Source organism: Eschscholzia californica, unplaced genomic scaffold (genome assembly GCF_041429995.1).
Source record: "Eschscholzia californica isolate CP2 unplaced genomic scaffold, dmEscCali1.0.p SCAF_1, whole genome shotgun sequence".
NCBI lineage: Eukaryota > Viridiplantae > Streptophyta > Magnoliopsida > Ranunculales > Papaveraceae > Eschscholzia > Eschscholzia californica.
Window position 1 is genome coordinate 52,475,161 of NW_028238198.1, and position 70,523 is coordinate 52,545,683.

A 70,523-nucleotide genomic window follows, 5' to 3' on the forward strand; every position below is an offset into this window, starting at 1 on the left:
TATCTACTATCTTATATAAACAGTGAACTTTATCTTGGGTTCATCTATGAAATTATTTGGCGAATTTCGCGATATTTTGGCATTATTAGTTTATTAATACAGAGTGTTCTTGGTCTTGGTCAAAGCGTACATACTTTGAACCAAACATTTGTTGAAGAGCTTCATCGTATCCTGAAGGCATAATTCCTAACCCGTTATGTATTCGTGGTTTCATACCAGAAGGGGGAGAATTACTGTCTAAAAGAATCGAGATTCTCGAGCTTTGAAGTCTAGTGATCAACATTATTTTATTAATCGATTTTTTCCACCTTTTATTTCAACTTAAACGCCAATTTTTTTCAATAATTTTAGACAGTAAATTTGAAGTTGAAATGGAAGTCATTTCAATTAACATCTCATCATATGATCACGCGAACCCAGTGAATAAAATAAGCAAATGCTCGTAAGTTTTTCAGTTAAATTTGATGCATGATTTTATGTGATAAAATTGAGTAGTTTGATATCCTAAGATGTTTCAAGTGAGTAATCTCATGCTAGCATATGAGAATTTTTATTATACAAGAACACAAGCATGCGTGTGCACCACGTATTTAGATACATACATATTGCATATTATATATAGTTTGTTCTTTTAACATATTCATGCGATTCACATGTTGACCATCGTAACTGATCATTAAGGTTAACAAACTAATGTCTATCATCATCAACTTGTTCACTAATAAATGATAAGATGAATAGTGAAACGTTATTAATTATTTAGTTGTGTCTTGTGGTCTAACTTAAAATAATTATTTTGTTTGACAAGTAAGAAATGTAAGTGAGGCAATCCACACACCACATTAATTGCTTTAGGTACCTGACTATTTGAGATAGTTCATTAATCATGATATGTTAAAATATCATTTACCCATAATGCATAGTAAAGGTTGGTTGTGATTTTGTGGTTACCATGAAACCCTTTACATTGTGTTGGTCCATTTTATTTGTTCATGAGAAATATTTGGTTTTGGAATCCAAGTGGTTACCCACTTGAAGAAATATGTATGGGCCTCACAAAAGTGATTTCCGTCACATTATTCTTTGTGTTTGGTGAAAGTGCACTTGACCCATTTACGAGACAGTGAGATATAATTTTTTGGTACACGAGGTACCTCTCATGTGTGAGTTATATTTGTTCAATTTAGAGAAGCTATGCTTGATTGTATTAAGCTATGCTTTAAAAAGCGGCGCCTAGTCGCCAGTTAGACGCCGCTTACATGCTACTCAGCAAGTTGTCATCGACTAGGACTCGAAGTTCTAGTCGATTTCTGCAGCCGAGTTAGCCGGCGCCTGGAAGCTGACTAGGGCCGAGTCGGCTAGGCGTCGACTAACTCGGCCACACAGCAAGTACGTTTTTTTTTAAACCGAAGTTAAAAACTTAGGGTTTTAATTTGTTACCAAATCCAGTCGCCCCCTCTCTCTCTCTCTACTAGTTCTTGCTAAATCTTTGAACTGCTACAAAGATTTGAAGCTCCACAATCTCCATTCAATCCATCCAAGTAAGTTTCTCTCTCTAGAAGTAGTTTTTCTTCTTTTTCTCTCTCTAAACAACTTAATACTTGTTTTTCATCTTTAGTTCTCTATTTTTTTTTGCTCTCTAACATATATAATTAGTTGTGTTGTGTATCTAATGGTTGAATCATGTTTATAAATGATATAATATAGATTTATGAGTTGATTTTGCTCTCTAACTTTTATAGTTAGTTGATATTCTTTATAGGGTTTAGGGTTTATGGACTAATTTTGTTCTCTAACTTCTATATTTGATATAATATATGTTTATGGGTTGATTTTGTTCTCTAACTTCTATAGTTGGTTGATATTCTTTATTGTTTTGTATTTCTAATGTATAAACAATGTTTATAGTTGATATAAAATAGGTTTATGGACTGATTTTGCTCTCTTTGTTTCTTTTTGTTATTTAGGTATTTTTCCTAGTTTCCATCGATGGATTCTATTGGTTCTGGTGCTTCAAGTGCTCCTGCTTTGGTAAGGAAATCGGGAGATATGGCATGGGAATGGGGAGAATGTCGGGATGCTAATAATTTGAATTTAGTTTGGTGCAAACTATGTAACAGGAAGATGTCCGGAGGCATTTATAGATTGAAAGAGCATTTTGCTCATAGAAAAGGGAATGTGAAGGGATGTGGCAAAGTTACTGAAGAGATAAAGAAAGCAGTTCAGAAAGCCATGACTGAGGTAACAAAGAAAAGATTGGAGAAGGCTAGAGTTAGTAGTATAATTCAAGATCATGATCTTTTGGTAAATGGCGATATTGAAGAAGAAGATATTTAGTGTCAAGAGATTGAAGATGAAAGAACTAAATCTAAGCAACCTGAGGTAGTTGGTGGTTCTAGTGGAAGAAGTCTGAAGTGATCAAGTAATGTTAGAGGTCCTTTGGATACTGTCTTTAGTCCGGACTACAAAAAATGAAGCAAAGTACATTGGAGCAGAATAATCCGATTAAAATTGGACTAAAGCATCGAGCTTGGAAGGATTATGCTCGTTGGGCAATCGAGAAAGGATTACCTTTCAATGCTTGTGAAGGTGAAAGTTTCCAAAGATTTTTAAATTCTGTTGGTGAGTATGGAAGAGGGTTGCCAGCACCATCTCCCTACCATGTGAGAACAACCTTGTTTAAGGAGATTTTGAAGGAAACAAATGACTTCATTGAATCCTTCCGACCACACTGGAAGTCTTATGGATGTTCTATAATGTCTGATTTTTGGACTGATAGAAAAGGAAGATGTTTGATTAACTTCTTAGTTAGTTTTGAGCAAGGAACAGTTTTTCTAAAGTCTATCGATGCATCTGAATACATTAAGGATGCAAATCTCATTGTAGGCATGATTAATGAAGTTATTGAAGATGTAGGCGAGGAGAATGTTGTTCAGGTATATATGTTAATTTTCATTTATTTTTGCATTCTCCTTACATCAATTACTAAACTAATTACTTTTTATTGTTATGTAGTTTATTACCGACAACGGTTCAAATTTTAAGACTGCAGGAAAGATCTTAATGGAACAACATCCTAATATGTTTTGGACTCCTTGTGCGACACATTGTGTCAACTTAATGTTGCAAGATCTTGGTGATAAATTTCTGAAGATCAAGAGTGTTTTAAGTGAGTCTAAAGCCGTTACAACGTACATCTATAACCATGGTAGAGTTTTAAACTTGATGAGGAGGTTTACTGGTGGGAAAGAGTTGCACCGATCTTGCGTGACTAGATTTGCTACTGCTTTCTACACAATCAAGAGTATTCATAAGCACAGGGGTCATTTACAAATGTTGTATGTGTCAGATCAATGGACACAATCCGATTTTGCTAAAAAGGCTGATGGTAATAGATGTGCAAGCATAGTGGCTAAAAATAGCTTTTGGGATAATGTGCAGTTCGCGTGTCAAGTGTTGGCACCACTAGTTGTTGTGGTAAGATTGGTGGGCGCTGAAGAGAAACTAAGTATTGGATACATATACGAAGCAATGGTTATAGCAAAGGACTAAATTAAGAACAACCTTGGCAGTGACAACATGACACGAGCCAAAGTTTGGGAAATTATTGATAACCGATGAACGGATCAATTCCATCATCCTTTACATGCAGCTGGTTATTATTTGAATCCCTCGATTTACTACGGAAAGGGTTGGGAAGTGGTTGAGACTAATGCGGTTACGAATCAAGTGTTTCTTGCAATGAGTAAATTGGTGTCTGATGAGCATGCTTTGGAGGAAATGAATAATGAGATATTTCACTATAGGAGTGCAACTGGATCGTTGGGACATGAGTTTGCGAGGAAAGGAATCAACAAATATTTACCGCATAAGTTTTTTTTAAAATGTTACATTTATTCACTTTTGTGGCGATCTTATGGTTGTTTTCTTTTGTGACGAAATGTAGATAAATGGTGGACACAATATGGAAAGGGACTACCTTACATTCAAGCATTTGCTCAAAGAGTTTTAAGTCAGACATGTAGTGCTTCACCATGTGAGCGCAATTGGAGTGCATTTGATCATGTAAGTTACACTTTAATCCATCTTATTTTTACCCATTAAGTAATAAGTTAAATACTTCTTTTATACTTGTGTCTTTTATTTTTTCAGGTGCATTCAAAGAAGAGGAATTGTTTGATGCAAAGTAAATTGAATGATGTTGTCTACATCCAATACAATATGAAGTTAACGATTCGAAATATAGCTAGAAACAATGTGTGTGGACCGACAAGAGATGATTCAATCGATCCAATTATTTTAAGGGAGGTAGAAGAAAATGATGATTGGATTATTCCAACTGATGAAGAACTACAAGATTTCGTCAATAGGGGTAATGATCTTAGATGGGAAGATGTTCGGGAGGCGCAAGGAGTTACGAGTATTGAGCGACGAAGAACGAGAAGTCAAATGGCTTTTAGTTCTTCAACTACTCCTACATCACGTCCTCCGATGGAACTTGTTGATGAAGATAGCGATGCTGATATTGAAGTGGATGGGTCGCACTTTGCAACTTTAGATTGAGTTATTTAGCGTCGTTTTCTTTTGCTTTCATTTTCATTCAGCATTATGATGAATTTTGACTATGGATTGTATGACTATGAATATGAACTACTTTTATTAGGTTTATTTGAAATTTGATTTCTGACTATCATATTAGTATTTCGCTTTAAATTACTTTCGTTGAGAATTATGTTTGTATATGTTTGAGTTTTTCAGGAAGAAACATTTCTACCGGTCGGGAATTTTGCGGGAATTTCAAACTATAGTGAAGGTAAACAAATACTCTCTTTATTTTCTGTATTTACATTACAATATTACACATGTAGAAGTCTCTTTATATGTATGTATAATATCATATAATTTCATATGTAATTATATATATATATATATATATATAAAGTTAACTGATTAAATCCGTCTGGTCCCGTAATAGTCCCGACTAGTAGCTAGGCCCGAGTCTACCGACTAGTCCCGGTTTCCAATTTTTCGAGCTTAGGTATTAAGTCAATTTTGTATCTAGAGAAATATTTTCTAATGTGTTGTCATCTAGACAAATAGTCTCTAACGTTTCAGAGTTATCTAGAGAACTTATCTCTAAAGAAAAAGAAATGGGCTAAGGTCTGTGAATGAAGGTTGATCGGCTTTAATGAGAACCCAACTTATGTCTTGAAATAGACAGACAAAGTTCAATGGTACTAACAAGTTAAAGCTTTCGCGATTATGGAATACTAGCGTTTTATATTCTCCCATTTCTAAGCTACTATTGGTATTTCTGCAAGACAAAGGATGAATGAAAATTCTTAATAAGTCCTACTTTTTAAGTGGTGCCTCGCAGAAACACCTCAAGTGGACTTACCTAAGTGAGTGTGGAAATCAGGCCGTTTCCTAAGAAAATAAGACTGTTTTCTAAAGAAGACTCATGAAAGGGATATTGCACATGGCCATTAACCTGCGGAGTATGAACACTTTGTCCTCCGAAACGAGTATGTGCGATGAATCCGGTCTTATCATTTAAGAATTCTTGGTTCAAGATACGCTCACAGCTTTAAGTTGTTTGCACTAAGTGAAGGTTCAAATCCATAAGATACCTATCATTTATGTACAAGCTTCTACGATAATGCCAAAATCGTCCTTTTGTTATGTTTTGTTTTGTTTTTGTTTTTTGCCTCGATTTTGCAACGTCGTTTTACACCTTTCCTTTATTTCAATTTTAAAATGGTGGGGAAATGTTGGATATTTTTTAAATTAAAAAATTGGAGGGAAGTTGATGAAGGGAAATGAAGGGATGTACCACTTCCCTTTGGCATCCACCACCCCAGAGAGAGACTAATGAATGGGCATGATACCCATTATAGATGGATATATATTGCATGATACCCAGTGATATCTAACGAAAATCTCTCTCTGTCTTGCTCTCAAATCATCTACTATCTTATATAAACAGTGAAGTTTATCCTGGGTTCATCTATCAAATTATTTGACGAATTCTGAGTCGATATTTTGGCATTATCAGTTTATTAATACACATTGTGCACTCTAGTTTCATACCAGAAGGGGACGAATTATTGTCTAAAAAAATTGAGATTCTCGAGCTTTGAAGTCTAGTGATCAACATTATTTTATTCATCGATTTTTTCCACCTTTCATTTCAACTTAAACGCCAATTTTTTTCAAACAATTGAGAAAGGGGAAGCAGAGGAAATGAAAGGGGGGTGCGCCCGTTAGTAATTAAACAGTTTAATACTCCATAAATTTAGTGTGTGGTTCTATTGTTTATTAGTAGTAGTAATCAGGTAGGTTTAGTAACTACTAATCAGTTGATTCTTGTTCCGGGGTCGACGAAGAGAGAGAGAGAGAGAGAAATTGGTAAACCAAACCAGCCGGCAATGAGCCGTCTCGGAAGGAAGATGAGGAGGCTAGTTAGAGGCTAGAGAATAGAGTGGAGGAGGAGGTATAAAATAATGTAAGTACGTTTAATCATCATATTCGGCAACATCCAACTTTCTGCCGGCGACTTCTGAGGTGCGTTTGGTTTGTGTTTTTTTTAATTTGGACTTGGAACTGCCTGATAAAAAAATAGGGTTATTTTTCATATGGCCCCCAACTTTGTGACCAGCTTCCTTCCTGGCCCCCTACTTTAGCAAATATTCCCATGTGCCCCCTTTTTCCGTCATCTTTAACTGTCTGTTACTCTCACTCCACCTCATTTCCTCTCTCTGCCAAGTCACCTACAACGCCACATCATCATCTTCTCCGGCAGGGGTCGCCGGCCAGTCAAATTTCTGGTCGGCGACCTTCAAACCTAAAAAAAATCTCTTCTTCTTCTTCCTCTCTCTTTCTCTCTCCTGTTTTCTCTCTCCCGTTTTCTCTCTCTTCTTCTTCTTCCTCTATCTCTCTCTTCCCCTTTATTCTCACTCTCTCATTCTCTAAAATGGCCGGCGAAGGGTTCCCCCCTTCGCTGGCCATTTTAGAGAGAGAGAAAGAGTGAGAAGAGAGAGAGGAAGAAGAAGAAGAGAGAGAAAACATGAGAGAGAGAGGAAGAAGAAGAGAGAGAAAACCGGAGAGAGAGAGAGGAAGAAAAAGAGAATTTTTTTTTAGGTTTGAAGGTCGCCCGGCCGGCGACCCCTGCCGGAGAAGATGATAATGTGGTGTTGTAGGTGACTTGGCAGAGAGAGCAAATGAGGTGGAGGAGTGAGAGTAACGGACCGTTAAAGATAACGGAAAAAGGGGGCAATATGGGAATATTTGCTAAAGTAGGGGGTCAGGCAGGAAACTGGTCACAAAGTTGGGGGCCATTTGAGAAATAACCCAAAAAAATATTCTTTGCGGGACTCAATCCTCCAATCTTTCATGCACAAGTTACCAATTACATCCGTTAGGCTACACACTCATAGATGTTTATAATTGGATGAGAATCTATATGAAGAGTCTAACTATAAATAGGTTGGGATGGGGCCCCCTTGGGAGGGGGGGTCCGGTGCGACGAAACCTATTGCACCCCCTCTCCCACGCCCCTGACAGGGAGTCTACCGACAACTTTCGTCGGTAAAGGCAGAAGAGTGGTATGTTGGGGATAAATTTTCGATTTCTCCACCCTATTAAATTTTGCATCCCGAAATTTTTTCTTTCTTTTCTCAGAACTATGTTTGAAGATTATTATCAAAGTTGTGGATAAAGTGAGAACCAACTAGGTTGAATGTGAGCAAAAGCACTACGACTATTCACAAGTCGTTCTGGTAGGGTAAGTCTAGAGGCATTTGTACGAAATCTTGATCTTCCATTTGTCTTCCCAAATCCATGGGAGGGCTTGGAATACATCTCCCTGAGCTAGACAATAAAGCTATGCTCAGTAAGCTAGCTTGGAGGATTAAAGCGGAGCCCAATGCTGTGTGGGTCCGTTTCCTGAAAGCTAAGTATTTTTCCCATACGAAGACTCCAGGTCCAGTCAAGCCACACCATTCTTGAATCTGGAAGACTATTAGAAAGCAATTGCACCAGATTGAAGATTTTACGACATGGGAGGTCCACAATGGAGAGAACATCAACATTTGGACGGACAGTTGGATTCCTGACATAAATACTCCCCAGAATCGAAGTAATGAGTCCAGGGTGACTAAGGTAGCTCAATTGATTATTAATAACGAGTGGAATGAAGAGGCTCTCACTAGTACCTTTGACAACTCCACCCATAACTTAATTAAATCCATTCCTATATATGCAACGGGGGAAGATCAAAGAATTTGGACGCTAACAAAATCGGGTAAGTTTACGGTTAAATCCATGTATAAATATCTATGCACTAGTATGAATTCTCCTCCTCCCCTCAACCCTAATTGGAAATTTATTTGGTCGCTCCCAACTATTCCTAGAATCCAAAATTTCATTTGGAAAATATGTACCAAATCCCTTCCAGTGAGGAAAAGAATTGGTAAGTACATTAACAATAACTTGGTCTACCCTAACTGTAATGAGATTGAATCTATTGAGCATGCACTCCTTCACTATCCTCTTGCTAGAAACGTCTGGTTCTATTTTAATATTATTTCAGAGAATATTATGAATGTCGCAGAATGGATATTTTCATGGGAGCACACTCCTCGATTCAGTGACCCGTCTTACCAAAATCAATTAGCCACAATCCTGTGGATCATTTGGAAAATTAGATGTGATCACTGTTTTCAACTTGAAATTAATTCTCTCCCACAGATTATTAATATGATTCATTCGTTTCCTAGGAATACTATAACTCTACCTAGCACGAATACACAATTGCAAGGAAAATGGAACCCTCCAGAACATACTTGGTTGAAAATTAATGTAGATGCTTCTTTTATCAATGTGCGTGAAATTACAGGTACCAGCCTTATTATCCACGCCTTATTATCCATGATTCTGACTCTAAATTCATAGAAGCTCATAGATGAATTATTAGAAGCAGAAATAGTGAAGAAGGTGAGGCAATTGCAATTCTCAATGGCCTGTTATGGGCGGCGGAACATAATTATAATAAAATCATTATTGAAAGTGATAATATAAATATCATACATAACATTCAGAATATCAAGCATGAAGTTCAATGGCAGTCTAGAATTCACATCTGGAAAATTCATGAAGTCAAACGAAAGATTGATATGGTGAAATTCAATTACACTAACAGAAAATTCAATTCACCGGCGGATAGGCTTGCAAAATGGGCTAGAAAGAAGAATAAATCGAAGACTTGGAGCAGAGTACCTTATTTTATAGTTCCTTTCTATTGTAATGACATTCTCTTAGCTTAATAATATTTGTATCTCTTAACAAAAAAAAAACTAGGTTGAATGTGAACCATCTGGAGCCAAAACTGTTCGAACCAACAATAACCAAGGGTTAAACCCATAACCTATGTGGGTTCAATGGGAGCATCGTGGACTCCATTATCACCACCTAAATGGGTAAAGACGAAAGAGAAATTGAAAAAATCTCTCAAATCTAGGTGATGACAGTGGATAGATTACTGATATGAGGCCATCCTTTTTCTTCCTCAGATAATACCCCCCCCCATTACCCACTTCCTCTCTCTCTCTCTCTCTCTCTCTGCAACCCTTCCATCTTCTTCTTCTTCAATCAAGTAGAAGGGTTTTAATGGCGATTGCATCTTCAGCCGCAGCTTCTTCAAAGCTACTTCTGAAACCCCTTTCATCGTCTTCTTCTTCTTCTTCTTCATCACAATCTACCACTACTTTCCCCAGACGACCCATATCAAATACTAAATGCAAATCAATTCCTCTTCTTTCTTCTTCCTTCACTAACCCTTCTTCCATCTTTTGGTGGTCCTCCGCCGCCGCTTCCACCACCACCACCACCACTAAAAATCGTCGTTCTTTAACAGTTCGAGCAGCTAGAGGCAAATTCGAACGGAAAAAACCCCATGTTAACATCGGAACCATAGGTCACGTCGACCATGGTAAAACTACCCTCACTGCAGCCCTAACCATGGCTCTCGCCTCCATGGGTAACAGTGCTCCAAAGAAATACGACGAAATCGACGCAGCTCCTGAAGAACGAGCTCGTGGTATCACCATTAACACCGCCACAGTCGAATACGAAACAGAAAACCGCCATTACGCTCATGTCGATTGCCCTGGTCACGCTGATTATGTCAAGAACATGATTACCGGAGCTGCTCAAATGGACGGTGCTATACTCGTCGTCTCCGGTGCTGATGGTCCAATGCCTCAGACGAAAGAGCATATCCTTCTAGCTAAACAAGTTGGTGTCCCCAATATGGTCGTCTTCCTCAACAAACAAGATCAAGTTGATGATGAAGAACTTCTTGAGTTAGTTGAATTAGAGGTTCGTGAACTTCTCTCATCTTATGAATTTCCTGGTGATGATGTTCCAATTATTTCTGGTTCAGCTTTATTAGCTTTAGAAGCTTTAATGGCAAACCCTAGTATAAAAAGAGGTGAAAATCAATGGGTAGATAAAATTTATGAATTAATGGATAGAGTTGATGATTATATCCCAATCCCACAACGTCAAACTGAATTACCTTTTCTTCTAGCTGTAGAAGATGTATTTTCGATCACGGGTCGTGGTACAGTTGCCACTGGTAGGGTTGAGAGAGGAACTGTTAGAATAGGTGAAACTGTAGAACTAGTAGGTCTTAGAGAAACTAGGAACACAACTGTTACTGGTGTCGAAATGTTTCAAAAGCTATTAGACGAAGCTTTAGCAGGTGATAATGTCGGTATTCTTCTTCGTGGTATTCAAAAAGCCGATATTCAAAGAGGAATGGTTTTAGCTAAACCAGGAACTATTACTCCTCATACTAAATTTGAAGCAATTGTTTATGTTCTTAAGAAGGAAGAAGGTGGAAGACATTCACCGTTTTTCGCTGGTTATAGACCTCAATTTTATATGAGAACTACTGATGTTACCGGTAGAGTAGCTACGATTATGAACGATAAAGATGAAGAATCAAAGATGGTAATGCCGGGTGATCGTGTTAAAATGGTGGTCGAACTTATAGTCCCCGTTGCTTGTGAACAAGGAATGAGGTTCGCTATTAGAGAAGGTGGTAAAACTGTTGGAGCTGGTGTTATTCAGTCTATTGTGGAGTGATCAAACATATCTCATCCATGAATGACCTTTTTTATTTCAATTGTGTTGAACTAGATCGAATATCATAAGTTTTTAATTTTAATTTTTTCTGCAATTTTAGATTTAGTGGTAGATTCGATGAACTTATGATAATGACGATTTTAAAGCAATTTCTATGTTTCTTTCAATTGTTGTTAATAGTTAGTAGTTAAGATTGCAACAGTGGCTTGTCGGTTCTCTTAATCTTCAATCTTTTGATTTAGTTCTGTGAAGAAGTTGATTTGGAAGCCTGAAATGAGATTGATTATTGTGATATAAGCAGTTAGGGGCTTGACCAGCTCGGGATCAGACAGAATTTGTTCCTGGTCTCAAATCCCAATATTAACCGACTAACTCGGCCGAGTTTTCACTAACTCGTGAACTCCAACACCCTCTGCTCGAACAATTCAAAATGACTTAGGAATGGCCGACCCTAGCTACTTCGACCCCAGATATACTCCTCTTTCAATACATTTTCCTCTGTAGATTACTGTCTGGATGAGGTTATATGAATTTTGATTAGGTTTTTGGAATCTGAACCTGCTGAAAACCTGGTCTGTGAAATGTGTGATTCATAAGTTTGTACCTTGAGGGCATTTGGTTCAGAACAGGTGAAATGAAATAGCATACTTGGTTACTAAATTTTCTGGTTCTTACCTGTTTAGTAGTACCCTTACCATAAAGTAGGTTTCACTCTAGTTGAGCTCATAGTATTGGCATGAAACTTGACCACTTTAGGTGAGTTTCACTTTAGGGTTTTTTGATGGGTAATGCTACAATAGAGTTTGACTCGGAATCTGACTCAACATTGATGACAAATTCTGTTCTTTTTAATTTAAATCGCTGTCATTTTCTTAAAAATAGTTGATGGAAGTATGTGGTAAGAAAACTACATTAACTTCTGAGGCGAACTCTGGAAAAGATTCTAAGAGCTCTTTCCTAGACCCAGGCCGATATGAAGTGGGGGTATGAGAATTTTGGAAGTGTTTTACTAACCCAGCACACCCCGCTCATTACCATTTACTCGCCACTGTTCTTTTCGATTTTGAAAAGCTTTGTATTGCGAGCAAGACACCTATTTTTTTGTTGTGCTGCAGAAAATTCAGATTGCAGTAAAGCATCCATTTCAGCCATCACTGCAACAACAAAAAGAAAAACAAATTTATGATTCGGCATAGGAAACAATGCGCGATTCTCATGAGTTGGTGTATCAGTGATTTAATTCTACGTCACGAACTGGGGATACACGGTACCAACCTTACACAACATCAGTTCCCGGAATTTTTTTATGAAGGAATAAGGAGCGGAAATATTTAATACTTGAACAGTAATTGGAAGAAAATCCTGTGAAGGGTAATTGGACATCAATTTCTTGATCTGGCTACAGATTTTCTACCATCAAACCCAGAGATTATGCACCTGTTAAATAAGAACCCAGTTATAGGTATGACTTCAACCTAGGATTTGATCTCTCTTCAACTTGCAAACTGTGTATAAGCAATAAAAAAGTTGAACCAGCCAAGCAAGTCATGAGTAAGATCAGTTTAGTTAGTGTGATGCTTTGACTGCGCTCCAAACAAATCCAAGTTGAGCATAATAAGAATTTAAACCCAGACGGCCGAGTTCGGAAGATATTAGACTAGAAATGGTGATCCTCTAGCTTTACTAGTTGACGTATTCGAAAACGAAAATGATATGGAACTAGAAACATGGTCAGACCTGGGCAGAATGCCCACCGCTAACGACTTAGCGGCAATAGGTGCCGTTTGGTCAAACATTGGTTGAGGCATTGCCTCTTAAACATAAATTGCCTTTAACCAAACTAGAGATTGTATTTAGCCAGATTTCCTATAACAACTTTGGGTATTGCTTATAAAATCACCCAAAAGAGAATTAGAAGATGCCAAACTGATGATGTTTGAGATAGAAGGGAATATGTAAAAGGAAGAGGTCTCGACTCTACACGATAAAAAGGGTTCTCGATGACAAGAAGAAAATGAGAGGGATATCTGAAAAAGAAGAACACGAAGAGACCTGAAGAGAAACAAAGGAACGAACAATGATAGAATCGATTGGAGAACAGATGGTCATCTTTCTCTCAATTTGTTTTCTTCTATTAACAACTTTGTTTTCGGTTGAGAGGGAGATGGAACCTATTTAAGTAGTCATGTTTAACCAAGACGGTTTGGGACCGGTAGTGTTAAAACACCTCGTACAACCCACCGGTTCGAGTTATAGAGTATGGCCTGCCATACTACGTAAACGGGTCGTGCGGCCACAACGCGGTCCGTTGTGAACCTCATGGGCCAGTGCAAAATGTTGGATGGGCCTGGGCTTCACTTGCTTTTGCCCGATTTAGGTCTAAGAAATTGCTTGTGTTGAAACAGATTCAGCAGAATTTGGACTGGAAGTAATAAACCCTTCAAGAACCTTTCTTCCCCATTGTTGAGTTTCATTTTTTCATTGCAAAGTCTGATTGAAACTGCTCAGCTCAGAAAAACCTAATCCACCATGAAGAGATCAAAGGGAATAATAGCTTCTCTCAGGCACATAAACTCTTTCCTCAAAACTGCTCAGCCTTCGGAAACTCAGTCTATTCACTTTCAGGTTACTCAGTACTCTACTTATTTATCTTCTTCTTCTCTCTCTAAAAAACCTAGTTATGGTTATGATCTCTTAAGTACTCATCAAAAGCAATACTTTTCATCAAAACCCAACTCATTTGTGGAACTAATTTTGAATAATGACTGGTCTGATGAACTTGAACAAGACTTAGGAAAATCAAATCTTACCCATGATCATGAAACTGTTTTATATGTTTTGAAGAAAATTGAAAACTACCCAGAAAAGACTTCACATTTCTTTAATTGGGTTTCTGATAAACATGGGTTTAAAGCTAGTTCTATTGTTTATAGTTTGATGCTTAAGGTTTTGGGTAGGAAGGAATCAATGATGGATTTTTGGCTTTTGGTTAAGAAAATGACTGATAAGGGTTATGATATGGATGAATACACTTATAAAACACTTTTAGGTAATTTTCGTAAGGCGAAATTGAATAGTGATGCTTCAGCTCTAACTGAATATTTCTCTAAGGTGCTGTTTGTTTTTTTATTTATGTCTGAATCTGAATTGGCTGAATCTGAATTGGCTGAACTGAATTGGCTGAATCTGAATTGAGCTGATTATTCTCCTAGTTAGATGTTTGTTTTTTGAATCTGAATTATAATGTCTTAATGAACAATTTGACATTTTTACCCTTATTTAAATTTTTTACAAACAAAACCTAATATATGTTTCTCTTACTCTTCTTCCCTGGACTAAAATAAAAAAACCCTAAAATCTTCTTTCTCTCCATCTCTCTGCAACCTCTCTCTCTCTCTCTACTAGATTTATGTGTTTCTCTCTAGGGTTTTTTTATCTTGATCTTCATCCCTGGACTAAAATAAAAAAACCCTAAAATCTTCTTTCTCTCCATCTCTCTGCAACCTCTTTCTCTCTCTCTCTACTAGATTTATGTGTTTCTCTCTAGGGTTTTTTTATCTTGATCTTCATCCCTGGACGAAAATAAAAAAAAACCCTAAAATCTTCTTTCTCTCCATCTCTCTGCAACCTCTCTCTCTCTCTATCTAGATTTATGTGTTTCTCTCTAGGGTTTTTTTTATCTTGAGCAAACGAACAAACCCTTTTTCACAAGTGATTAGAAACAGAATGAAGAAGAGCAGCTATGAATGATTTGGTTTCTGGATCAACTCTGGATCGACTGGATTGTTCTCCATATCTCTAAAAATCAGCGGCAAGGTTCTCTCTGTAAAGATCGGCGAAAGGGTTTTCTCTCAGTCTCGTCTTTCTCGCTGTAAAGATCGACAAAGTAACCCTCGCCAGATCCGGCGAGGGTTCTGTCTCTCTCCCAGTCTTTTTTTTTTTACCTCTTTGGATCTATCTCAGTTTGTGGTGGTTATTGTATGTGGTGGTGGTGGTGGTGATTGTATGTGGTGACGGTGATGGTGGTGGTGATTGTATGTGGTGGTGGTGGTGGTGGTGGTGGTGATTGTATGTGGTGGTGGTGGTAGTGATTGTATGTGGTGATAATGGTGATTGTATGTGGCGGTGGTGGTGGTGGTGGTGGTGATTGTATGTGGTGGTGGTGGTAGTGATTGTATGTGGTGATTGTATGTGGCGGTGGTGGTGGTAGTGGTGGTGGTAGCGGTGGTAGCGGTGGTGGTGGTAGTAAAAGATTTGATCGGAAGAATATTTTTAATTGATGGGGGCATAAACGTCACTTAGCACATTTCAGATCATGAGCCCTTGTTTCAGACACATTTTGAAGTCTGAAAAATGTGGGTTATTTTTCAGACTATTCAGACATTCACACAATTCAGCTCAAATTTCAGATTTTATTAATTAGAAAAAACAAACATCTGAAATCTGAATTAGTCCTAATTCAGATTTCAGATCTGAAAAAATAAAAAAACAAACACAACCTAAGATTGTTAAAGAAAGTAGAACAGATGCTATTGTTAAATCTGTGGTTGAGGTCATTCAAGATTCAGACTGGAACGACGAGGTTAGGAAGAAATTAATGGATCTGAATCTTTCTTTATCGGAGAATATTGTTGTTAGGATCATAAGAGAACTCCGCGAATACCCTATGAAGGCGTTAGAATTTTTCCATTGGGTTGCAGATTATAAGAACTATGACCACAATGGTGTAACTTATAATGCACTTGTTAGGGTTCTTGGGCGAGAGCAGTCGATTGAGAAGTTTTGGGAGATGGTTAAGCAAATGAAGAATGAAGGTCAAGAGATAGATATTGACACGTATATAAAGCTCACAAGGCAATTCCAAAAGGGCAAGATGATGAAAGACGCGGTTGAGCTTTATGAGTTCATGATGGATGGTCCTTATAAACCCTCAGATAAAGGTTGTAGTGTACTTTTACGGCATATCTCATTGAGCTCTAATCCAGATCTGAGCTTGGTTTCTAGAGTTGTCAAAAAGTATCAGGCAACTGGGAATTCTCTTTCTAAGGCAGTTTATGATGGGATACACAGATCTTTAACTGGTGCTGGGAAATTTGAGGAAGCTGAAGAAATTTTAGTAACCATGAAAAATGCTGGTTATGAGCCAGATAACATCACTTACAGTCAAGTGGTTTTCGGACTATGTAAAGCAGGTAGATTGGATGAAGCACGTAAGATATTGGATGAGATGGAAATACAAGGTTGCACTCCCGATCTTAAAACTTGGACCATTTTAATTCAAGGACATTGCTTAGCTGGTGATGTCGAAAAGGCGTTAACTTGTTATAGTGAGATGATATCGAAGAATTGTGAACCAGACGCCGATCTTTTAGAAGTCTTGGTGAATGGTTTATGTGGTAAGAAGAAGGTTGAAAGTGCATACACTTTGGTTATTGAGACAGTGGAGTTTTCCCATATAAGACCTTGGCAAGCCACATATAAAACTTTGATTGAGAATCTATTGGGAGAAAAGAAACTTCAAGAATCGTTGAAGCTCTTACATTTTATGAAGAAACACAACTACCCACCTCACTCGGATCTTTTTGATGAATACATATCGAAGTTTGGGACAGTTAATGATGCAAAGGAATTCTTGAAAACATTGAGTGTAAAAGAGTACCCATCTGCATCAGCTTATCTTCACGTTTTCCAGGCATTCTTGAAGGAAGGTAGGCATTCTGTGGCTCAAGATTTGCTCTATAAATGCCCGTATCATATTCGCAACCATGATGACATTTTGAGTCTTTTTGGTTCTTCAAAACATGAAAATGGCAATGTTTCTTAATGTATTTATTTTGTGCAAGATCTTGAACTGATCAGATACCCATTTGTAGTTTATCCCTTGATTTTGTGTCATTGTTTGATTGCTTTTCATGATTAGACCTCCTAAATGGATCTCTTATGAATAGATACAAATTTTATATTCTTGTTTTAAAGACTTCATAACACAAGATTCTTCTTAGAGGAAGGGTAATTGTTGCCATTGGATTTGTAAAAGGTGGCAATCTTTTATCTTGGGGCAGAAATAGTTTGTCGAAATGCACAAGAAAAAATAGTACAAAATTAACAGCTCTTACAACCAGCGTATAGTATGCTTATGAAGAATGTCTTCATTTGCTTGGGGGATAATATTCGCGGAAACAACAAAAACCACCTTCTTGCTCTTTCCTTTGTTCCTTGCTACCTTTTTCTGTCCAAGAGAAAGGGTTGGGGAGTATGATAACCTTTTCTCTTATTAGGATAACAGAGAACAGCTTTTAGGTCAATAAAGGATCAAAGGTCGGAACCTCAGGGGAAGGGAATATAGTGTTGGAAATATGGGATAGATCAATGAAACGGTTGAGTAGATAAAACTTGATTCGCTGTGTCGTGGTGTGGAGGCCACTGCCTTGAAAGTGATTTCGGAGTAACCGGGGTGCTAAATTACTGACTTCCGAACACTCCCCAAGGATTGACCACAACTTACTTTCTCTGTCTGCACTAACAGAGACAGTAATGGAGATTGCAGGATTCGAAACTTAAGCAGAGAGAAAGAGGAGGATAACCGAAATTGAGTTGTGTGTTTTCTCTCTTGATTTTGGCCAGTATATATAGCCTCTGAGAAAATCCTAACCGCCTAGGAAACGTGGTAGAGAAGTTAAGAGAGTTGGAGATAAACTCGGAAACTAATCGAACTAACCCTACGAAATCAGTTAGAGATATACTCAAACACTGATTAGGTTAATCTCACCGACTTAGTCAAAATCCGAGTTTAAGTGAAACTACTCTTCGTGGCAAAAGAGTATTTTCACTATAAGCTCCCGAGCACACGAGCACACTGGCATACAGGCACACGGGCACACGGGCTCACGGGCCACGGCCCAAAGGCCCATAAGCCCCAATAACCCAAATAGCCAAAGAGCGCCAAAGGCCCATAACCCTACGAAATCAGTTAGAGATATACTCAAACACTGATTAGGTTAATCCCACCGACTTAATCAAAATTCGAGTTTAAGTGAAACTGCTCTTCGTGGCAAAAGAGCATTTTCACTATAAGCTCCCGAGCACACGTGCACATGGGCTCACAGGCACACGGGCTCACGGGCCACGGCCCAAAGGCCCATAAGCCCCAATAGGTCAAATAGCTAAAGAGCCCAAATGATTAAAAGCCCATATGCCTCACATGTGTGCACGCGCGTGTGGGAGCCTTCTTTACTCCACCACGTGCTTTACAATGAGTTGTCAAACAACTTACTATAAAACACCTTTAGTTTCACTAGTTGGAAGATGTGGGACATTAATTGTCTAGAGAAAGAAAGTTTTGAATGCCATCTTCCCTCTAGAGGTGGACCCCACCCATGTGCTAACTAGAAGACAAATAGTCTTGACTAGTAGTAAGTGGGTGAGGCTCACTCTCAATTAATTATAAGATGGTAATGGGCCCAACCATGATACATTTGGAGACCATTAGCCCAGTTTGTGTTGTTTGTGCGAGCTTAGACCATTTGACCGATTATTGTCCCATGATCCGTGTTCCGCAAGAGTCTTCGTCTAGTTATACTCATATGCCTTATTACGAGGAGATGTCTGAAGATACTCTCCAAGCAATTTTAGAGTACCAAACTAGATTTAATCGAGATATAACGGAGATCACGGAACGGATTCTCAAAATTGTTGATAGACTTGAGTCAGAGCCTATCATCGACGAGGAAGGGGTTTGCGCACCCCAAACTCAAGAAGAGACTATGAATGATGGTGAGGGTAATACACCCAACTCTAGTCTTAAGTTAAATGTCGAAGAAGCTCCTGATAGACCTTTTGAGATGGAATTGAACGATGACCCTTGTTGCTCACTCCCTCGACCATTGTCATCTCACCATGATCAAACAACATGAGATTGTAATGTTCAGGATGATAGCTCTATGAGCAAGTTTGGGGATCACACGTTATTGAACTTTTCAACTTTTACCACTTGTGATTATTTAGAAGTGAAGGTGTTGCAACCAACTTTGAGGCTCCAGATGCCTTTAAGGGTGTCGATAACATAGTAGTTTGATAGGCCTAAAAATAGGTCTATTCCCGCAAGTATACGGGGTCAAGTTATAGTAAGTTAGTAAATTCGTGAATCGTCCCAAGGAATAGGTAGGTAACTTCGGATATTGAATGCGGGTTTAACCCAATAATCAAGATGTCAATAGCTAACTTAGACTAAAACACACACCCACCCCACTCATTAATTTGATGATTGATTTGTACGAAATAAGAAAACAAATAAAACTAACTAAACTATCTAAGAGAGAGGTGAGAAGATATCTAAGGTTATAAAATCCTCCGCATAATTTCACTTTATAAAACAAGCACTTAAATCTCTTTTATATATACTCGGGATCCAATATAATGAACTATTTCGATTCCGGATGATGTTCTAGATAAAACAATTTTATAATTACTAATTCTAATTGCCTTCCTTATAGAGATTCTGATCGCTAAACTATTATTCATCATCTAAAAAGCATACTCCATCTAACAACTTAACGAAAGTATGAAATATCTAATTATGAGGCATGAGTAATGGAAAGAAAATCCAATCCATATAGATAAACAATCAATAGACATTAAAGCACATCAAGGGATTTTAATTAATCAAGAACAAGTGTTACAAGAATCCAAAATGGGTTTCATTCACAACCTTAGATTGCTAAGTTAACTATACATGGAATCTAGAGTAACATTCATTGACATTGTAAAATAAATGAAAATACTAAGAAATTAATGGAAAGAAATCACAAAGAATGTTCAAAATCCATATTCCCATGTATCTCCATTTTATCCAAGATTTGCTCCATTTGTGCTGAAGAATTTTACTCCAAGAAATCCAAGTAATAGCTATTTTATTGCCACCCAAATAAGAAAAAGAAAGAGAAGGAAGAAATTAGATGTAGAAAGAAGTTGGAAAGAAGAGATGAAAGGGGATAAAGATGATAGAAGAATATGGAAGGAAGAAGGAGAAGACTATTAATGGAAGAAAGAATAGTGGTAGAGAATAAGTATTAGTAATATTAGAGAAAGATGGAAAAAGAATGGAAAAGATGGATTTGGTAGTAGAGAAGAGAAGATAGGTTGGAGAAAAAAATAGGTAAGAGGGGATTGAGAGGGTTTTCAAGTCTAGGAAGAAATGAGAGAGGTAGAGATTTATTTATAGATGGGTTGATGGCTAGGGTTTAAATGCAAAGAATCTCGGCTAAGGTAGTGACGGATGCAAATAGCTAACGTGCTTCGGGAACAGTAGCCGTCGGATGGGAGAGAGCACGGGATCTGGATGTCCTGTAAGTGGACACGCGTCCGGGAGCACGGAGTTTAAGCTGCTTCGGGTGCACGGAATAAGCAATAAAGGAACAAATGCACAGAAGCCGTCGGATCTTGATAACGCGGGAGCAAGCGGTCAAGATTAAAACGTTGGAGCGGGGCCACAGAACCACGTTGCGACGCGCTACACTGGATCATCCGTATAGGATCCATTTCGCTGCACAGCGCAAACACAAGACTTGGATACACCAGCCTCCGCAGCGGGCCACGTGTCTTCCTGTATACCGCGCGCCAAAACCATGCCCGAAGGTATCCCACCCGTCAACATCCTTTGACTCAACTTTGGCCTTGATTTATTCCTTCGTCCGGACTCCGATTTGACTTCTGTTTTCTCCTACGGACTCGTCTCGACCTCTACTTTTCAACCACGAACTGACCTTGGCCAAATTACCAGAATGTCCTTTACTCCAAATGACCAAAATACCCTTCATGCATCTTTTTCTTGCTTTTAACCGTTTTTCACACCTAACTCTGCAAAAGACACCTAATCAAGAAAACCAACCATTTTATTATAATAAAGACTCGAAACCGACTAACTTGGCTAAATTAAACGACTTAGATGGGACATTTTCATGACCCATCATAGTTGAAGAGATAGCGGATAGCTTGTTGGATTATTTACCTAAGGAAATTATGGACGTTGACTTGGTCCCCGAGCCTATTGTCTTACCCTTAGTTTCTAGTTCGATCTTCCACATGATCTCAGACTCGGTTGTTGACCCCTTCTGGGACACTTCGGACGTCTTCCCTAGCATGTCTAGAGACGTAGTGGATGTTCTATCCACTAAGCTTGAGGATGACTTTTTACCTTCGACTGACTTCCTGACCCTTCATTTGTATGTTGATCCTTTTGACGACTGTTTAGTCGTCGCCCTAGCATTTATGCGCACTTAGTGGACCGTGCATCCACTAAGTTTGGGGATGACTTCTTTTCGCTTTTAGTCTCACTTGCACTTCTTTCGTTTAATATTTTTGTGAGACTTTTAGCATTTGTATATAGTTTTCTTTGGGTTGACCTCCAAATCTTCCGTCTTTTGCTTTATGATCGTCGGGCTGACTAAGTTGGGCCTTGATGTTTGTGGGTAACATCTCTAGAAACCCTCCGCGAGACATAACTCGTGCTCTTGTGTGAAAACAAGAGAATCAAAGGCTAATTGCATAGCTCAATGCAATCGTGTATACCCGCGTTAGTGGTAGACTTTATATGGTCATGTCTTTTATATGCTTAATTCTCATTATGTTTTGGGTATTTTAGGAGCATTTCTTATATGTTTTACTTCTAAGGCGTGGTTTGTTCCAAGTTTGGGGATGGCGCGAGCTTGGCATCAACTTCGAACCTCTTCATACATGAGCCTTGGTAGTATCATCTTTTATCTCCTTCGGTTATGGCAATATCTCTCCACTCTTAACTTTAAATTGATGTGCCTCTTTATCTTTTGGTTAGTGTATGCTTAGAACATTGAGGACAATGTTAGTTTTAAGTTTGGGGATGCGGGATATGACCATAACCAATGCATGGCCATGGGTTTCAAAGACAAAAGTGTTCAAATTAGCCAAAATTGGAAAATTTTTGAACATTTTAAGTAGATTTGCATGTGATTATAGTGATAGTTTTAAGAATGTTGATGCATATGTGTCGAGTTGATGGATTTTGTGATTGCTAATGGTCTTTGCATGAAAGTCGAGTCTTTGAGTGTTTGTGTTATAGTATGGGAGTAACATCTTAGTGAAGAAGAAACATCTCTAAGAGACCTATAGTAGTCATTAGTGGAGACTTAACCCATGTGAGAGCTCAAAGCCTAAATTGCACTTCGAGTGTACTCTTCCGCGCTAACTCCGAGTAGAATGAAGAGCTACTCAACCTCGTAACTATCAAAAGAGCTCATTTGATCTCGTGTGCTCAACTTCCTTAGCCACTAGGAGTGACATTAGGATAGCGAATAAACCTTGCCCTTAGAGTCCATGAAACCCAATGAGATTGCCAATTAGAGGGAGGCGGATGCTCCATAACCATCTATCATCTTATATCCCGAGAATGAAGACATGAGAAGAAAGAATGAAGAATGTCAAAAGCAAGAATGAAATGAAAAGTTGATTGCAAGAATAGAGTTGTGTGTGTTGTATTTTGTTTTGGTTGTTTGTATTTGTGTTATGAAAAAAAAAGAATGAAAAAAAAGACAAAAAGAAAAAAAAATGAATGATGAATAAAGTTGTTTATTATATGTTTGAGCATGTTAGCTCTTTTGTGTGAGTGATGTGATTGTATATATGTGTGTTTGTGTGTATGTTCATGAATAAGTATTTTAAGCAAGAAACGAATGTGAAAATGCTTAAGAGGTTCTACCATGAAGAGTTCGACATTCTCGGGAATCCACCATCATCATCCATTTCTAGTATCCGTTAACCTTTAGAAGGCATTTTTAGAGGGTATAATGGGTGAGAAGGGTGAGTGAGCTTCCCCACTCCATTTAGTGGCTAATTCCTTTTCGAAGATCATTCGTTCCAAAATTTTGTCCTCACCCCTTTTTATGTGTTGAGTCCATGTTAGTGATCACACTCACACATACGAGCGAACCATTCTTGAGTGATTTCATATTTGGAGTCTATGTCCGCGAGGACGAAGTCGAGGCGAAATGTACTAACTTAGGAATCAAGGTTTTGTGACTTCGGAACATAGATGTTGCTCATTATGGTATGACACTAGCACTTTAGGGTAAGATCATTAGTGAAGGGGTCTTTAGCTTTTACAAGAGCTTATTTACTTGATTCATTATGCATTAATATGCTTAAACCCTTTACTATATGAACCATGTTTATCTATGATTTGGATTTTGGACCCTTGTGTATTTGAAACCATGATGTTTGTGGTTGTCATCTATGGAAACCCCCACGAGACAATATTCGTCCTCTAGGGGTAAGCTAGAGGTTTAAAGGCTTGTTGCATACGCTAAATGCAACCGGGATGCCTCCGAAAGTGAGTTAGGCTTTTATTTTGTTGCTCGAGGACTAGCAAAGTTTAAGTTTGGGGATCTTGATGTGACACGAAAATGTCACCTTTGGAGAGCCTAACTTAGACTAATTAGTCCTTTTCGAGTGTTATCAATAATATTATATGTGTTTTCATGTTAGGTACCTAATTTGGAGTTAAACATGTAATTTGGAATAAAGAGAGCGAATCATCACTATCATTTCATGTGCCGAAAATGAGAGAAAAAGACTTCAAGCAAATCAAATGACAAGAATAGTCAATGACGAGTCCGACGGTGAAAACGGTATTCAATTCGGAGTTCGGACGGGGAAGATATGAAAGAAAGAAGTCCGAGGGTATTCTAGTCCTTTGTGAGAATTTGAAGATGTAGAGACAAGGATGGAGGCACTCTCTTGGTTTCTAAACCAAAGCCCAAAGCCAAGTCCAAGCCCAAGGAAGAATGACAAGGAAAGATTATATGGGCACCCTCTCTTTGTGGATCCAAGTCAACAAAGTCTAAAGAAATTGACTAAGTCTTGACCTAGGGTTTTAGTAGTAGAGAGTTACTATTAATCTTCTTCTTCATTCATGAACCAAGCAACTAAGTAAGAGAGAGATTAAGGAGGCTAGGGTTTGTGAGTGTTCTTGAGTTAGAGAGTTTAAGCTAAAAAGAGAGCAAGAGGAAGAAGGAGTAGCCGGCCTTAGCTTGCCCGGCCTAGCAAGGCCGACACTACAAGAGCTCGGGTAAGGCAGCCATGGGAACTTCCACAGTAGCAGCATGGGCACAACGAAATCAGCAGCTCCAGGCACGGAACAGCAGCTGCTCCGGTTGCTCATCAGCTCGGAACGCTATCTTCTAGCAGCTGCTCGGGTGTTCTTCAACACGGGATAACACTAGAGACGCACGGGACAGCAGCTCGGGATGCGCGTGCAAGAAGCCTTTGGCCCGGACCTAAGCCTTTTGGCCGGATCTTCTTGGTTCTTGGCCTAAATTTCATGCTTCTTTGGCCGGATTTATATGAGTTTTTCGGCAACCTTTTTGATCCGAAACCTTAGGGCTTTTACTCCCCATGTCTTGATCTAGCTTCCCATGTGGTTTGATTTGATTTTGGTTGAAGATTTCTAGAGAGAGAAAGCTAGGGTTTAACTTTAATGGAGGTTGAGTTCTAAATGGAGAAGATGATGATGGTCGCTATGGGGAACCCAGAATTTTGCTAAGGGGAGATCGGCTGCACCTTAAATACTTATATTTTCCGACGATCTTAGCCTCGAACCATATCGAAAAAGGGGGATTCTCTCATCATTTTCTTTCCATTTCTTATTCCATCGCCATGTTTAGCTAACTTTAGTGTGTCGATTACATGAGATGAAATGTGATGAATTCGTGATTATGTTTAATATGATTTGATGTTTTGATTATAAATTGATGTTCATTTATTTCGATTATCGTTTTGATCGTATTTTCATGTGTCTTGTCAAACACTTCACATAGTTAATAGACGAAACGAAGTATTCGATATCGATCGTAGTCTAAGTTATAATTTCATGTGTCTTTTCATGCACTTCACATAGTTAGGCGACTAGACAACACCTTCGATGACTCGGGTTTAACCGATTATGACGTTTGTTTGACTAAGTATGATCTCCGGATATGCGTAGTACTTAGAGACATCTACTTTAGGAGTCGAACATCGATTATACTTCGACACGTTAGATTGGATCATACGTAGTCGTAGGTTGATCATTATGGATTCCCGGACTTCGACACTCTCTCACCTATATGTTGCTTCCCGACTCTTGTTCCTCCGACTCTTCTCTCGAATCTCTCTCGCCCGTTTACTTTTATTGTTCAGTTTAGTTTACTTGTTGCTTTATTCTCTTATCACTCATTCAATCCTAAAACCCCCACGTTTATCTTTGTTCCTTTCCTTTTTAGTCTTAGTTAGCCCTTAATATCTAGACCGGTGGATAAGACCCTTCATTATCCGAACTACCTTCCTATCCTTGGATCGACTTCGGTTTTACCGGTTACTACTTGACACCTCCGCTTGGGTGTGCAACCTTTTCGGGTGCATCAGCGGCCTTCCACCCTCGGCTCACGTAGGTGATTTCTTTAAGTCTAACTCAGCGTAGACGTTGACTCCTCACACGAGTCATGAAACCATTAAGAAATTTGGTGAGTTCATCCTCGTTAAGATCAACAACAATGTGCCCATCTAGTCCGTCTCATTAGGACCACCCTGAAGGATATGAACACATTCATCAGTCGGTGCATTCATCAAGTCCGTCTCAATAGGACCACCACAGAGGGCTATAAATGCATTAAGAACTTTCACAAGTTCAACCTTGGGTCCAACTCTAACCCGTTCAGCTAAGTTCTGCTAGATCCATTCTAGCTAACTTCGCTTTACGCCATAGGAATAGAAAATCAATTCAGGGGCTTCAACCCCATTCCCTCAGACGTTCTTAGAACTAGTCTGCTCGTCAAGCCTTTAGTTAGTGGGTCTGCCAGATTCTGTTCTGACCTCACATAATCCAAGGCTATTACCCCATTTTTCAACATATGCTTTACTGCAGCATGCTTTATCCTGATGTGTCTCTTCTTGCCATTGAATACATTATTCTTTGCAATTACAATGGAAGCCTGCGAGTCACAATGAAGGGAAATTGGTGTCGTTTCCCTTCCCCACTGTGGTATGTATCTCAAGAGACTCCTCAACCACTCTGCCTCCTGACCTGCCAGCTTAAGAGCGATAAATTCAGACTCCATGGTGGAGCGTGCTATGCATGTCTGTTTGGAAGACTTCCATGACACAACCCCCTCCACCTAATACAAAAACATAACCACTAGTAGAACTGACTTCATCATTGTCAGTGACCCAGTTAGCATCACAGTAGCCTTCCAGAACAGCTTGGAACTTTCCTAATGCAGACCTAGGTCAATTGTGCCTCTTAAATACTTAAGCAGACGACGAAGTGCGCTCCAGTGTTCCTCACTAGGGTTATGTGTGTATCTACTCAGTCTATTCACTGCGAAGGCAATGTCAGGTCTAGTGTGATTCATCAGAAACATCACACTTCCTATGATCTTAGCATACTCAGTTTGCGAGACACTTGGTCCTTCATTCTTCACTAGAGTTGTGCTAGGGTCATAGGGGGTTCTCACAGGATTCACATCATAGGAGTTGAACTTTCTCAATATCTGTTCAACATAATGAGGTTGACTTAGAGAGATGTCATCTTGGGTTATCTTGATTTTGACCCTAGTATCACATCGGCCTCTCCCAAGTCCTTCATCTCAAACTTAGATGAAAGAAAGGCTTTGACCTCATTGACATCATCTATGTTTGCACCAAAAATAAGCATGTCATCAACATACAAGCAGATGATGACATATCCAGTCTTGCACTATTTAGAATATACACACGAGTCTGAATTATTCACAGTGAGGTCATCGCTTAACATGGTATCATCGAATTTCTCATACCATTTTTTTGGTGTCTGCTTTAGACCATAGAGAGACTTCTTCAGTCTACACACCTTATTTTTCAGACCAGGGATCACTAATCCCTTTGGTTGAGACATATAAATCTCCTCATCTAGATCTCTGTTTAGAAAGGCAGTTTTTCCATCCATTTGATGTATTACCAAGTCATGCAAGGCAACCAATGCAATGAGAGACCTAATAGTGGTGATTTTAGTCACTGGAGAGTAAGTGTCAAATTAGTCAAGTCCCTCTTTCTGAGTAAAGCCACTGATTACCAGTCTAGCTTTATACTTGATAAGTACGTAAAGTACTCCTTTTTCGGACTATATTTGACGGTATTTACATGTTAATTTTGGTGGAAATGATTTAAGTTACATGGTTTTTGCAGGAAACTCCCTAGAATACAAAGAAGTTATTAATAATAAGAAGCTGGTGAAGATATTTGATTGACTGGTGACTTGGTGGTTGAAGATTGAATAGGTTCTAAAAATTTAGTTAATATGAGGTGCTTTCTGCAGTTGAGCTATCTACAAGGGGTAATTCTGGATTCTAAGGGACTGAAATGTGGGAAACGGGAAATAGCATTGCTGGCCACGTGAATGAGAATTATGGTCAACGTGACGTCAACGTGACGTCAACGTGACATCAGCAACAATTTTTTTGGCAGTTCCTAAATTTCCTGTTTTGGAGAAAGACCGCCATGCAGTCATGCACAAGGGAAGTCGGTGGGGAATGTTTGGCAATTCCTAAATTTTTGACTTTTGAGAAATTATAAAAGGGTCCAACCCATACAATTGAAAACACACCTCCACACATCAATATTGAGTGCAACTTTATGGGAGCAATACAAGAGACTTATTAGCTTCTTTTGGGGTATAATTTTAGGAGATTCTTGAGCTACAACTGAAGACAAATTTTGGAGAAAGACGGGAGTAACGGGCTTCATCAAATATCAATTCGGTTTTATCTTTTTCTCTCTTCTCTTTTACTTGTCTATTATTAATTGAACCATGTATTTAATATCCATGGGTTTCTAACTCTTCCACTAGGATAGAGGATGAAACCATAACATGAGTATTTGAAATTCTAATATCTTATTTATTTTATTATCTCTTTTAATGTGCCTTAATGTTTTACAATTAACCGTACTTCGGTTAGCCTAAGAAACTAACAACTTGGTTCCTAATTGCATGATATTTTAAGTGAAGTGGGTTATGGGTTTAGTTAATTGCGGAAAGTTCTTTATTGTCTTATCTTCCGAAAATTGAAGATTGATTTCTAACAATTTTTGAGTTATCAAAGAGGGATAATAATTTGAATTAGATATTAGATTCGAATATGATTGTTAGTGGTGAATTCCAATATCCTAGATTTACCAACTTATAATTTTTCATCACAACTTTATTTTGTTTTCTAAGTTTCAATTTTTAGTTTCTCAAATTATTCTCAAAATCAATTGCTTACTTTCCTAGTTTGTTAGTTAATTTAGGTTTAGGTTTAATTCCAAACAAATCTCCGTGGGATCGACCTCGTAATACTTTCCATATTCACATACGGTTCGTGCACTTGCGAGTTTTAATTTAGTCTAGTTAGCCTAGTATTTAGGTTCACTAGATTTTACATCAAGTTTTTGGCGCCGCTGCCGGGGATTTTTTTTTTGGATTTGTTTCTAAATTTGGAATTGATTTTTAAACTACAAGTTTAGGAATTTATATGCTTTAAAAAAATAAAAAAAAATAAAATATTTATTTTGTGTCTAGTTTTGTTTTAGAAGCTTTCTAAATTCTGGTTATTTGTGATTGTTTCAGATTTAGCAAGAGGTGAAAAAAAAGAAAAAAGAGAAGCCTCGGATTCAAACACTTGAGGAAAGAGTGGTCCGGGTCGTCTGCAAAGGTCGTCGCCCGTGTGGAACGGGAGGTAACTTTTCTGATCACCCACGAATCTCCTGTCAGTGGGTCATTGTGTGAATTCGTGTGCCTAATTGTTTTGCCGAACTGTTTAGTGGAAGCATTCTAGTAAGGGCACGAACCCAGTTACAAGATAGGAGTCAGATTTCATCACCGAACTCTTGCCCAATTAGGAAACAACATACACGATCCTAAGCCTCATTAAAAAAATTAAAATCTGATTTAGACCGTGACCCTAGGGTATCGAGCTCATAGGACCTTCATAAACAACTCTAGAACTCGATTTTTATCTGGGCATTCTCAAAGGAAAACGTGTTAGACAATTCTTGTCAAAAAGGCCGCCTCGAGAAGAGGAAACGTTGCCGAAGGAAGACGGTTATTTTCAGCTTTCATAGCTGGCTGTCTTCCTGGAGAATTGTTGACCGTCTACTTTGATCGAGTAACCCTTATAACAGTCATAGTTCAAGTGTTGTGGCGAAGCAGGAGCTGTCTAGATTACTAGGCAAATCTGACAAGCCATTAACTAAATCTACGTCTAATAACTTGTTGCTAGATTCTGTTTAGGTTGCTTGGTGGAGTCAGCTTGATTGTGCTTGTTTCCTTAGGATCTTCGTAAGTGAATCCTTGGTTTTCGGAAAAAACAAAAATATTCTCTTCTCCGTCCGTGTCAGTTTATGCCACCTAGACCTCGTGATCACTTAGGTCGTTTCATTAAAAGAGATCAAAGAGGTGAAATTGTTGAAGTAATGGGTGAGAACATAGATCAACGTAGGATGGAGAATGCTCCACTAACCCTAAGAGAGTACATGTACCCCACAAGAACTAGTCGTCCGTCGTGTATTCAGTTGCCTGTCACCACAACTCATTTCGAGCTAAAACCGGGTATGATCCATATGTTGCCTATTTTTCGTGGTGCGGAAAATGAGAATCCCTATCACCATATTAGGGAATTTGAGGAGATTTGTTCAACCATGAAATATAGAGATATGTCTGAGCATGAGTTAAAACTGAGGTTGTTTCCCTTCTCGTTGAAAGAGATAGCTAAATCTTGGTTGCACGCTTTGCAACCCGAGTCGATCAGTCATTAGGAAGAGTTAACCACAACTTTTTTTCAAAAGTTCTTCCCTAAACACAAAACCGCTACCATTAGGCAAAATCTTGCAGGTTTTGTGCAGCAAGATGGAGAGTCCCTTAGTAGTTATTTAGAGAGGTTTAACGACTTCCTCTTACAATGCCCTCACCATGGGTTCGAGAAAATACGATTAGTCCAAATTCCTATGATGGACTAGATTATCAAACTAAAACCATGGTTGAGTTATTCTGCAACGGTGGATTTGTGAATAAAACAACGGAAGAGGCAATGGAGTACCTATATGATGTGGCAGAGAAATCTCACCAATGGGAACCCTTTAAAGAGCCTAGGAGGACTGTAGCTAACAAGGGGGGCATATACCATATAGAATCCCATCCAGCTTTTGTTGATTTAGCAAAAAGATTAGAGGCCGTTGAAATAGGTAAACAAAATTCTTCTGTCGAGTCTAGGGGCACACCAAATCCGGTTATGTGTGTAGGAAATGAACCAGTAAGTTACCCATGTTCGGTTTGTGGAGATCCTACACACACAGGTAACCGATGCACCTTATTCTTTAGTGAACATGAACAAGCCAATGCTCTTTATCAAAATCAAAGGTATGAGAACAAACAAAGGTTTGATCCATTCTCTAACACCTACAACCCAGGGTGGAGAAAGCATCCTAATTTCTCATGGTCGAACGGACAAACTCATATCACTCAATCTGAGAATATTTTTATTCCTCCCGGTTTTCCTAAAGAACCAACTGTGCAAAACCCTCCTACTCAACAAAAGTTGTTGTCTTTAGAGGAATCTCTATCATTACTCGCCCAGAGTAATGCTCGGTTCCAAGAAACAACAACTCAGATGATGAACTCCCAAGCTCAGTCCATTCTAAAGTTAGAGGCACAAATAGGTCAATTGGCAAATACACTAAGTGCGAGGGAACCAGGTAAATTCCTTAGCCAACCTCAACCAAACCCAAAAGGAGTGTTTGAACCTACCTCTTCTAAGACAAAAGAACAAGTATAAGCGATCTTTACACTTAGGAATGGAAAAGTTATAGGTGATGAGGAGGAAGAACCTGAAAAGCGTAAAACTACTACCACCTCACCCACCAAGGATCTAATAGATAGTGAGCCACCTCCTAAGTGTATAGACGAGAGTTCACCTAAGAAGAACCGTACCGTTCCAACACCTTTTCCTGAAAGGTTAGCTGCGGATAGAAAGGGTGCAAATGATAATGAATTAATGGATATTATTAAAGAAGTAAAAATTAGCATTCCATTACTCGATGCAATCAAGCAGATTCCTGCTTATGCAAAACTCCTAAAGGAATTGTGTACTCATAAGCGTAAACCACAAGTACACAAGAAGGTTTTTCTAACTGGGAATGTCAGCTCCATCATTAAAGAGCAGAAACTCCCTCCTAAGTATAAAGACCCTGGTAGCCCGATACTTCCCTGCACTATAGGAGATCATCACATAGAGCGTGCTTTACTAGATTTAGGTGCCAGTGTCAATCTTTTGGCGTACACGGTCTATTTGCAACTAGGATTAGGGGAGATGAAACCCACATCTGTAATGCTTCAATTAGCTAATCGTTCTGTAAGACGTCTACGTGGTATTGTTGAGGATGTATTAATTACAGTGGGTGATCTCATTTTTCCTGTTGACTTCATAATCTTAGATACCGAGCCAGTCGAGAATGTCAATAGGCAAATCCCAATTATCTTAGGTCGGCCATTCCTTGCCACGTTAAATGCAATAATTTTTTGTAGAAGTGGGTTGTTGAGGATGTCATTTGGTAGCATGAAAGTCGAATTAAACATTTTCAATGCTGGACTGCGCCCATCTAATCCTGACGAATTTGATGAGGCAGACCTAATTGAGTTGTTAATTCAAGATTTTCTACCAACCACATTATCTCAAGATCCACTAGAGCTCCTTTTGGCTTACTTTGAGTCAGCTGCTAAGGAAGAAGATGTCCAGGAAGTAAATGTTGTGTTAGAATCGACCCCAATTGTAGATCACCTCAAGTAGAAAGCCAAAACTGAACCTTTAGAAGTCAAACCATTAGTACCTAACTCATCAGTTGATATTAAGGGAATCAGTCCTTCAGTGGTGCAACATCAGATCTATTTAGCAGAGGATGAAGATGATGAATTATGGCTTGCTAAAATATTAAACGAGAGTGATGTGTCACTAGACTTAGGTGAAACTCTAGATTTCTTTAAGGACACTAATGATATCATAATAAAAGAAATTTTAGAAGGTTTGTCTATATCTTTACCTAAGTCGGAGTCTAAGAATCTTGGACCTAACTTGGAGGAAATTTCAATGCAACATCCTGATGAGCCTAATTTAAAACCTCCTAGTTTGAGTTCAGGTCTAGGTGAACCTAAAAATCTCGTAGATCATTTTGCACCATGTCTTTCGGAAATTTGTGTCCCTCCCATGGAAATACCTGTCAATTCCAACACGCTCTCTCTACCCATTTGTCAAGCTTCTGAGGATCCATTTTATCCAATGTCTGTCCTCTTTAGTGTATTGCCAAACTTAGTGATCTTAGCATCATCTAAGTTTGGGGATCGCTCATTCACTTTGAGAGTCTCACTTAAACTGTTATATCATTACATAGACGTGAGACTAGACCTCATTGGATATTTCACATTCTGGGTTGACCCTCAGATTTTCTGATTACTATTTTACGGGGAGTCACTAAACCAGAATCCAGTAGGTTTATAGTAAAATTTCTTTTCTTTGAGTCACCATGGTTTGGCTGAAGACATTAAACTTAGCGCTAACTGGGAGGCAACCCATACACTTGGTAGGTTTTGGGGCACTGGTATCTGGTAATATCCTTCCTTTCACCCTTATATTTTTGTTTTTACATTTCTCTTTGTCCAATTTTAGAACATTGAGGACAATGTTCGGTTTAAGTTTGGGGATGGGGGGTAGAAAATTTTTTCCTTTATTTCAAAATGCAAGAGGGTTCAAAATTTCAAAATTTTTGAGTCGATAGAAGTATGTGAAGCTAGTTGAGGATTTTTAGCTTGTTAATAGCTTTAGATCTTAGTTGTTATACTATCCTTGTCCAAAGATTTTGTCATGAATGTCGAGTCTTAAGGATATTTGTTAGCTAGCCATATGAGTACTATATAGGTAATGAGCTAGCACTACTAAGAGAACTGGACTAATCATTAGTGGAGACTTAACCTAGTGAGGAATTCTGAGCCTTTTTTATGTCCTTTGAGTGATCTCTTCGGCATAACCTCCTAGTAGAATGAAGAGCTACTCAACCTCGTAATTTTTAGAAAACTCATTTGATCTCGTGAGTTAAATTCTCCAACCACTGAGGGTGTCATCAGGAATGCGAATAAACCTTATTCTTGTAGTATGAGAAACTAGATTAACAGTACCATAGTAGAGGATAACAGATCATATCACCATACCACTTATTCCAAAAGAATTCTGAGAGGAAGACAATCAATAAAGGAAAGGAAGAAGCAGTGAAGATCTTCGATGAAAAGATGGTTGAAAAAAAAGGAAAAAGAAAGAAAAAAAAATAGGGGGTTAAACCACAAGAAGATGAAAAAGAGAAATTTCCAAAGGAGTAAAGAGAAATTTCCAAAGGAGTAAACTTCCGAAGATATTAAAGAGCATATCCTCAGAAAACCTAAAATTCCATTTCGACATCATATCTGTTATATCTAGGACGGTACTGTTAGATAGTTGATCAGGTGAGAAGATGAGTGAGCTTCCCCATCCTTAATAAAGTGGTTGAATTCCTTCCATGAGATCGTCTCTCTGAAATTTTAGTCCTTCTTAAAATCATGTGTTGAGTCCATTTCCATACTCATACTCACACATGCGAGTAAACCATTCTGAGTGACTTTTATTTCTGAGTGTATGTCCGAGAGGCTGAAGTCGAGGCGAAATGTATTAGGATAGGGATTACTGGTGGGAAAATTTTAGTACTTGAATAGTGTCTCGAACTTTGATCTTCCTCTATTAGCTTTCTAAAGTCTGACGTTGGATGAACTAGTTCTATTTTGACTCCTCTTAAAATCTAAATAGTTTGAACCCTATTGTATTTTGAAATATGAATTTTGTGGGTACATTCACTGGAAACCCTCATGAGACACAACTCGTCCACTAGGGGAAACCTAGGGGTTTACGGCTTGTTGCACGTGCTAAGTGCAATCGCGATTCCCTTTGAAAGTGAGCTAGGATTTTGTTTTTACAGTATTTTTCTGTTTTACTCGAGGACTAGCAAAATGTAAGTTCGGGGATGTTTGATGAGTACGTAAAGTACTCCTTTTTCGGACTATATTTTACGGTCTTTACATGTTAATTTTGGTGGAAATGATTGAAGTTACATGATTTTTGCAGGAAACTCCCTAGAATACAAAGAAGTTATTAATTATAAGAAGCTGGTGAAGATATTTGATTGACTGGTGACTTGGTGGTTGAAGATTGAAAAGATTCTAAAAATATAGTTAATATGAGGTGCTTTCTATAGTTGAGCTATCTACAAGGGGCAATTCTGGATTCTAAGGGACTGAAATGTGAGAAACAGGAAATAACATTGCTGCCCACGTGAATGAGAATTATGGTAATGGTGACGTCATCGTGACATCAATGTGACGTCAACGTTACATCAGCAACAATTTTTTTGGTAGTTCCTAAATTTCGTGTTTTGGAGAAAGACCGCCATGCAGTCATCCACAAGGGAAGTCGGTGGGGGAATGTTTGGCAGTTCCTAAATTTTTGACTTTTGAGAAATTATAAAAGGGTCCAACCCATACAATTGAAAACACACCTCCACACATCAATATTGAGTGCAACTTTATGGGAGCAATACAAGAGACTTATTAGCTTCTTTTGGGGTATAATTTTGGGAGATTCTTGAGCTACAATTGAAGACAAATTTTGGAGAAAGACGGGAGTAACGGGCTTCATCAAATATCAATTCGGTTTTATCTTTTTCTCTCTTCTCTTTTACTTGTCTATTATTAATTGAACCATGTATTTAATATCCATGGGTTTCTAATTCTTCCACTAGGATAGAGGATGAAACCATAACATGAGTATTTGAAATTCTAATATCTTATTTATTTTATTATCTCTTTTAATGTGCCTTAATGTTTTACAATTAACCGTACTTCAGTTAGCCTAAGAAACTAACAACTTGGTTCCTAATTGCATGATATTTTAAGTGAAGTGGGTTATGGGTTTAGTTAATTGCGAAAAGTTCTTTACTGTTTTATCTTCCGAAAATTGAAGATTGATTTCTAACAATTTTTGAGTTATCAAAGAGGGATAATAATTTGAATTAGATATTAGATTCGAATATGATTGTTAGTGGTGAATTCCAATATCCTAGATTTACCAACTTATTGGCCTCGTTTGGCAACGCTTAAAATAAGCTAAAAGCCAGCTTTTAGCTTATTTTAAGCGCTTTTTCGTTTTTTTGCACGTTTGGGTAAAAAAAGCTACAGCTTTTTTTAAGCCCGAAAAGCTCGATTTCTCGAAAAAGCAGAAGCCAGAAATTTCTGGCTTCTGCTTTTGGCTTTTTCGGAAAGCAACACGGTCTTTTCACGGTGATTAAAATAAAATAAAAAAATATTGTCTTTCTCTCTCTTGCACGCCTGTTTCCCTTCTTCTTCTTTTAGGGTTTTTGGATTCCAAGATTTCAGAGAAACCAAATAATCAATCTTGCCTTATCCTTCCTGATCAACATCATTCTGGTTAGTGCAACCCAACTAGTTTATTTATGATCTTGTTTTCTTCTTTGATTTGTTTCTTAGATGTTATTTTTTTTTGCATAAATTGTTTCTTAGATATTATGTTCAACTAAAAAAACTTGATTCTTGATGAATAAGATGGTTGTATTCAATGTCTATTGCCTAGTTTGATTTCAACTCTCTCTCTAGAAAGAAGATTCAATATCATGATCTTGGTTTCTTCTTTGATTTGTTTCTTAGAGATTATGTTCAACTAAAAAAACTTGATTCTTGAGTTCTTGATGAATAAGATGGTTGTATTCAATGTCTAATCTCTATTTTAATTTCAACTCTCTCTCTCTTTCTCTAGAAAGAAGATTCAATATCAATTATTTGTGATATGAATTTTCTCTACAAACCTTAGCTAAAGTGAGAGCTAACATAATTGAATTTATAAGAAATCATGTAGAGCACAAATTATCTCCTGGAAACTGCCTCCTTGGAAGTGGCTATAATGATAAAATTAATATTATATATTTGAGTACTAATTTAATAGGTTAAGATAAATTTTTAAGAAGTAGATGCAAATGGGTGATGGACTTGGAATTTATTGGAAGTCTTTAAAATCCCACTTGTGTTGTAGATTGTATATGTATTTTATTAATTTTTTGAATTAATTTTTAACTAAAGATGGCGGGAACCAACACTCAAACTCGTGCACATTGGACTTCAGAGTATCATAAGAAATTTGTGTATTTGTGTATGGATGAAGTACAAAAGGGTAATAGACCAGGGACTACCTTGAATAGGGAAGGGTATAAAAATTTGTGTGCAAATTTTTTCAACTCGACAAAAAAAGCATATGATAAGAAGAAGATGAAGAATCACTGGGATTCAACTAAAGAAAATTCGAAAGCATGGCATAAATTAATTAACAACACAGGCTCGGGTTGGGATCCGATTGCTGGAACATTGACTGCTTCAGATGAGTTTTGGAACGATTACATTCAGGTATATATTTTGTTCAAAATATAATTTAATGGTTCACACCATATATATAGATACATGTACTAATAATCGTATAAATAATTCCAACCAGAGGAATCCAAAGGCTGCTGACTTTCGGGATTCAGGATTACAGTTTGAGAAAGAGCTTGATTATATTTTTGGTGGTACAACTGCAGTAGGTGAGATGACGTTTGCTCCGAGTTCTGGTGAAATGCCTTCATTCCTTCAGAACTTAAACACACAGAGAACAACAGATGACCAAACTCAAGATACACAACCGTGTGTTAACGCTCAAACTAATGAAACACAACAATCTTCTGATGACGATATTGGAATAGGAGAGCCAACCGAAACTCAACGTTCTAGTAGGCAATCATTGCAAAATAAGAGGCGAAGAAGATCGTCTGGAGCTTCAAAGATTACCAATTCTATGGAAAAATTGATAGATGCAGTGGAGAATAGAACAAAGAGTATTGAAAAGGTATATAGCATTAGAGAGTGCATTGAAGCTCTAGGTACAATGGCAGATGTAATACCGGTAGGAATCGAACTTTACTATGCTTCCATTGACAACTTCATGGACAAAGATGTGAGAGAGGTTTTTATGTCTCTACCAGCTGAAGTTCGTTTTGAATGGCTACAAAGGAGAAATAATAGTTTATAGTTAATAATTTAGATAAGCTATATTGATTAGGTTATTTGTTTATGATAAACTATTATTCGTTTTGAAGTTCGTTTTTTTATTATTAAACCTAAACACTTAAGGTAATATTTTCAATTAATAACCCGTTAATGAATTTTCCTCATCCACCACAAGGTAATTTATTCAACTGTGCAACATTTTACACAAAACGTGATGGCTGTATGTTCATTTGACATGACATTCACTTTCGTACTTGCTGGATGGGAAGGTACCGCTAATGATTGGAAAATTTTCTATGAAACAATTAATAACCTGTTAATGAATTTTCCTCATCCACCACAAGGTAATTTATTCAACTGTGCAACATTTTACACATGATATTTCTGATTTACACTTAAAATACGTCTCACATTTTATCTCAGGTAAATACAATGTTGTTGATGCTGGGTACCCAAACATGAACGGCTATTTGGCTCCGTATCATGGCGTAAGATACCATCTCCCTGATTTTCGTCGTAGTGGTCAAGGAAGAACACGAAAAGAAATGTTTAATCATCGGCATTCGTCACTACGAAGTGTTATAGAGCGGTGTTTTGGTGTATTAAAAGCAAGGTTTCCGATTCTTAAATGTATTCCACCGTATCCATATGCAACACAAGTATTGATAGTTGTAGCATGTATGTCAGTCCACAACTTCATACGCAAAGAAACGACTGCAGATTGGTTAATGGAAGAATATGATAACGATGACGTCAGAGTTGATTATGATAATGGAGAAGAACGTGAAGAAGGCTACAACGAAATGGAACCACAAATTATCAATCAACAACAAGTACAGATGGATAATATTCGAGAAATTATTGTTGACAATATTGCTCATGCGAATGATGTGAATGAAGATGATGATTAACTTAATACATTTTCCATTCCTAAGATATTTCAATAGTTTTTGCCTTTAATTGTTTAGATTCTATAACCAACTCATGTCACAGTTAGTTTTTATTACGTGGAGAGAGAGAGAGGTGAGGTAAAGAGAGAGAGAGAGGTGAGGTGGAGAGAGAGAGGTGAGGTGGAGAGAGAGAGAGAGAGAGGTGAGGTGGAGAGAGAGAGAGAGGTGAGGTGGAGGAAGGTGCGGTGAGGTGGAGGGTTTTTTTTATTTTGAACCATATTCCCCATAAAATATGTTTCCCCAGAAACTTTTCAAAATTTTGCATATTCCCTTTACAATTTTACACCCCGGAAACTATTTAGCTTTTCCCAAAGCGCTCGCCATTATAAAATACCTTTAGTTTCACTAGTTGGAAGATGTGGGACATTAATTGTCTAGAGAAAGAAAGCTTTGAATGCCATCTTCCCTCTAGAGGTGGACCCCACCCATGTGCTAACTAGAAGACAAATAGTCTTGACTAGTAGTAAGTGGGTGAGGCTCACTCTCAATTAATTATAAGATGGTAATGGGCCCAACCAAGGAATCACCCTAATGGGCCCAACCATGATACAAACCCAACATATAGAACAAGAAATTCTGGGCATACTTGTAAGTAGTTCGATGTGACGGCTTCCCATGATTAGAGCAGTGAATATAAACCACAACAAACTCAAACTATGGAGCTACATCGAATTTATGCTTAGAATCCAACCAGAATTTCATGTTAACATTAACCCTTATAAGTTATAACTATTATTACAACATAGTAACTAATACGCCCTATCTACAAACACCCACATGGGCCATGGCAAAAACAATCATAGGTTCTCAGAAAATAAAAATAAATCAAACTAGAGAAATTTATAGGCAATGGCCATACTTGTGAGGGACTATGTTATTTTCACCCAAGACTCTCTCCAATGGCGCAGACCAGGGCGTGTGGTGGGGTGCAAGTTATGCCCCGGCACGGGGCGCCCACCATAAGGAGCCTACTTTTTTAGAAGTTTATTTTGGTTCTTAGTTTCGGTCTAATTATTATTATTGAATAAGCACGTAGTTTTCAACAACAAAGTTGCAACAACTTAGTGGTTAAGTTTTTTTTTTTTGAATTGTTCAGCGTGCCTCGAACACTTGACCTCTAAGGTGGAAGATTATACCTCTTACCACTCCAACCAAGGGTTGTCCACCACCTTTTGGTGCAATAGTTGGACACCCCTCTTAAGCCCACGAGGTCGTGGGATCGAATCTCGGTGGAAGCAGTTTGCCATCAAGATTTCTTAAAAAAAAAATAAAAAAACTTAGTGGTTAAGTTGGGGTACATTTACACGTATGGTCCTGGGTTCGAACCCAATAGAGAGCAGTTCCTACTTTTTTTTCACTCTCTCTGCAAATTTCATTTCTTTCACAAGAATCTTTATCTTGCAATATTCTTCATATCTCACTATACAATCTCTCCTTCTCACAAGCCCCTTTCCTCTTGCAAATTTTTGTCTAACCCTTTTTTCTCTTTTTATACGTATTAAATCTATTTCTCTATGCTCTAATTTTGGATTCTATAAGAAAGAAACCGGGTTCCTAATTTCGATTAAAAGTCTATACAAATCAGAGAAAACTTTATCTGAAAAAATCTTAGACCATCAAATATAACTGACATTCATTGAGTTTGGATTCATTAATGATTTAATAAAAAAATTTACAGGTAAATTATTTACATTTTGTGTTATCACTTTGAGTGTAATGTTTTTTTACCTGACATCTAGATAAAGGATCCCAATTAAGTTTGGCACTTGGGCCCTAAATTGTCACCCACGACCCTGGTGCGGACTCATAGAGTCCTGCATTTCTACTCCCTCTATGGCGATCCTTATCAATGGTAGACATGGTTCAACGTTCTTCCCTTTTCGAAGGCTAAGACAAGGAGACTTGCTATCTCTGGTTTTTCTTCATTTTGGCTATGGAAGGGCCCTAATTAAGTTTGGCACTGGCCTCCTAAATTGTCAGCCACGCCCCTGGTGTAGACTCATAGAGTCTTACACTTCTACTCCCTCTATGGTGATCCTCCTGAATGGTAGACCCGGTCCAGCGTTCTTCCTTTTTCGAGGGCTATAACAAAGAGGCTTGTTATCCCCTGTTTATCTTCATTTTGGCTATGGAAGGCCTTCGCAGACAGACTCTTATCGACGACTTCCACAACCAAATCCTTTGGAACGCTACTCGCAATACTCATCTAAATATCCATCATCTCCTCTTTGCAGATGACTGTATTATTTTTGGTAAAAATAATTGTGGAGGATATTCATAACCTTAAACCATGCTACACACACCTTATGCAAAGGTTCGAGTCAAATCACCTTCTCAAAATCAATTTTTTTTCCTTAGTAATTCCCTTCTGAAGTTCAAAAGGATAATTACCCGATTCTTGAGCAAACTTTCCTCCTACCAAAAACCTTGGAGTTCAACTCCATATTGGCAACCGAAAAAATTATGTCCTTCCTCAATTGATTGAGTCCATAAATAACAAACTCTCGTCCTGGTAGAATAAATTTCTGTCACAAGCGGGTCGCGCAATTGTCATTTTGATAATTGTAGAAACCGCCCCTAAATACCAGAGGTAATATTATTCTATTCTGAAAGGAATTTGTAAAAGCATTGTGACCTCACAAAAATCCTTCGGTGGAGAAAATCAAAGCAGTTACATACAAAGAAGTGGAAGTCCATATGTTCCTCAAAACCAAAGGGCAGCCTTGGTTTCCGCAACCCTTTCTTCGAAAACCAAACCTTCCTTGGTAAACTAGCTTGACGCCTAAAAAATGAAATCGACGCCCCTTGAGCACAACTTCTCAAGTCCAAGTACTTCCGCAACTTCAAACATCCTAACCAACCAAAAAACCACCACTCATGGATTGGGAAAACATTGTGAAATATATTCATTACATTGACAAAAATTATATATGGGAGATTCATGATGCCAACAACTGTGACGCCCCAAGCTCAGCAGTTACCGATATTGTCCTCCCTTTCGCCACCACCCTCGTACGGATGGTAGGAGGTTTTGTTCGTGGCGAGAGCACTCCCAGCTCCCCCAAAAGGCCTCGGCACTTACCAAGCTTGAGCATACACCTATAGTCCAGGCTCCGGACACTCTCGTGAGCGATGTGGGACTATCACAATCCCTACACTCAGCGAAGAGCCGTCCTCGGCTCTGATACCACTTGTGACGCCCCAAGCCCAACAGTTATACCGATATTGTCCTCCCTTTTTGCCACCAACCTCGCACGGATGGTGGGAGGTTTTGTTCGTGGCAAGCTCCCAGCTACCCCGAAAAGCCTCGGCATGGCGACGACACACGATTCACCAAACCATCAGAGTACGCAGCGACACCGTGGACACCCCTCCCCCCCACATGTACGATTTTTGAGTGACTCTTTTCTTGTAAATACATCCTTCACCCACCATCTCAGCAGATTCGGAACTCGCCTTTTACGCCCTTTAAACTCCGAGTATTGTTGATCGATAATTTACTTGCTTGATGAGATGGTTTTATCCATGGAAAATGTCTTACAACAGATTTCTATAGAAATGGTTTTTGAAATTGATTGAGATAATCGATGTTTTAAAAACATATTGATTCGTATGTTGCATGTGATTGGTGAAGTGGGCTGAGACGAGTCAGGAGGGTCTTAGCAGTTGTAGTACTCCACTCTCTGGCCAGGATTCTCGTTTAGGTTGGACTCTCGGGGCTCAGGGATTTGCTACCCTTGACCACTCAATTGGACTGTAAGCCTGTTTGTTCTTACCCTCGGGTCTCAGGGGTTGTACACCTCAGACCGCCCGACTGGTTTGGTGATTGGGATCCCTCTTCACGTTATGATATGACTCTTTGTTGTGCCACTTTTGTGTGTGATAAGATAACTAATGCTTTAAAAAGCCTATCAGTCGAGGCCTCCACTGTGTGGAACAAAACCTCATACCACGGTAGGTGGTGACTAAAGTGAGGACAAAATCGTAAATGTGGGGGGTCTACGGTGTCGTTGCGTACTCTGATGGTCGGGTGAATCGTGTGTCGTCGCCATGCCGAGGCCTTTTGGGGGAGCTGGGTGTGCTCTCGCCACAAACAAAAACTCCTACCATCCGTGCGAGGGTGGTGGCGGAAAGGGAGGACAATATCGGTAACTGCTGGGCTTGGGGCGTTAAAAGTGGTATCAGAGCCGAGGGCGGCTCTTCGCTGAGGGTGGGGGATTGTCATAGTCTCACATCGCTCACGAGAGTGTCAGGATGCTGGGCTATAAGTGTATGCTCAAGCTTGGAAAGTGCCGAGGCTTTTTGGGGGATCTGGGAGTGCTCTCGTCACGAACAAAACCTCCTACCATCCGTGCGAGGGTGGTGGCGAAAGGGAGGACAATATTGGTAACTGCTGGGCTTGGGGCGTCACAACAACGTCAATTATAGACAGATTATTGGATTCTTGAGCATAAACTGCCTAATATAAATTCGAAACATTCTACTCTAAGTTGAGTATCTTAATTTGTCAAGAATGACTTTGTGGAACATCAACATGCTCACAGATATGGAATAGAGTATTGTTCATTCCATTTAATCTATTACTATTATAAATACAGGTAAAGACCAAATGAAATGGTAACTCACTAGAAATGGTAATTTCTCTATCTCACCTTTATATATGTATATACTAGGCATAACCGGTGTCTCCGACACAGTTAATCAGATCTGAGTATAAAGAAATTTTTACAGATAAGAATTTGAATTGGTTAGAAAGAGTGGACAACTATAAAATTAAAAAGCTTAAAAGAAGAGAAAAAACATTATATAGATCACCCTGACCATAAGTTTAGCAGTCAATTTATGGTTGATTCGAGTCCATGCCGAAAATTGTTTTTTTTTTTTTTAGAAAACCATAACCCCCATAGATCTCTTGGTACGTCGATCTGACGCATATCCAGGACACCCCATATAATTTAAGAAAATAAGATGGTTGCTGAGCACTGCTTCCTCGTCTCTCCAAATAACCCCATTGTATTATATGTCTACACTAAGACTACACTTGATAATTGTTGTATCTTTGTAGCGCCCAAAATCTCAAATCTCAACCTAACCGCCTTGAAATTGAAGATTTGGGACCTTCAAATTGGATCCACGAGCAACGCCTACCATGAGGGCACAATCAATACCTGAAAAATAAAATAGCTGGGTTAAAACCCAACTACAGTAGATTTCCACAAACCTATGTCCCGGGTAGGCAAGCTCAATTCCCAATTAAGGAAGCATTGCATTCATATTAATTATTGCCATTATCGGAAATTCAACTGTGACAACTAACACCATACAACGAGATTTACCTCGCGCTTGTAGAACATAATAATTTATGTTCTTGATTATTAGGTTTTCAAGGTTTTCGTATTCTAATCCAATACTAACCCTCATACTACAACAAAGTTTCCTTTTTTTTTCCAGCAGATATAAAATATCATGCCTTTAACTAAGGTAAACCTTTATAGCACCAAACTTGACATGTAAGTAGACAAAACATTATGTCAAAAGACACAAGCATCAAACCCTCATTCGGGGTATCTCAGACCAATACACAACAAATATTAACTCTTATAAAAAATTATAGACAAGTTCACCAAACAATTCAAGCTAACAACACATGACAAGTCAGAAGGGATGATGCTCAAAATAGATCCTCACGTGGATCGCAACCTCAAACAAGAAAATAACTGTAATAGTTCATAAATATTGACTCACCACTAGAAGGTATCTACCTAGGAGATACATTTCCTAAAGAACAGAAACCATGTAAATTATCTCAATAAGCGTTCATTGGAGACTGTCTTGACACCTTACACAAAAACTATCATAGCTCCTCACTCGGAACTCCGACTACTACACCATTTGAAGCATTGGAAAGTAGATGAACATACCTTTCCAACCATATAAGAAACACACTCAAATTAATTACCTATCAATACCAGATTTCCTTTTAATCTAGATCAAAATATAGTAGAGACTGTTCTGACACTTTCTAGGAAAACTATTATAACTCCTCACTCGAAACTCCAATTAATGCACCATTTGAACCACTAAAAAGTAGACAAACATACATTTCCGAACATGTAAGAAACACAAAGTTTCATCATATATAAATACCAGATTCAATTTTAATCTAGATCGAAATACAGTAGGGACTGCTCTGACACCTTGTGCGAAAACTATTATAACCCCTCACTCGTAACTCCAATTAATGCACCGTTTGAACTAATAGAAAGTAAACAGACATACCTTTCCAACCATATAAGAATCACCAAGAGATTCATCATCTATCAATACCAGATTCAACTTTAATCTAGACCAAAATACTGTCCTCTATAGATGTTTTATGGAATTCAAGATAGAACTAATGTCTAAACTAGTCAATCGTTTTTTATAGAAATTATGTGACTAACAATACTAAACCTACCATGGAATAAATTGAAAGAGCCTACAAAAGAATTAGGAGATATAAAATCTACCTCTTTTTGCCTTAGATGACTTCAAGACCACAATCATGTCTTGTTATCTCACTAGAGAACTCTATCTCTCCCTTTTCTTCTTTATTCATCCTTCCTTCTTTATTCGTCCTTCTTTATGCATCCTTCCTTCACTAAGTAGTTTATGAAAAAAACGCACTGTTTTATGTAAACTGGTTGATGAAGAACGAGAATGAGATACCCGGACATCAATACTAAATAAGATAATCTCATTCAGGTACACGATTTCAACAACCTGTGAAAACTCTATATATCTATGTGCATAGCAACCAAATAATGTACATATGTTAGATTATAAATGTGAAGGTGCACTTTGATCTCATAATAATCTACCGACATGATCTATTTTCTTAGGTTTTTCTTTTTTGCTTTGACAATGTTTTCAGATCTTTGCAGTACTTTGCAGTTTATAGCTTGAAGAACCATGCCATCTCTAACCCCATAAAACACCCTAAAAGTGAACTATTTATGTGATGAACACTTTGAGTCATCTCAAGTTCACACTTACACTTAGTATGCCCATGCGAGTATTAGGCTTTTCAGTCCATCGATATTGTGACTGGTCCAGTAATGCTCGGTTAAAACAGTATTAAGGTCAAATCTAATTCACGATAGATAGCTTAAACCGAAAACAGTATTAAGGGAAACCCCTTAGCCGGAGTGTTTAGAGAGAGAGAGAGAGAGATGGGAGTTTTTTTTTTGAAGGTTGTCGGACGAAAAAAATTTCGGCCGGCGACCTTTGTCGGAGAAGAAAGAAGTGAGTTGGAGAGAGGTGAGTTGGAGAGAGAGGTGAGTTGGAGAGAGAGGTGAGATGGAGAGAGATGTGAAGTCGAGAGAGAGGTGAGGTGGAATTCATGTTTTCTATTTAATTTTATTTTGGAAAATATTTTATAGGAAGGGTAGTTTTGACATATACATTAAAAAATGAGGTCATATTTGAATTTACAAAAAGTAGGGGGTCATAAAGAAAGTTGGTCACAAAGTAGGGGGTCCAATAGGAATTAACTGAATTTAGATTTTTGGAAAGCTGTGGAGGGGACAAATTACTTGAAACCGTATGTGAGTTCAAAACCAGAGATAACATTTGTAGATCGGACGGCTGAGGATGATTGTATAATTTTAGCCAGTGATGGATTATGGGATGTTATGTAAGGGTTTAGAGTTGGGGTTGAATATGGTTTATTGTAGTGATGCAACCTCCATATTGATGTTCAAGGAGCCACGTCTGTGAAGGCTATCTTTATCGAAGCCACATTTATATGTATTTACCGATCCTCATTTAACGAGTTAGAAAAGAGCTTCAACAAGATAAGCTCGATGCTAAAAAACTTTGATCTGTAAAATTTCTTGAGGGTTTTTCTACTCAGGTGTTTTGTTCGGATCTCTATCTATAAACTTAAACTTCGAAACATCAGAACTATCTGTCAAAGTCAAATAGAGGTTTTATAGTAGTTATGATTGTTTATTTTTTCTTTCTTCAAAAACTTGTTTATTTCTTGAATCATTATATGGTATTATGTATAATACTTACATTCGTTTCGAGTTTTTCCACTTTCATGTCTTTAGTTTGAAATGCATTCAGATTTTAATCATATCCCTTCATTCATCTCACAGAAACTATTTTTCTCTCCCTCTCTTCATCTCCTTTTTCTCCCATTAATTCATATTTAGAAATAAATGAAAAACAAAGAGAAGGCAAATTTCAAAAATGAAACTGCATGGCTTCCTCTCCCCCTATTGAAATACATTCAGATTTTAATTCTACCGCTTCATTCATCTCTAAGAAACAATTTCTCTCTCCCTTCATCTCCTTATCTCCCATGAGTTCATATTTAGAAATGAATAAAAAATAAACAGGATGCAAATTTCAAAAATGAAACTGTATGTCTTCCACTTGCCCATTAATTAAAGAGAATTAAATTTTCTTCATTTCTATATTTTTACCATGCACTCTAATGAAATTGTAGGTATTTTTCTCTCTAAACTTTTTTCTGATCTCGCTTTCTTTCTCTATCTAGAAGATGGTTATATGGATGGGAAGTGTAATTGAATTGTGTTTAGCGTAGTTGAGAAACAAAAATCTAAGTGGAATGTATTAAAGAATAGAAGGTTTGAAGCATATTCTTTTTTTTCTTCACCTTCTGAATTTTCCATCTTATGGAAAGAGGTTGTGTTGTAATGATTGAAGAGGTTTATTGCAAGGTAAGATCCATTCTTAATTTTGTAAGAGATTTTTTGTTATGTATTCGAAGTTTGGTAATTGGAGCAAGTAGATTTGAGATTTTTTCTCTATTATTTAAAAAAAAAAATGCAAACAGGAGTATATAGATGTTAGGGTTGAATTAGGGATTCTAATTTAGAGAATTTTGGAATATGTTACAACTTTGTGAACTTGATCTGATAATGAGGAAGGCGAGGGTATCTACTATCCAAGATGGAAGAGATAGGGATTTGTTCTTCATAAGAGAGACAAGGTTCTTACTCTTTTGATTTTTTTTTTTGTACTTGATATATCAATGGAACATTCAATTTTCTCTAAAAACTAAGCTCCTCAAAGTAAAGTGGGAAGGACAAATTCCAAATATACTATGTCGATCTTTTGAATAAGTATTTCCAAAGAGGTGAACTCTCTCATGAAATTGTAGATATTTTTCTCTCATTGTCATCGTTCAACATTTTATTTTCGTTTCACCTTCTATGATTTTCTTTTTTCTTTCGATTTTGTTTTAGTACTGATGTCTTATCCGATATGTTAAATCTTAATTCATACTCTGAAATATTGTTATTTCAGGGCTTGCTTTGTCAATATTGTTATAATTGCTTTAGAGCAGTTAATGATTTTTTGTCTTCCAAAGCAATTAGTGATTTTTAGTAGAATATTGAAAAAATTTATAATCCAAAAAATACAGCTTCGAGATCATCAGACCTTCCAAATATCATCAATTTATACTGATATCTAATCTAATGAATACGGAAGAAATAGTGTTTTTATTCATTATCTATTTATATGTTCAAAAATGATGCTATGCCCGGTGCCAATCCCGGCCTCAATCCCGACCGGGTGATTTGGCAGTCCAACCGGGCATGCATCATGAGTTGGCAGGAACAAAAATGAGGGAAAATTGGCTATTTCGTTTTTGATCCCTCCAATTCACTCCTATTCAAAATAGGTCCTTTTAGTAAACCAAGCTTTTATTACTCAGACCAATCCATTTTCTAGGGCAAAATCGAAATAGCAGTCCAGCCGAATTTGGGAGCTACCAAAAATCAAGGGTTTCATTCTTCCTTCTTCCTTCTTCCATAAACAAAGGTAAGAGTTAAATCTCTTCTTCTATCATCATCTACCTCTCTTACCTCTTTCTCTTTACTAACTCTCTTTAGAAATTTCTAATTCTATATCTCTCTCTCTCTCTACGAACCCAAGCTTCATCTTAGGTTCGATTTCAAGCTTGGTGTTGTCATCCCGCCACTTCCTAACAACATCTTGGTTTGAAGGTACTTTGTTGTTATCTTTTCAACTCTAATTTTTGAGAACTAAGAATTTCTGCCGTTGAGTTGAGAACAGGTTCCGAGAAGTAAAAATACACAAGTAGGTTCTTATGGTTATTAGTTGCCTGAACTGTTCTCAGCTCATTATTAAGTCGAATTTGCTTTTCCGGTATATGAGTCCTTAAGTCGAAAGAGACACTCCTTCTATCTGAAGAATCAAGCACAGAAAGGTTACCCGAATGATGAGAAAATGAAAAGCTTAATGACTACTACTAATCTTGACTTGTGATCGTTAATATTAAGCTTCTAAATATATTTTGTTAAGGAAATGGATTTGAATTTTTTTAAAATCGATGAAGTCGAATTATTGGTTGTTGTTGTTGTTGTCGATGATCATTAGATTTCGTGTTTTTCTTAATTTTGGAGGTTAGGGGTCGAAGCGGAGGGATCAAGTTTTGGCTTTTATTTATGTTACATAATGCACTTAAGATATGGTATACCTCATAGTAATTCAATCTAGGTGTATTTTGTTCTTTGCATATGAAGTTCTGGCTTTTATTTATGTTACATAATGCACTTAAGATATGGTATACCTCATAGTAATTCAATCTAGGTGTATTTTGTTCTTTGCATATGAAGTTCTAGACATCAATTTAGTAGATCTTGTCTCATTGGGGCAAGTCCAGACTACTTTCACGGAGGACCTATATGTGCTAGTAAGTGAACTTGAAGAAATATGGTTTTTTTGCCATATTTATATGTTATATATGTGCTGAAAGTTGTGAACTTGGTAAGATTTTGCCATAAATTGATTATATATGTCTTTGGTTGCAGAAATGTTGAACTCTTCAGAGAGTGAGGAGGTGGATCATTTTGACAAAACATCCGAGAATGACATTGGCAAAAAGAAAGAAGACTTGTGTGAAGTTACAGTACCGACTGTTGGTTTGGAGTTCCGCAATACAGATGAAATGTATGAGCTTTGTCTTGCCTATGCTCGAAAAGAAGGTTTTTCAATCAGAAAACGTGTGGTAAATAGTGTGAGAAAGCTATCAAGTCTCGTACTAAAGTATTTGTGCCTTTGGTTAGGATTCGACTGAGACTATGTCCCAGTATAGAATCATTAATCATTTCACAATATTATGAAGCCAATTATATGGACTTTTGGTTTTAGAAGAATCTATTATACAGATGGGTGCAAACACCAGAGTGTATGAGTTTATTCACATGATTATTTTCATGATCATCTAAAAAGCTACATTAGTAAAGGCAACTTAAAGAATTGCTGAGATCACCATAAACTACTCCAAGACTCTGGTATGCCAGTGTGAGAACTGTTGTAAAGGGAACCCTCTTCAAGTTCTGGTTCAAGATACTAAATCTTTAGCTTAGATGAAATACAAGTAAATGAGATCCTTATAATGAGTTTAGAAGTAAACCTAACCCTAAGTTGTATTATTTAACTAAGTTCAAGTAATAAAAACTTCAGAGCATTTGATTCATTAAATCTAAATTCCTTTTTTCCCCTTCTTCTATTTAGACATTGTTCATATATGACCAATAAATCATCAGAAATCTAACTATTCTAAAAGAGAAACATTTCAACCACAGCATCTAGAAACCTAATGAAGATAAGGAAATAGATATGCAAAAAAAAAAAACTGATTTTTGAAACATTATACCTAAACTTATAACAAGTAGATGAACAAATAAAAACCCAAAGATTTTGGTTCATGGCAAAAGTCCGATCATTAAGATGAAGCTTGGGTTCGTAGAGAGAGAGAGAGATATATAAAATTAGAAATTTCTAAAGAGAGTTAGTAAAGAGAAAGAGGTAAGAGAGGTAGATGATGATACAATAAGAGATTTAACTCTTACCTTTGTTAATGGAAGAAGGAAGAATGAAACCCTAGATTTTTGCTCGCTCCCAAACTCGGTTGGACTGCAAAATCGATTTTGCCCTAGAAAATAACTTGGTCTGAGTAATAAAAGCTTGGTTTACTAAAGAGAAAGAGGTAAGAGAGGTAGATGATGATAGAAGAAGAGATTTAACTCTTACCTTTGTTTATGGAAGAAGGAAGAAGGAAGAATGAAACCCTTGATTTTTGGTAGCTCCCAAATTCGGCTGGACTGCTATTTCGATTTTGCCCTAGAAAATGGATTGGTCTGAGTAATAAAAGCTTGGTTTACTAAAAGGACCTATTTTGAATAGGAGTGAATTGGAGGGATCAAAAACGAAATAGCCAATTTTCCCTCATTTTTGTTCCTGCCAACTCATGATGCATGCCCGGTTGGACTGCCAAATCACCCGGTCGGGATTGAGGCCGGGATTGGCACCGGGCATAGCATCATTTTTGTTATATGTTTCACTTATCATACATTGCTAAACTTATTTTGTACCTTGTTGAGAGTTAGGGAAAATTTTGTATCAGTGAGTTTTATTAACTACTAGACGTTTTAGAGAGAGAATGCCCAGAGGAAGAATAAAAAGGGAGGTACATCTTGGCCGTCAAAAATGAACTTGAAGACTGGAACTATAGGTTTTGGGGAGAAAGGGTTTCTTGCGGATGTGGCTGTGGTCGTTAAAGAACATTAGGGACATGGTTGTTGTTGTTGTTTCTGTGTTTCTTGCGGAAGTGGCTGATGCCAAATCTCCAAATCATTATATAAAGGATGAGGTGAGGGGAGGAAGTAATTGAGTATTTCTGAAAATCTACCTGCATCATTCGCCGATATCGTAGGGAATTGGAATATTTTAATCCTATCTATGCAATCTTATAGTAGTGTCTCTTTTTTAGTTGCATCATACCCCTAAATGAAATTGGAAATAGATATCTTATTAATCGTAGTGATACCTTCAACAAAATAATAATAACTAATAATAACAACAGAAATGATAGGGACGCAGAAACCATAGACAGAAGCTAGACAGAATGCCGACGTGGCTTTGCCACGTCGACATCCTGTCCCGGGTGGCGTGTTAGTCTCTGCCTCCTCTTCCAAAATTTGAAATAGGTCCGTCATTTTTCATGGATTTCGGATCAGTCCCTCCTTTATTTAAATCTGGACTGTTGAGTTTATCAACGGTCTAGATTTTATCTACTCAGATTAGGAGAAAAGTCGAAATGTGGGAGAATGATGATAGATGGAGCTGGGTACTTGCCCTCCTAATCTAATTAGATAAAATCTGGACCATTGATAAAATCAACAGTCCAGATTTAAATAAAGGAGGGACTGATGCGAAATCCATGAAAAATGATGGACCTATTTCTAATTTCGTAAGAGTAGGCACAGACTAACACGCTACCTGGACCAGGATGTCGACGTGGCTTCGCCACGTCGGCATTCTGTCTGGCTTCTGTCTATGGTTTCTGCGTCTCTATCATTTATGATGTTATTATTAGTTATTATTATTTTGTTGAAGGTATCACTACGATTAATAAGGTATCTCTTTCCAATTTCATTTCGGGGTATGATGCAACTAAAAAAGAGAAACTACTATAAGATTACATAGATAGGATTAAAATATTCCAATTTCCCACGATATCGGCGAATGATGCAGATAGATTTTCAGAAATACGCAATTACTTCTTCCCCTCACCTCATCCTCTATATAATGATTTGGAGATTTGGCATCAGCCACTTCTTCAAGAAACACAGAAACAACAACAACAACAACCATGTCCCCGACGTTCTTTAACGACCACAGCCACTTCCGCAAGAAACCCTTTCTCCCCAAACCCCAATTTGTGAAGTAACCACGAACCTATAATGGAGGTCCTTCTTTATCAGTTACCCACCAAGAAGCAGTTACCCACGAACTTTGGTGTTTAAGTAGTAGTAATATTCTTGTTTATATACTATACTAACAACAACTCACTTTTCTAGATTGATTTACTAAGTATTATTTTAATTTTACATTTCAGTAATCTGATGATTATTTTAAGCAAAAAATCCCTGCCGGAATCCCATTTCTTCCTTTAGAGATTTTGTAATTTTTTGCCAAATGAAAGGGTAATTTGGTGTTTGAAAGATTTTGATTTATTTTACTACTAGTATTTTTGGTCAAGTTTTAGACAAATGTAAGTTGGGTGTGAGTTCTTCATGGGGAGTTCGTTAGATATTGTTTTCTTGTCTCTCATTCTTCTTAAACGCTTCATCTATTCAATCTATATTTAGTATGTTTTCATAATTTTCAATTTGAAGATTCTAAGTTTTACTAGTTTTTCAACTCTCTCTCTCTCTCTTGGGTTCCTTTATTGTAAAACTTGAAATAGATTTGTGAATCTCTCTATCTAGCTTTTGATTTAAAGATTTGGATTGAAATCAGACAAATCATCATCCTCTATATAATTTGAATCTACCTGTTAATTTTATAGGTTCTTTAGATTAGTTGTTAAATTCCGAATTTTGATCTTGAGATGAGGGTTTAGTTGTAGGCAAATTATGATCCTTGTTAACTGAATATTGTGTATGGTGAGCAGCACTTAGAAATGACCGATTTCTAGGGATTTTTTCTTTAGTTTTGTAGTTAAACTAGAAGGATTCTGAAGATAAACCACAAGAGGTGAGTTGGTATTTAAGTCTCTCTTTTAAAGAAAAGGAAGAAAAGAAAAATGAAAGAAATGAAGACTTTTTTTAGACATTTCTTCAAACATTTAAACATCAAACTAAATTAAGTTGCTATACATCAACATTCACAATAGCAGTAGTATAAAAAATTGTTAGATCTTACCTCGAATATCCACCATGGTTGGTTGGTAAGAGTTATTTAGATTGCCCACTTTGGCTTTGTCTATGTTTACCTAGAGGATTCTACAGATCAGTTGGTATTTAAAGAGAAGAAAGAAAAGAAACGTTTGCATGTAAAAGAGTGATTAGAATAGAGATAGGTAAGAAGATGGAAGGTGAATTTTATTTATTATGAACTAAAAGGGTAAAAAACATATGAGGATGAGGGTAGGTTTATATTTTTGTCAAGTGGTGATTTAGAGGGATAAAGAACGTTAGGAAGAAAAAGAAAACATACGCATGTGTTTTTAATTGGATGGTCAATTTGAACGAATAATTAATGACCAAAGCCATTGGATCTTGCTATGCTCAAAGGAGAGAGTTGATGAAGATTTTTTTTTTTTTTTTGTTAAAAAGAGAGTTGATGAAGATGGTATTTAATATTTTAATGGTATTCAATTTCCATTTCATGAGTTACATTCGTATTATTATTTCACGAGGGTGAACAAAGTTATGTTGCATTGAGTGGGTAAACTAAACATCTAAGATTCTATAAGAAATCCAACAAAATATCAGATATGTCTTTTGATTTGTCCCAGTCAGCAAAAAACATTGCGTTTTAGATAATAGATTATCAGTTTCAAATTCGTTTTCTTAGGGGTATTGAAGATTGAGTTCTTTGTTTATTCTGTTTTTTCTATTCGGATTTATCATTTTATGAACAAAGTATAAAATTTACAGATTGATAAAGAACAAAAAAAAATGCTGACCTTAGATCAAAACTCCAGAAATTTTTTGAAAATTTGGTTAGATACTTGTCGACATATATAATGTTCAAAATAAATGATGACAGTCCACCAGCCTTTGGTGCAATGGTCGAACACCCCTCTTAAGTCCATGAGGTCGTGGGATCGAGTCTCAGTGGAAGTAGTTTGCCATCAAGATTTATCGCATGTAATTGTCGGGCTTTAGGCCTCTTTCATGTTGGTGGACTTTAGGCCTCTTTCATTCTTGGTTTAAATTAGGCGGTGATCATGCTCATCACATATTCATGATGTATCAATGTCTTGTAACGTCAAACGTAGATCGTAGTCGAATTCTCAAAAAAAAAAATGATGACACTATTTTGTTCTTTTGTCGGAAAATATGATCTGATTGCATTTCTTGATTTTTCTGTAATCCTTTCTACTTACTAAAAAATATAAGAATCTAGTATGTTTGACCAACTAAGGTTGTTCAACATTCAACGTATGAGTAGGGAATTACAATGGTTTGGAAACTGCTTTGACAATCTTTGTCAAAGCAGTTTAAACCTCCTCAACATGCCCATATATGTATTCAACTATTCCGACCATCTTAAGGGATTAAATGTTCTTTGTTTCTCATATAGGAATAAGAGAGTGATCCAAAATAATTTGGGGTATATGGGTCAAAATGATAAGCTCAAATTACAACTTGGGCAGGAATAGTTTCACGAGATAGACCTCATTTTTTATTCTTATTAGGTTTCCGCCGCGTCTTATGGACGGAACATATCCCTCTTGGCTACGTCGTAAACTACATTTTATCTGAAGAAAGAAGATAAAGATAATGATAGTAAAAAAGGGGTTATTTCTCAAATAGCCCCCAACTTTGTGACCGGTTTCCTGCCTAGCCGACTTTTTGTCAAGAGAGAGAAATGTTGACTGGTTTACCGTGTTATAACGATAAGTGAAAAAGGGCCATCTGGGTATTTTTGACAAAGTAGGGGGCTAGGCAGGAAACCGGTCACCAAGTTGGGGGCTATTTGAGAAGTAACTCTAAAAAAAATGAAGATTAAGATTTAAACGAGAGAGTGGGAAGTTATTTAGAAGTTGTGGAAGGGAGAGAACAAAGAGAGAGGGTAGGAAAGAATGAGAGAAAACGTGAATCTTGAGAGATATTTTAGGGAGATTTTAACTAATTTAATTGTTGACACTACTGCCCCTTTATTTTGAATCGAATTACAAAAAGAGAATTATATATCGGTCGTCGGATTTAATCTCTATCAAACTCCCAATAAAGATAGACGGTCAGACTTATCCCCTAGATAACCGACTGACCTGTTTTATTATAATAGATAACAACCCTCTAAAACCCTAAACTCAAATCTCTCTCTAATTTTCACGGTGAAAAAAAACTTGAGGTTGGCTTCGACCGACTTTTCGGCCATTCAAATAACTAGGGTTTTGATATTGTAAAGATCACTAGTAAATTGTTGCCAAAAATGGCACAAAAGCGTCACCAAAGTGTCAAATTACGTCGCCAAAAGTGACCAAGTTGTCCCGAAGAACCTTGCAGAGACAGCATTGGTGAAGTTTTGGCAAAAATATCCCTAAAAAGCGTTTTGGAAGTGCCACAAGGGACCATTTTTTTGCCAAAAGTGGTGGAAAAACGTCATCAAAAGTGTTGCAAGAAAACATCCTACAAGATGTCCACAATAGCTGTAGAAAGCTTCAAAGAAGCATCACCGAAGGTGTAGAGAAAAACTGTGACCAAGGGGTTGCAAAAATATCTCCAAAGTTGTCAGTAGAAAGTGATAAAGAAACCGTAACCGAGTATTGTAAAAAGAGTCGTCAAAGGTGTAGAAAAGGCATTACTAAAAGCATCATAATAACCACGAAATTCCACGCAGACTAACAATAAAAGGCAGTCCTTTAAATGCTATACCTTCAAATCACGCCTTCAAATATCTGAAGGAGAAACTGTTAAATTGAAAGATGTAGATAGACACAAGAGAGAAGTATGAATTCAAAGGTGAATTGTATTGACTTGAATATGAAGTATTTATAGGCTTTACATAGGTCCTAATTACATAATTAGAAGTGTAAATATGTTACATAAATATTGATAAATACAAAGTATTGGAAAGCTAAATATATACAAGTATTGGTGATCGTTGGATCCTGACACATGCATCGTTTGATTGTCTTCAATCCTTTGAGATGATTTTCCTTCCCAATTGTTCTTTATTCAATATATTATTTCAATAGATATTGTAATAATATACAAATATAATATATGTGTATATATGATTTGTATATTACTCCAATATTCTTTATATCATATATTATAGTATGATGGTAATATTATCTTAATAGTATTTGTATATTCTGCGGAGGAGCGAGAAACAGTCGGTTGTTTCTTGGATTTCCAAGATAATGGGCTTGCACCTAACATAGTGAAGTAGCCGGTGGTAGAACGCCGAGTAATATGACAACTGGCCTAATCAGAATCAGTAAAACCAAAAATGGTGAGAGAGCTAGATGATGAAAGGAGAATCCCATGATCTAGGGTACCTTTCAAGTATCGTAGAACTCGAGTCGCCACATCCATATGGGTAGTGCGGGGGTGTTGCATAAATTGACTAAGGTAGTTGACCGAAAATGCAATGTCAGGTCGCGTAACAGTGACATAAAGAAGTCGACCAATCAGACGACGAAATTGTGTGGGGTCATCTAAAGGTGTACCGTCTGTCGGTAGCAATTTCAAATGTTGTTCCATTGGGAATGAAACAGGTTTGGCTCCAAGGAGACCAGAGTCTCGAAGAATGTCTAAGGTGTACTTTCGTTGGCAAAGAAAGATACCCTTGGGTGAACGAGAAACTCCAATTCCAAGAAAGTATTGGAGGCGTCCTAGATTTTTAAGAGAAAATCGTTGTTCAAGACGCTGTCGAAGAGATTGAATCGCCTTGTCATTATTGCCCGTTAGGATGATATCATCAACATAGACAAGAATGTAAATTACAGTCGAACCATGAAAATAACAAAAAAGAGAATGGTCGGAGGAAGATTGGTTGAACCCTTCGGCCTTTAGACCGGTAGAAAATTTAGCAAACCATTGTCTGGAGGCCTGTTTCAAACCATAGAGAGATTTGTTCAAGCGACATACTTGATTATTGCCTGGTTTGCCAAAACCAGGTGGGATGTTCATGTACACCTCTTCATTTAAGTCACCTTGAAGAAATGCATTGTTGACATCCAATTGATGGAGTGGCCATCCTCGGATGGTAGCAAAAGAGAGTAAGACACGAACAGTGACCAATTTGGCGACTGGGGCGAAGGTGTCATGATAGTCGATGCCCTCAACTTGGGTATAACCCTTGGCAACGAGTCGCGCTTTATGACGTTCAATTGAACCATCAGAGCGGTATTTTATTTTGTAAATCCACTTACAACCAATGGGTTTCTTGCCAGGTGGTAAAGGGGTCAGATCCCACGTGTTGTTCTGTTCGAGGGCTGAGATTTCTTTAGCCATAGCATCACGCCATTCTGGAATTTCCTTGGCGGCCGTATAAGATTTTGGTTCTTCTGTAGCGATGATCGAAGTAAGAAATGCCTTATGAGAAGGGCTAAAACGCTCGAAACCAATGTAGTCTGTTAATGGATATGGTGTGTAGGAGGTCGGTGTAACAGTACACGAACAAAGATAGTCAGCCAAGTAAGGTGGCGGATTTCGGGTACGAAGTGGTCGAGAAGGAAGTGGTTGTTCATCCTCTGGTTGTGTCACTGGCGGAGAGCCGATGTCAGAGTGCGGAAACGGTGATGTAGTTGTGGGTTCGAGATTTTGATTAGTCGAAGAAGGCTCAATCGAAGGGGAAGATAAGGATGGTGAAGGGTCGTTCCCATCGTTGAGAGGTTTGGGTCGGAGGTAATCGGGGTGTAAGAAGTTGATGGAGATTCCACCGTAGGGGAAATGGTGGAAGGAGTAGTGGCATTATAGGAAACCAGGGGCTCCATCCAAGATGGTGACTGATATTCGTCTTGACATGGTGAAAATATAGGCGTCGTTGGATGGAGGGTGTAATCGTCCAATTTAAAAGGAGGGAGAATCGAAGAGTCAGTAGACGAATGAACATTGTCCTTTACCATAAAGGGAAATTTGTCTTCAAAGAAGGTAACATTTCGGGAGTCGTAGAGTAATTTAGACTCTAGGTCGTAGATTGTGTATCCTTTCTTACCCGGAGGATAACCGACGAAAACACCTGGTTTTGCTCTAGGGTCAAACTTATTTTTTTATGTTGACATTGTGGCCAAAGCAGAGGCAACCAAAAACGCGGAGGTTCTTGTAATCTGGAATTGTCTCATATAAAATTTCATGAGGCGATTTATATGACAAAATGGGAGTTGGCATCTTATTAATCAAATAAGTTGCTGTTTTCAAACACTCACCCCAAAATGTGAGTGGAACATGTGCTTGAAAACGAAGAGCACGTGCGACATCAAGTAAGTGTCGGTGCTTGCGTTCAACTACCCCATTTTGTTGGGGAGTCGAGACACAACTACGATGGTGGATAATACCGTTTGAGTGAAACCAAGATTGTAAATCCTTAGTAAGGAATTCGGTTCCATTATCAGAACGAAAAATTTCAATCGGACTTGAAGACATTGTAGTCTGATTGCAAGAATAGGCTTGATAGTCTTGTGATATTGTTTGGTACTGAATTTAAAAAAGAAATCTAAGTATTTCTTAGTTTCAGACTTGGATTCCATAAGAAATGTCCAAGTATATCTGGAGAAATCGTCAACAAGGGTGAGAAAATACCGTTTGTTGGTCAAAGATGGGACGGAAAAGGGTCCCCAAATATCGGCATGGATTAATTGAAAACAAAATTTACTCAATGAAGTACTTTTATTAAATGGTAACTTGTGTTGCTTTGCCATAGGGCATACAAAACATTCATGCGATTTGTCATAAGAAATAAAATTAAATTGTTCAACTAAAAATTTAAGGCGTCCTAAACTGGGGTGCCCAAGTCGACGATGCCAAATGTCGAGCGGCTTATTGAAAGCGAGTACTGAAACATTTCTACGAAGGATGTAGAGGCCATCAATTTCATCAGCCATACCAATCTGCCGAGTCGTCAAGTGTTCCTGGAAAACACAATGAGTTGGAGAAAAATTGACGTCCAAATGTAAAGATTTACTTATTTGGCTAACAGAAATCAAGTTAAATTTAAAACTTGGAATGTAATAAACATTATCAATTGTTAGAGTGTTTGAAAAAACCACTCTGCCAATGTGTTTCACCAAATAGGTGGTCCCATCAGGTATTTGTACATAACATGATGGGGGGGCCAAGTCGTAAGAGCTGAAGGCACTTAGGGAAAAACTAACGTGGTTAGAGGCACCACTATCTACAATCCAAGAAGAAGGGTTAGACATTAAAATTGTACCTGACATTAAAGTCGCCTTAGAACCAGGGCAACACTGGCTTCGAGAAGTGTGATAAGTCGATCATAATGCTCTCGACTTAAGATCGGAGTTGCAGACGTGTTGTTGGTGGATGAACTGGATACAGCTAGAGTGCGGTGGGGAATGTTTTTACGCTCTGGATAGCCGTGTAGTTGGAAGCATTTTTCTATTGTATGTCCTGGTTTGTGGCAATGATCACATAGTACACCCTTGTTGCAATTTTCAGTGGAGTGCCCGTGCATTTTGCAAGTACTACAATAAGGGCATGGTCGTTTACCTCTTTGAGAATTCTGAGTATGTTGTTTGGCAGCAGCCGCGATCTTAGTAGTGAGAGCAGAATAGTCAAAGGGTGAACCAGCAGCAATATATTGTTGTTGCTCCTCTTGAGTAACCATATTATAAATTTTGGCCAAAGAGGGCAAGGGGTCCATAAGTAGGATCTGACTACGAATGGGTGAAAAACGTTCATGCAGTCCCATTAAAAATTCCATCGTACGGACAGAGTGATGGTACTCAATGGTTGCCTTCCCAGTAACACAAGCGCATGATTGGGGAGGGAGGAGGGAATCTAACTCGTCCCAGTAAGTTTTCAGTTGGGAAAAGTAAGCAGAAATAGTCAAAGCTTCTTGACGAAGGGAAGCAATGGATTTTCGCAACTGATACATGTAAGGAGAGTTGGATTTGGCATACCTTTCTTTTAAACCTTTCTAAACTTCAAAAGCTGAAGTCGAATGCATAATGCTACTGCGGATGTCAGGGCTAACGGAGTTGAGGATCCAACTCTTAACCATTGTGTCACAGCGGATCCAAGCATGGAGATGGGTGGAATCCGTGGGTTTGGGCAAAGAGCCATCGATGAATCCTTGTTTGTTTTTAATGACAATGACGTTATGCATGCCACGAGCCCAAGTCGCGTAGTCATGCCCAGTGAGAGCCGGAGATTGGACAACGGAAGTACCAGTATCTGAAGGATGCACATAATATTCATCGCAAACTGGGTTAACAGTGCGTGATGTGTCAGAGGTGTTCATAGGACTCTGGGTAGTCGTGTCGAAGACATCGTTATTCACCATTGTGGGGTTGTCAGTGGCCATGAAGGAACTGTGAAGGAAGAAAATTAAGCAATTTGAAATTAGTTTGTTTGCTTATTATATTGTCTTTTTTTTTTTTTTTTGTAAGGAAAAAGATATTATATTAAAGGTGACGGTAACAACCGTTAGAATATAGCTCAGAGACGGTTGGGAACCGTCGCGATTGGTACGTCAGGAATACTTAGAACTAGGGTTTCTGCCGCCGAAAAGAGAAAATTGACGGCGAAAAAAAAAACGTAGAAAACAGCAAAGGGTTGGTCGGTCGTGGTTTTTAGATCATCTATAGTCTGATTTGGGAGATTAATTAGATTAGTACATACCGATTATTGTTGATTTCTAGAGAGAGAAACAAATTTGAAACTCTCTGTAAAGTCGTTTTTGGATCCCAAATAAGCACCGAAATCGTGTAATTAACTCATTAATATGTGATAACCACCTATAGATTGTTAACTAGTGCGATTAGGATCGAAAAAAAATGCCGGAAATTGGTCGGAGTGGTTGTTCTCGTCGGAGAAGATAAGTTCTCCTGTGATGAGATCGGGAACCAATTTGAGGTTTTGGTTCTGAGTTTGTCCGTAAGTCTATCCTGGTATTAGAAGAAACCGGGATGGTGTGGTCCAGTTTTAAAAAAAAATTGGATAAGGCTATTCCGGGTTTGAAAAACAAAACCGGGACTAGGTTATTCTAGTCTGGATGGGTTAGAACTCATTCTGGGTTAGGTTTAGTTAATTCCAGAACAGGGTGAAATTGATTTTCTGGCTTAATAAAAGCCTAATAAATCGAAAAAAAATTCGGAAAAAAAATATGAAAATTTTGAATTTGTTACTGACCTTTGAGTGGTAATGAGTGAGTATATAAAATTGATAATCCTTTGCTTGATCGTAAGACAATCGAACCGAACAATAATGAAACTCCTTATAACTTGAGAGTAATATCCCACTAATAACCTTGCTCTTATACCATGTTAAATTGAGAGATGTAGATAGACACAAGAGAGAAGTATGAATTCAAAGGTGAATTGTATTGACTTGAATACGAAGTATTTATAGGCTTTACATAGGTCCTATTTACATAATTAGAAGTGTACATATGTTACATAAATATTGATAAATACAAAGTATTGGAAAGCTAAATATATACAAGTATTGGTGATCGTTGGATCCTGACACATGCATCGTTTGATTGTCTTCAATCCTTTGAGATGATTTTCCTTCCCAATTGTTCTTTATTCAATATATTATTTCAATAGATATTGTAATAATATACAAATATAATATATGTGTATATATGATTTGTATATTATTCCAATATTCTTTATATCATATATTATAGTATGATGGTAATATTATCTTAATAGTATTTGTATATTCTCCAATATAATATAATGAATATATTATTCCAATAGAAACAGAACAAGAATCTTATCTTTTTGTTTCGGTACATAGTACTCTTTCAATTTTCAGGTTCAATTGCTGAAAAGAACGTTAGTGTTTCAACTCACGAGCTCAAGGAATATAACAAACCAGGAGATACATGAATTTCAATTCAGGGTAAAGTTTATACAGTAACATACTAGATTAAAGATCAGCAAGGTCGATTCTCATATTCTTAACCTCGCTGGTCAAGATGTCCCAAATTCGTTTCTTGCTTTTCATCCTGGAAGAACTTGGATATATAAATGTCTGTGTGTGTGCGTCTGTGTGCGCGCCTGTGTACGTGTGTGTGTGCGTATTATGCATAATAACAGTGAAGAAAAGGAGAAACATAAACATGTGGTAAGGTACAAATAAGAGACTTGGTGCAATAAAGAGATTTTCAAGGCTTGTTATGATATAAATGATGAGAATAATCATTCTTACAAGAACAGAAAAATGACAATTTGTAGGACTAAACTATGGTTTTATTGAGCTTTCCTATCAAAAAATTTTGCTCTGCTACAAAATGGTAATGGTTGGGGAGATCAGTAACATTGGCGAAAACAAAAGAAACATCCCCTCGACTCGTTTTGTATGTTACTATTTGGTTTCTCCTCCATAACATTGTCATCATGAACAGCCATTAGAGAACTTGTACCGGGAGATTCGGGTGGAAAGACTTTATTTTCGGAACTAAATGTTCGAGACGGGGTCATGTGTTCGACCGGTGAAATGGTGATCAAATAATGTTGAAGCATCTGCACTATTTGGCTGAAGTTTGGTCTCGCATTAGGATCCTCCCTCCAACATTGACTTATAATAAAACTCAAATCTTCTGGGAGATTTTCTGCACTAGGCCTCACATTCTGTGATAACAAAAATAACTACCTTTAGTTATTGATTGGCTTAGAGAGCGGTCCACTATTTTGACAATATATATATCAGTGGCCCGAGGTTTTGTTTGTGGCATGAGCTTTCCCAAGCCCAACCAAAAGTCTTTAACAACCCAAGGTATTGGCGTCGTCACCTATAAATCAGGGTCTGGGCTGAGTGCAGGACTAAGTACGATCTCTTACACGTGCCACTTGCACGTGGGGTCCCTTTTAGACTTAACACGTTTCCTACACCCTTAGGATCAAGCTGCCTCGCTCTGATACAATCTGTGTGCCTGAGACACGATAACCTATCGATATTGTACCTAATTAGCCTCCAGCATGTGGCTCGAAGTTTTATTCCTGACGTGAACTCTCACTAAGCACCCAAAAGACCTTGACATATATAGGAGAGAGAGATATAACTCACCCTAAAAGCGGCTGCATAAGCTGCCTGAAGGTTTGACATACCTTCAAACGGCAACCTGTTGTGTAGAAGTTCCCACAAGACGATAGAAAAGCTATATAAATCCACCTTATGGTTGTAGTGCTTCTTCTCGCCGTGCCTTAATGTGACTGTGCTGTACAACTACGCCATCAGAAGAAGGTTATATCTTTTTATATTTCTGGAGTAGTTATTGAAAATGAGACTCCTCCGAAGAGCAATTTGTTCGGATATACCTCTGGAGCCATCCAGCGGTATGTCCCTGTTTCAGCAGTCATCATCTCTGTTACAGATTCTTCTCTAGCTAGACCAAAGTCGACAAGTTTCACTGTTTTGTGATCTGCAGTCAATATCAAATTTTCTGGAAAAAATAATCACGTGTCAATATTTTCGTCCACTTTGTTATCTTTCCGACAGGGGTATTTCACATATACTATATACTAATACACACACATAGGATCAGAAATTCTAAGTTACAGGATTGCTCTGATGCATCCTATATTATATATAAAGTATAAACAGGACTTATGTGTCTATCACGGTTTTCCATCTTTAACCAAGTATATAACACCAGTCCTGGTAAGCTCGATGCTATGAATGGCTCATGGATCAGATGATGCTACAGTTTTATTTATCATGAACTCAAATTTTTAAGAATAACTATGACATCATTATAAGATAGGTCAAAATATTTAACCGCCAAGAAAGAATTTTTTTTTTTCAGATAGCTAAAGCCAATGATAATATATAGAAATTCAATATCCTCAGTTGAGCATTGTCAACCATATATTCAGCATAAATGGATTTAATGGGTATCAAAGGTATAAAACAACCGAGCTGATTAACAAGTAAAGAAAATGAAATGGAGAAAAGAGCAATTACCGGGTTTAAGATCACGGTGGATAATCCCATTCGAGTGCAAACATTCCATTGCCCGAGCTATATCGAGTGCAAAACTAACTGCAAGACGTGTGTCCAAGCATCTCGGCCGCAAATTCACAAAAAACTTACGCAGTGTACCACCGAGTAAAAGTTCAGTTACTATCACCATTACCGGATTTTTGCAAGCTCCAATGAACTATTGATACAACATTAAAAACCAAGAACAGTTCTATAAAAATCCTTAATCAAGAAACACATATAAATAACTTATCTCAATTACCAACGAGTTTTAGATTTTTCGACTTAGCATAGACGAAATCCCACCTTTACTAAATTCTTGTGTTGAACTCTAGAAAGCATTGTGACTTGTCGAGCAAATCGTCTTTCTCTCTTAGTAATTTGCTCTTGGGTTTCCCCTTTATTAACAATTTTAATGGCAACATTTTGATTTCTATATCTGAAAACAATACACAGAACAATAAGACAACATAGACATACCCAGAGCTAAATTGAGTTCCACCAATCCTACAAATTTCATTGAGCTCGAGAAAAGGGTAAAAAAGGGTTCATATAATGGGTTACTCATTTATATTGATAATCACCAGAAAGTAAACTAGGGTTTTCTGAATCATGGTAGGCTGTAATCAGATTCATCAATCATCATAAAAGTAGAAATGAACTTACTTTCCTTCATATACTTTGGCATGAGCTCCTTCCCTAATTCTTGGACCAACAAAAAGTTGTTTAGGATCAATCAGATACTTGGGGTCCAAATGAAACTCATCAACTGAGTAGAATCCATTACTTGATTCCATTTTTCTTGTTAGATTCTTAGGTAACAAACTTTTAGTATATCTATTAACACTTCAATCCATCAAACCCATTTGTTGAAATAAACAAATTTAGGGTTAATAAGAGCTAGCTCAAACTGATAAATTGGCATTGCTTACTTCTACTATTTACCACGATAACAAAGAAACAGATTTAAAAATCAAAACTAAACAGAAATGTGGTATTTGCTGAAAAAACCAAAAATTTAATCATATGAACCCGACCCTGACTTCCCTACACTCTTAGGTCATTTTTGGCGCGCGGAAATGGAATGTGATTCCTAGGAATGAGAATTTAATTACTGTAGATTGATGTTTGGTTTGATCAGGAATGAGAATTTGATTCCTGACATATTCCTAATTAGGTGTTTGGTTCGTATAGGAATATGAATGTAAATATTTGTAAAAGTTCACTTTTATCCTTACTTAAACTACATAAAATACACATCAACTTTGTTGTATATTAGAATATGTGTTATTTATTAAAATTCGTAGATATGAAATAATAACACGATACACCAAAGGGTTAGAATTTAAAGATAATAAATAAATGTCTTAATAAAATTTTATTCGTAAAACTAAATAGAAATTTGTCTAAAATTATATTTTATTCATAAACATAAATAGTACTTATTAATACCAAACCTCACAAAAAAATATAAAATTGGTAATTTAATATTTTGTTAAAGATATATTTGTCAATAAATACTAATATATGTAATTCCGGTGCAATGAGAATCACAATCCCACTTCTCCCCTCGGTTTGCTATTACCCCTTTTTGAGGGAATCACATTCCCCGGCCCACACCATTCCCACAAGCCAAACCATGATCTGGAATGTGATTCCCAGGAATCACATTCCATTCCCACGCCATTCCCGCACGTCAAACATGGCCTTAGGGTAACTGAGAATGTTAAAGATCATCAATCGATCTAATCGTGGATAAGAATCGGTACCCAGATTAAGTTTAGCAAAATTAAGTGGAGGGGTGTGCTTTAATAATCTCGAAAACAAGTATGGAGGAAAAAGCCATTGAAGGAATTGTGACACTATCTTGAGGAAGAAGAGAGAGAAAGTCAGAAGATTACAACCAAAGTGTATTTTAAAATAGAAGTTTTACGCGTTGATCCTGTATGTCATAATAAGCCTTGGTTTTCACCATTTTCATAATTTCATGAACCCTAGAATGAGCGGTCAACTTTTTGCTAGACTTTTAAATGTAATTAAGCAACGGTTTCACAGACAATTTCAGCGAAATTTTATAAAAGCGTCGCTGTAGCTACAAAAGCAAAAAATGCAAGTACATTTTGGTGTCAGAGAAATAATTATTACATATTAAAATGTCTTAAGATTGTTGTTTTTCTGGTTATGAGTCGAGTTTACGTTCTTGCTCTGTCTTGTCCAGATTAAGATAGAGTCTCGGTTTGAAGTAGATAAACTTCTTTTCTTTGATTTATAGAGAGATAGAGTATAAGTGAATACTGACTTATCAGTATTCCTTCTTTCAGATTAACCAAGATAGCAAAAAATAAAAAGAAAATCGAAAGATAATAAGAAAAAAAATTGTAGTCGAGGCAAGAAAAAGTTCTTTTTCCTTAAGACATTTTACACCCTTGTAACAGTATTAACAATTAGAGTGTATGCCTTCAGGATACAACGACCATCCTTTCAGAATTTAAGATGGTACTTATATATTCTGAAAGAGGGCCAACCTTCGTAAATAATATGAGCTCCTTGACTGATGCCACTTGATCTTCTAGACACTTGAATGCTTCTGACTAGTCTTAATATCAAAATTATATTCCTGACACACTTGGAATACTGAGTTCAGAAGAGAAGAAAAAGAAAGAGAATTGTTGGAATTCACTCGGATGCTTCATTCTTCAGAATTCTAGAAACACTAGAATAATTATAAAATCAGGATTATATTCCAAATACACTTGGAATACTAATTTCAGAAGAGAAGGGAATGAATCGAATAATTTTTTGAATGAATTTGTGTTGTTTATGTCAGAATTAAATAGGCACTTCATTAGGGACACATCCATTGATTTTTTTTGACATGTCCCTTTGTTTTTTGGACACAACTCTTAAAAAGAGTTAGTTATTTAAGTGGTATTGTCAGCTTGCTTTCTGATCATTGGATTAAGCTAAAATTCGTAAAGGAAACGCCCACCGTTAGATGGAGCTAGATCCAGCCCGAAATCTGCCCAACAGATCACATAGACAGTCGTTAGATTAGGATCTAACGAGATCCCACTTTTATCCCGATGCAGGGTTAGCGCGAGCGTTGGATCCGCAAACAACCAGCACTTGTGGTTGTCGTTGGAAGCTATACCGACGCCTTTAACGCGCGAATGTCAGATCTATTCAAATCCCGCGAAGTTAGCGCGAGCCGTCCAGATCGTGACGTGCTTGCTTCGCCCAGATGGCCCCCAAATCTAACTTGTCCTTCGTGACATTTTAGTCCATAACTTAATCGATCTTCTTCCGAACTTTAAACTTGAGTTATTCCTCTCTCTAAATTTAAGAGCTAGACGAGACGAACACAATGGCACATTACATTTCTGAAATTAACGAATCCGGTTGAGCCATAATTGGCCCGATACCAACATATTACAACTTAATAGTTTGTAATGAAAATTTACTACAAACTTTTTCCCCTTTGACCTATCTTTCTTCTAAGGTCAAATAACTTTATACATCGGATTTCAATTTTCTCTTACTAAATTTTTGGATTTCGAGGGTAGTATCTATCTTCGATTCTTCACCCATTATAGAAACATCATATCCAAAAGCACCAAAACCGTAACCATGTAAATCTCTACTTATATTAGCATGATCATAATTATCCCCAATAAGAATACATAAATGAGAGTGTAGAAGAAAAGAATTTGGCTCGAAAAAGACTTAAATATTTTGATAAGATTGTAGTTGTAGATATAGCTTTGATGTTTAATGCTTGATTACTTGAATATTTGTATACATCAACAAATTAATAAAATGGAAAAAAACTAATACTCTTGAAATTGTGACTGTTGAGACGGGTCGGACATAGTCCACTAAGTTTATAATAGAGGCCTAGCCTGGGCTCAAGCCAACCCGGGATCGATAAACACCACTACATCTAACCATTGGCGAGAGAGCTCCTTGACCATAAACTTTGGGCGCAATTCATATTATTCAATAGGACTGGTTTAACCATCATATCACATCACATCTCAAGTGGGCATGTATATTTCTACACTTTCACAATTCTGGTTTGTATATTCAGAATGGTATCATTAGCAGTTTAGGACGTCCCTAAAATATGTTTTCGGATATCACTATACAATTACGACCTGGCTTTGCTCAATGGGTACAAAACACCCATGCTTTAGCACCTGACGCAACAGCTCTTGGTGCCCTTAAGAATGATGGGGCTTCAAGTCCGTATTTTAAGACGTTCGTACATCAGTGGGATCTGACGACTAGGGTCGGGGTCTGATGACGAATGAGGTTGACTTTTTCTCATTCACCCTTATGTGGATCCGCCACTTAATTCTAGAACTTTGTTGCTTCTCTGTAATATTGTTTTTTACTCTAGTTGTGCGTGATTAAAATCTATATTTACGTCCGACTTTTATTTTATCACGACCATTCTCAGCTTGAAACAACATATGTTCACTATACTCCTTTCAGTCTTTCGGCTGTCTATGTGTTTTAATGGTATATCTTAATTAATAAAATCTTATAATGCAAATTTATTAATTAGTACAATTGAGTTAGATAATATTACTGATCAATTAAAACACATATATAATGAGATTTAAAATATCTATTATATAAAACAGAAGGGAAAACGGTGACCGGGACAAATACCCTTTTTTAATTATGAATATTGTCTAGGGATATCTAAAATTTTCCACTATAGTCCCTCTTCGGGTTTCTCTAAATATATTATATTTCTATTGTTAGATTTGTAATTTTGTATTGTAGGAAAAGTGAGAGATTCCTGAAATATAGTTTTCCCAACTTTCCTCAAATATAGAGAAAATCTTGACCCCTCTATCATACGGGTAAATATTTCTGAAAACAAATCTTGAAGATTTTTTCAATATGGAAAGCACTAACCCACATTTTTTCTACTAATTATTTGGCACTAAAGAGGACTAATGCCCATAAATCCATGCTAATCACTAGACAGTGAAGTAAGGAAGAAGGTAAAAGCTGAGAGCTTGATCATCTTTCCTATGAGAGAATTAAGCAGTGTATCATGGTTCTTGAGACCTTGATAGTCAAGAATTCGATGGTAAGAGTTCTTGTTATTCTGTTTATTTGTGATTGGTACAAAACATACCAAGACCAAGGAAATAAATACAGAATTGGGAATGCAAAATATAGAAGGTTGCTAAAAATAGGGACTAAATAAAAAGGAATGATATAGAAGGTTGCTAAACATAGGGACTAAATAAAAAGGAATGATATAGAGGGAATTGTGCAGAGAATATCTCTTGTGCAGAGAATTTCTTGTTTCCAATATTCCCCCTCAAGGTGGAGCGTGTAAGTCTTTAACGCCCAGCTTGTCAAGTAGTGATCTGAGTTGTTGTGTCCCCAATCCTTTGATGAGAAGATCGGCTATCTGTAGTTTTGTACTAATGGCCATCGGTTGAACTGCCTTGGACTCTACTCGTTCTTGAACAAAATAACAATCCACTTCGACGTGTTTCGTTCTTTCATGAAAGACGGGATTGTTAGCAATGTGTCTAGCCGCCTGATTGTCACAGAAAAGGGGAGTTGGTCCGTTAGATGTAATATCCAATTCACTTAGGAGCCATCTTAACCACAAGACTTCACTGACTGTAGCTGCCATAGAACGGTATTCTGCTTCTGCGGAAGAGCTTGAGACCACGGACTGTTTCTTGGTTTTCCAGGAAATTGGTGCACCTCCAAGAAGGACTAGGTACCCTGTTCGTGACTTTCTAGTGAAAGGACATCCAAGCCATTCTGAGTCACTGTAGGCCGTGAGATTGTATCTTCCTTCACGAGGGAGAAGAATGCCTTGTCCCGGTGTCCCCTTTAAGTACCTCAAGACGCGATATGCAGCGTCCAGGTGGTTTTGTCTCGGATCAGCAACAAATTGACTTAGGACATTTACAGAGTAAGCGATGTCAGGTCTCGTAGCTTGCAAGTACAATAATCTTCCCACTATGCGACGATAACGGCTGGCATCCACTTTACGTTCGACACTATCCTTTTCCAACTTCAGATTCTGTTCCATTGGGAAGGCACTCGGTCTGCATCCTGGAAGGCCACAATCTTCCAGTATGTCTAAGGTATATTTTCGTTGACTTAGAACAATACCTTCAAATGTGCGAGCAACCTCAATGCCGAGGAAGTATTTTAGATTCCCCAAATCCTTAATACTGAACTCTTTATTGAGTTTGTCTTTGGTATTACCGATTTTTTGAGGGTCATTGCCTGCTACAATAACATCATCCACATATATCAAGGCAACCATGAAGTTGTTCCCTTCTTTAAACGTGAAGAGTGAGTGGTCGGCCTAGGATTGTTTGAATCTGAGAGCAAGAAGAAAACTAGTGAATCTTTAGTACCAATTTCAGGAGGCTTGCTTCAACCCATAGAGGGACTTTCTCAATCTACAGACCCTTGTTTCTCCTTCCCTTGAAAAACCCTGTGGTATCTTCATATAGACCTCTTCATGTAGATCTCCATGAAGAAAGGCGTTATTGA

At 37.6% G+C, this 70,523-nt stretch overlaps 9 protein-coding genes and 1 non-coding gene across 12 annotated transcripts; 6 read left to right on the top strand and 4 right to left on the bottom strand.

The window, feature by feature from the left end:
• Nucleotides 1-2,471: 2,471 nt before the first annotated feature.
• Nucleotides 2,472-4,563, top strand: LOC147567551 (uncharacterized). The gene is made up of 4 exons (XM_086657436.1): nt 2,472-2,936; nt 3,016-3,508; nt 3,947-4,065; nt 4,153-4,563. Exons 1-4 carry the CDS (start codon nt 2,472-2,474, stop codon nt 4,561-4,563), a joined length of 1,488 nt encoding a protein of 495 aa, XP_086513562.1.
• A 3,121-nt stretch (nt 4,564-7,684) lies between these two features.
• LOC147567552 (elongation factor Tu, chloroplastic-like) lies at nt 7,685-11,315 on the top strand. The gene is made up of 2 exons (XM_086654177.1): nt 7,685-7,733; nt 9,358-11,315. Exon 2 carries the CDS (start codon nt 9,667-9,669, stop codon nt 11,146-11,148), a length of 1,482 nt encoding a protein of 493 aa, XP_086510303.1. The 5' UTR covers nt 7,685-7,733; nt 9,358-9,666; the 3' UTR covers nt 11,149-11,315.
• Nucleotides 11,316-13,541: 2,226 nt separating this feature from the next.
• Nucleotides 13,542-17,110, top strand: LOC147567553 (pentatricopeptide repeat-containing protein At3g48250, chloroplastic-like). 3 transcript variants are annotated; one of them, XM_086654176.1, is made up of 3 exons: nt 13,542-13,773; nt 14,082-14,259; nt 15,653-17,110. In XM_086654176.1, exons 2-3 carry the CDS (start codon nt 14,086-14,088, stop codon nt 16,970-16,972), a joined length of 1,494 nt encoding a protein of 497 aa, XP_086510302.1. In that variant the 5' UTR covers nt 13,542-13,773; nt 14,082-14,085; the 3' UTR covers nt 16,973-17,110. The 3 variants fall into 3 exon arrangements, with proteins under 3 accessions (XP_086510302.1, XP_086510300.1, XP_086510301.1); XM_086654174.1 differs by having other exon boundaries at nt 13,542-14,259; XM_086654175.1 differs by having other exon boundaries at nt 13,678-14,254; nt 15,648-17,110.
• A 12,926-nt stretch (nt 17,111-30,036) lies between these two features.
• LOC147567554 (small nucleolar RNA R71) lies at nt 30,037-30,143 on the bottom strand. The gene has a single exon (XR_015231604.1). It is a non-coding gene; the product is annotated as a small nucleolar RNA R71 (small nucleolar RNA).
• Nucleotides 30,144-30,200: 57 nt separating this feature from the next.
• Nucleotides 30,201-32,009, top strand: LOC147567555 (uncharacterized). The gene is made up of 2 exons (XM_086657437.1): nt 30,201-30,918; nt 31,033-32,009. The coding sequence occupies exons 1-2, from the start codon at nt 30,201-30,203 to the stop codon at nt 32,007-32,009; spliced, it is 1,695 nt and encodes a 564-aa protein (XP_086513563.1).
• A 4,376-nt stretch (nt 32,010-36,385) lies between these two features.
• On the top strand, nt 36,386-37,367 carry LOC147567556 (L10-interacting MYB domain-containing protein-like). Its single transcript, XM_086657438.1, has 2 exons — nt 36,386-36,706; nt 36,795-37,367. The coding sequence occupies exons 1-2, from the start codon at nt 36,386-36,388 to the stop codon at nt 37,365-37,367; spliced, it is 894 nt and encodes a 297-aa protein (XP_086513564.1).
• Nucleotides 37,368-37,559: 192 nt separating this feature from the next.
• LOC147567557 (uncharacterized) lies at nt 37,560-38,256 on the top strand. The gene is made up of 2 exons (XM_086657439.1): nt 37,560-37,689; nt 37,769-38,256. Exons 1-2 carry the CDS (start codon nt 37,560-37,562, stop codon nt 38,254-38,256), a joined length of 618 nt encoding a protein of 205 aa, XP_086513565.1.
• A 20,985-nt stretch (nt 38,257-59,241) lies between these two features.
• On the bottom strand, nt 59,242-59,919 carry LOC147567558 (uncharacterized). Its single transcript, XM_086657440.1, has one exon. The coding sequence runs from the start codon at nt 59,917-59,919 to the stop codon at nt 59,242-59,244; it is 678 nt and encodes a 225-aa protein (XP_086513566.1).
• Nucleotides 59,920-59,961: 42 nt separating this feature from the next.
• On the bottom strand, nt 59,962-60,327 carry LOC147567559 (uncharacterized). Its single transcript, XM_086657441.1, has one exon. The coding sequence runs from the start codon at nt 60,325-60,327 to the stop codon at nt 59,962-59,964; it is 366 nt and encodes a 121-aa protein (XP_086513567.1).
• Nucleotides 60,328-62,157: 1,830 nt separating this feature from the next.
• On the bottom strand, nt 62,158-64,919 carry LOC147567560 (serine/threonine-protein kinase STY13-like). The gene is made up of 6 exons (XM_086669734.1): nt 64,644-64,919; nt 64,284-64,416; nt 63,960-64,155; nt 63,314-63,438; nt 63,063-63,221; nt 62,158-62,626 (listed from the first exon to the last, which is right to left on the bottom strand). Exons 1-6 carry the CDS (start codon nt 64,772-64,774, stop codon nt 62,306-62,308), a joined length of 1,065 nt encoding a protein of 354 aa, XP_086525860.1. The 5' UTR covers nt 64,775-64,919; the 3' UTR covers nt 62,158-62,305.
• Between the last annotated feature and the right edge of the window lie 5,604 nt (nt 64,920-70,523).

Bases quoted from the DNA above. Each gene is read 5' to 3' on its own strand.
- LOC147567560 (XM_086669734.1), bottom strand. From the start codon at position 64,774: ATGGAATCAAGTAATGGATTCTACTCAGTTGATGAGTTTCATTTGGAC. The intron at 64,156-64,283 runs GTGGGATTTCGT...TTGTATCAATAG, and splicing joins AACACAAGAATTTAGTAAAG to TTCATTGGAGCTTGCAAAAA. The intron at 63,439-63,959 runs GTAATTGCTCTT...TATTTTTTCCAG, and splicing joins CCACCGTGATCTTAAACCCG to AAAATTTGATATTGACTGCA.
- LOC147567551 (XM_086657436.1), top strand. From the start codon at position 2,472: ATGAAGCAAAGTACATTGGAGCAGAATAATCCGATTAAAATTGGACTA. The intron at 2,937-3,015 runs GTATATATGTTA...ATTGTTATGTAG, and splicing joins GCGAGGAGAATGTTGTTCAG to TTTATTACCGACAACGGTTC. The intron at 3,509-3,946 runs GTATTGGATACA...GACGAAATGTAG, and splicing joins GGGCGCTGAAGAGAAACTAA to ATAAATGGTGGACACAATAT.
- LOC147567553 (XM_086654174.1), top strand. From the start codon at position 13,678: ATGAAGAGATCAAAGGGAATAATAGCTTCTCTCAGGCACATAAACTCT. The intron at 14,260-15,652 runs GTGCTGTTTGTT...ACACAACCTAAG, and splicing joins TAACTGAATATTTCTCTAAG to ATTGTTAAAGAAAGTAGAAC.
- LOC147567559 (XM_086657441.1), bottom strand. From the start codon at position 60,327: ATGGTGAATAACGATGTCTTCGACACGACTACCCAGAGTCCTATGAAC.
- LOC147567558 (XM_086657440.1), bottom strand. From the start codon at position 59,919: ATGTATCAGTTGCGAAAATCCATTGCTTCCCTTCGTCAAGAAGCTTTG.
- LOC147567555 (XM_086657437.1), top strand. From the start codon at position 30,201: ATGGTTGAGTTATTCTGCAACGGTGGATTTGTGAATAAAACAACGGAA. The intron at 30,919-31,032 runs GTAAATTCCTTA...GAAAAGTTATAG, and splicing joins ACTAAGTGCGAGGGAACCAG to GTGATGAGGAGGAAGAACCT.
- LOC147567556 (XM_086657438.1), top strand. From the start codon at position 36,386: ATGGCGGGAACCAACACTCAAACTCGTGCACATTGGACTTCAGAGTAT. The intron at 36,707-36,794 runs GTATATATTTTG...AATTCCAACCAG, and splicing joins TTTGGAACGATTACATTCAG to AGGAATCCAAAGGCTGCTGA.
- LOC147567557 (XM_086657439.1), top strand. From the start codon at position 37,560: ATGGCTGTATGTTCATTTGACATGACATTCACTTTCGTACTTGCTGGA. The intron at 37,690-37,768 runs GTAATTTATTCA...ATTTTATCTCAG, and splicing joins TTTTCCTCATCCACCACAAG to GTAAATACAATGTTGTTGAT.
- LOC147567552 (XM_086654177.1), top strand. From the start codon at position 9,667: ATGGCGATTGCATCTTCAGCCGCAGCTTCTTCAAAGCTACTTCTGAAA.